Here is a 72,089-nt window from a genome sequence, read left to right as displayed (position 1 = left end):
AGGCTCTCCTGGGGTTTACGTTATTCATTTTTCTGGGTATTCTTATCACATCTGAAGACATGCAGGTTAGTTCCTAGTGTGATTAAAATTAGGAATGTATATGAGTTGGCATGTGATAACCTGACTTGTCATGGAGGGTTTGTCCTTGTCTACATTCTTTGCTTCTAGAAAAGCCCGCAAAATTTGTAATATGAGGGGTTTAAGAAATGAATCACTAATAATTTGGAAATTTGAACTGCTGCCTTAGCTTTAGGAGCTTTAGGACTCGGATTCAATTCTCCCAGTCACCATGGAGTGGTGGCTCAGAGGCTAGGGATCTGCACTGGCAAATCGGAAGGTTGCCTGTTCGATTCCCGTAAATGCCAATAGGGACTCTGCTCTGCTGGGCCCTTGAGCAAGGCCCAGGACCTGCAATTGCTGAGCGCTTTGAGAAGCGAGAAAAGCGCTATATAAATGCAAGAATTATACCATCACCCCCAGAACACTATTATTTTCCATTTTGTGGACTACAGCCCGGACACAGACAGGCAGACATCGTTGTTTGCACCACCACACGTTTATTTACAAGATATTTACAATGATGAAACACGCACAAACCCAGTGCCGCAGCACCAATCACCCACAAGTCCAGGTCCTTATACAAAGCCTTTCTTCGCCGCCTCCACTCCTCTCCTCCGAGCTCCGTCCTCTTCCACCCGACTCCAGCCTCTGAATGGAGGGAGGCGGCCCCTTTTATAATCAACCAGGTTGTGCTCCTGGTGCCTCCCGACAATCCCGACAACAAGTGCAGGCTGCGCACCCGGAAGCACTCCGGGTGTCCCCGATCCTCTTCCCCGCAGCACTTCCGGGTGTGGCGGAAGTGCTGAGGTCCAGGGCTCCATAGGCATTGGGGCGCTCCCTGGCGGTGACCACGGGCCCCTACAGGGCTGAGCTTCAAAGCTCTGTACCCGTGGTCCCCATAGCCTCCAGGGCAGTCGCCCCCACGTGGTCTGGGGGAGGTGTAAACCATCCTCCGGTCCTATGGGGTGTCCCAGCCGGGTCGCCCCCCCTCCCCCCAGCCAAAATGTTCCCTGTTATGATCTTTATCCAAATCTGTGTGTTTCTTGCTTTTTCGTCTTCCCCACATCCCATGACACTGTACTATAATAATCAGCTCAAAACATTATCATTAGTCAGTTGCATTTAAATTTAAATATAATCCCCTGGCTTTGCTTAGGTAGTATTTTATTCTTTCTGTGTAGAATTTGTGTCAAACCAAATATAATCAAGAAATGGGGATTCTTTCTTTTGCTAAATATTTGGCTAGGGACTCAGCTAAAGTAAATCAAACTAACAATGAAGACTTAGCCTTCCATCTAACTACGGAATTAATTGAAAACAAAAGTCGAATTATTGTTTTTACACTCTGTATTCAGCATTATTGAATTCATTCAAATTAAAATTAGTCACACTATGAATTTTGACACATGTTCTTTTCGGAATGTAAGTTTCCAACCACCATGCTTCTCCACAGCAAGTGATCTTGAGAAACATCTTCTATATCTTTCTGTCTAATATTCATTGTTAATTTTGCCACTGTATTTTATTTGGGGTTGACCAACTAGCATAATTTGAAGTTTCCTCCAAGACAAGAAAGGTGTGAGGCCTTCTAAAGAAAGCCAGAACACAAGCCAGAAACTTACGTGGTCTGATCAGCATAGCCCCATCTGAATTCAGCCAGGCTACTTGGTGGTTTCAACTGGAGCAGGTCCAAAAAAAGAATAGGGAAATGGCAAAGCGATTGTAAATGCCCCTAAATATACCAAAAAAGCCCCACAACAGAATGGATCAATATAAAACCTCAGTCTGTAGTTAAAGGAATTATCTTTAGAAATGAAAAATGTATTAACATATATAGCAAAATACAAAGAAAGTTTCAAAAAAGTAAAATGAGGCACAAAGGGTTTGCCAAAAAGGCAGTTCATGGCAAACAAGTCCCAATACAATATTCAGACATCAGAATCCTTACAACAATGCAAGATATAATCAAAAAACCATAAACTCCAACAGGAATAAAAAACACAAAACTGACTGAAACTCTAACAAATGAATGATTCCCAACTCTTGAGCCTTTCAGGACAATTTAAAGGGAGGGCTCACAATTGGTAACGTCTGGGTAGACCCGCCTCCACAAGGACATTTAAAATTTCAGTACACCATAAAATCTTATCTTAAATCAACAAAAATAACATATAGAGTGAAAAACAATACAATTAACAAAAACAACATTAAAATGTAATATACACCTAATCAGACACCATTTTGTTGCCCTTGCTGCCAAATGTGTTGATGTCATTCTGTTCAGAAGTCCAAAAGGTCATCCATTTCTGTTTGAGGATGTTCGAAGCTCATAGCTGACTTATTTGTTTACTTAAACTGCCATTGACCTTTGATACTACAGATCTTTATCAAGCACTTTCTATCAAAACTACCTTCTTGCTTTACCGGACCCTTTGTCTTAAATCATCTTTATACTATTCATGTTAACATTGAGGTCTCGATGCTTTTATAGAACCTGAGCATGACCATGTTCTGCTTCCAGACTTTCTGTAGTCTTGTGAAAGCATTTAGCCCTTTGTATATAACATGTCCCTTCATGATCCATCTCACCTTTGTTATGCACCCATTGTGACCTGTACTATGGAAGATTCAGACTAGTTACCTGAGTCACCATTATAACAATTTCTTTGTGTTTATGAAAAGACCTACGTTGTCTTCTTCATCATTATTATTTCAAATCTCTATTCTCTAAGTTGTCCTTGGTGTGTGTGTGTGTGTCTGTGTGTGCCCTGTCCAGGGTTTGTTTCCTACCTTGCACCCTGTGTTGGCTGGGATTGGCTCCAGCAGACCCCCTGTGACCCGTAGTTAGGATATAGCAGGTTGGATAATGGATGGATGGATGGATGGATTCTCTGTAATTACTTCAGTGCCACCTGTGTAATCCAGGTCTGTTAGGAGTTTTTCTATCCATTCTATCCCAAGATGCTCTGGCATGTTTCTATGATAAGAAAAAAAGATGACAGAATGCAACTTCACATCCGTTATGATTTAAGACCTGCAAGTCTCCAGTCCTTAATGAAGATTGTTTATTCTTTCAATCATGAATTTAGGATATCATATTGTCACTTTATTTGCCAGATTGCATAATCTTGTAAATATTTTCTGGAAGTCTACAACATTTTTCAAAAGATGGATATTGGAAGTCTGCTGATTTTTAACATGCATACATGATCCGTACCACCATGGCATGGTCTGAAGGTAGCATGCCACTCATATAACTGCTATGCCCTGATCACGACTATATAATCCACATTTGCTGGCTCTAAACTGAACCCATCCTATAAGGACATCTTTAAGTTTAGAATGATGATTCCATGGTGTAGTAGTGCTACTTGATGGAGCCACTGTCCTGGGTTGGAGTTTGCAGATTCTCCTTATGTTTTTATGAGTTTTCTTCTAGATGTTCTAGTTTTCCTCCCACATTCCAAAAGGTGTGAGTGTTAGGGTTAACTGGTAACTCTAAACTGACCCCAGTTTGAGTGTGGATTTGTGCATATGCGGGCCCTGTAATGAATTGGAACCCGGACCAATGTTGTTCCCTATTTAGTCACAAGTGCTACTGCTATAGGCTCTGTCACCCTGTAACCCTGAATTAGATGAAGTGGTTTTGAGAATGTAATTTTATGATAATGCTTTGTTTCAGGTCAGATGTTTATTTGTCATCACCCACCTCCCCTCAAACCCCTCCAATTCAGGTGAAATTTCCTCAAACTGGCTTTATAGTCCTGAGCCACTTTAGTGCCCATACAACTTTATGAGTTCTAAATAGATCAACAGAGTCAGTTTGGAATCACAATCACAAAAATAATCATGGAAAAAAATACAAGTGTGCCTGTGTGTGTGGAGACATAAACTGTATAAATATTGGATGGTAAAATGTCTACTTTGAAGATGGCCATATACAGTAGCTGCAGCCAGATGCGTACTATTCATATTTACAGTCCGTACATGCACATAATAGTGGCATTGGGTTTCGTGCTAAGATATGTCTCATCAAAAGTTTTTCTATATTTGGTTTCCTGTTGCTATGGTGCAAAGAAATTAGATAAGATCTGTCTTTCCTTGATGTTCAGAGTGACAAGTGCATTGGGCAGCAACTACTCACAAAACATCTAACAATCTAACTAAAAAACAGCAAATGGGCAATGGGTGTCACTCTGGGAAATTTCATATAAAGAAATATTGAAATGATTATAAAAACAGATATCATCTCTGTGTATGGTTTACGTTAGAAACCTCCTGCAGGAAGCTTCATTAATGAAGACAATAACATCACAACTTCCTCCATCTAGTTACATAAAATTCAACAACTCGTCAGTGCAATGCACACCCACCCCTCGTCAAGGCAGTCTGCTGAACTTTTAATCTTTAACAAAGTCAAGTTCAAACCTTAACTGCTCTGGTGATACATTTTTATAGAATGAGTTTGATGCACATACCCATAAAACAATCCATCCATTTTCTAACTTGCTTATCTGATTCAGGATTGTGGGTTTCATTTTGATATCATGTAATGTATTTCATAACAAATTGCACAAAGTTATTCAGGAAATGATTTACACTGCATTATTCTCAGAGTAATTTAAGAAACATTAATGGCAGATAGCAACTATTTCCCCTTTTGAGTATTTTTAGGTACAATTTATCAGCTTATTGGAATTACATAACCATCTGTCCATTTTCTGGTCCTCTTTTTCCAGTGGAAAACATAAAGTGCAAATCAGGAAGCAAATTTTTCTGCAAAGAAACTCAATCGCAGAGCTGACAAGGGCTTGAAGTTGGCATACTAGAAGAATTCCATTTTTTTTTTGCAGTATACTGTACACTCACCTAAAGGATTATTAGGACCACCATACTAATACGGTGTTTGACCCCCTTTCGCCTTCAGAACTGCCTTAATTCTACGTGGCATTGATTCAACAAGGTGCTGAAAGCATTCTTTAGAAATGTTGGCCCATATTGATAGGATAGCATCTTGCAGTTGATGGAGATTTGTGGGATGCACATCCAGGGCACGAAGCTCCCGTTCCACCACATCCCAAAGATGCTCTATTGGGTTGAGATCTGGTGACTGTGGGGGCCATTTTAGTACAGTGAACTCATTGTCATGTTCAAGAAACCAATTTGAAATGATTCGAGCTTTGTGACATGGTGCATTATCCTGCTGGAAGTAGCCATCAGAGGATGGGTACATGGTGGTCATGAAGGGATGGACATGGTCAGAAACAATGCTCAGGTAGCCCGTGGCATTTAAACGATGCCCAATTGGCACTAAGGGGCCTAAAGTGTGCCAAGAAAACATCCCCACACCATTACACCACCACCACCAGCCTGCACAGTGGTAACAAGGCATGATGGATCCATGTTCTCATTCTGTTTACGCCAAATTCTGACTCTACCATTTGAATGTCTCAACAGAAATCGAGACTCATCAGACCAGGCAACATTTTTCCAGTCTTCAACTGTCCAATTTTGGTGAGCTCGTGCAAATTGTAGCCTCTTTTTCCTATTTGTAGTGGAGATGAGTGGTACCCGGTGGGGTCTTCTGCTGTTGTAGCCCATCCGCCTCAAGGTTGTGCGTGTTGTGGCTTCACAAATGCTTTGCTGCATACCTCGGTTGTAACGAGTGGTTATTTCAGTCAAAGTTGCTCTTCTATCAGCTTGAATCAGTCGGCCCATTCTCCTCTGACCTCTAGCATCAACAAGGCATTTTCGCCCACAGGACTGCCGCATACTGGATGTTTTTCCCTTTTCACACCATTCTTTGTAAACCCTAGAAATGGTTGTGCGTGAAAATCCCAGGAACTGAGCAGATTGTGAAATACTCAGACCGGCCCGTCTGGCACCAACAACCACGCCACGCTCAAAATTGCTTAAATCACCTTTCTTTGCCATTCTGACATTCAGTTTGGAGTTCAGGAGATTGTCTTGACCAGGACCACACCCCTAAATGCATTGAAGCAACTGCCATGTGATTGGTTGATTAGATAATTGCATTAATGAGAAATTGAACAGGTGTTCCTAATAATCCTTTAGGTGAGTGTATATATCCCCCTCTGACTTTCAAGGGTGGGGGGTAATGCTGTCCAGTTAAATGTACAAACATGATCTTCATTGAAACTGCAATGCACTTGTCCCCCTCTCTGACCGAACGTATGACTATCATCTCAATTGAAACTCCAACGTGGTCCAAGACCCCCTGAACTTGATTAATAAATCGTGTACAATTTGTAACGCAAAGGAAAACAGAGAGTACCAGCACTTTATTCCCAGTTCATGCACTGGGGCAGACCAGTTTAGAGTTGCAGATTAACCTAAATGTGTGCCATCAGATTGTCACCAGTGAAGCAACACGGTAAATGGGCGGAGTTTGTCATTTAGGCTTGGGAGGGGCCAGACAAACCATAAAAATAATTTCATTTGTTAGTGTCTCAGCTGTACTGCTGCACGTTTACATCACATCCCTTGTCAAATATGGTCAATAGTTTGTTGTATAAATTTTTAATATGAAGCAACTCCCACTTACTTAACAAGCTTCAAAATTGTGAAAAAGCCACAAATACTTTTAACAATATTTAAATGACAGAAAATGTTGTCTTATTAAGTTTGTTTGCCTGTGTATTTTAATTCTGGCAAAATAAATACGTTCTTACATATAGGGTAACATTTCAGGTGTGTTTGGGACTTGCTTCATCAAAAACTGTAGAGCTATCCCATTTTTGTTTTTTAAATATTTTGTAATAGGGGTGAGCATGACGTGTGATTGAGGTTTGCTGAGACTGCTGTGCCGCTATTTGTACAAGTGTGGCTAACAGATGCATAAAAGAGGAAATACTGATTTCAAAATATAGAAGCTGAAGTAACCCATCTCAAGCTACATCTGTAAATAAAATTTGTAGTAAAATGCATTTAGGGGTCCATGGTAGTGCGTCAGTTTTTAAATAAAAAATGTGCTTGGGCTCCGGTTGTGTATAAAAGAGCCTGATGTAAGTGAGAAAGTGTCATGAGCGAGAAAAGGGAGAATGAAAAGTCAGTCTGGAGAATAAAAGCAAAGAAAGAAAAAGACAAAGAGGCAGGATTGTGGGGCAGTAGGGGAAGTGAGGAGCCAGGCGGTTTGGGAAGTGGCCCAGAGAGGACGGAGTGGGTGGCACTAATGGGGCCAGGTGTCTCCTTTCTGAATGGATAAGAAACTGGATAAAATCTACTGCTCTGTGGGGGCTTCTGCTGAAGACCGAGGGATGGTGGTGGTTGACAGGAGCGGGGCTTGTGGTGTTTCCCACTGAAGATCGAGGGATAGCGGCAGAAACATCAGTTAGAATGAAGGGTTGACTGCATTTCCTTTTGCTGAGAACACTGTGATACTTGAGCAGAGGAAACATCGGTTTTAGCAGCAAGTACTGGTGGCTTGTAATGGTTTTTAATGGATGGATCCTGTCCATATTTTAACCCTAGACTTTAATCTGTTTTTGAACTTATTTATTGATTTTAACCCCTACTGAACACTGTAAGGATTATTTAATGACTTATTTATTTATACATCTTCCATCCATCCATTTTCTAACCCGCTGAATCCGAATACAGGGTCACGGGGGTCTGCTGGAGCCAATCCCAGCCAACACAGGGCACAAGGCAGGAACCAATCCCAGACAGGGTGCCAACCCACCGCAGGACACACACAAACACCAAGCACACACTAGGGCCAATTTAGAATCGCCAATCCACCTAACCTGCATGTCTTTGGATTGTGGGAGGAAACCGGAGCGCCCGGAGGAAACCCACGAGGAGAACATGCAAACTCCACGCAGGGAGGACCCGGGAAGCGAACCCGGATCTCCTAACTGCGAGGCAGCAGCGCTACCACTGCGCCACCGTGCCGCCCTTTATACATCTTATTTTGTATAATGCTCTTCACTGAGCACAGGCACAGAGAGATGTGAACAATTCTCAGTTAAAAAACAAGTATAGATTATACTAATTACAGAAATGGTACACATATAAATGCTGATTCGTTAAAACACACATAGAACAATATGGAACAGCTGGAGCCTATCCCAGCAAGCAACTGGCACAGGCAGTATAACCTCTGGAGAGGGTGTCAGTCCACCACAGGGTGAACACACACATACACACACATTGGGGACTTTGTCAATTCACCTAACGTGCATGTCCTTGGACTGTAAGAGGAAACTAAAGTGGACCGAATTGGTCAGCATCCCTTCCATTGTGTCACTGTGTGGTGTGTTCCTTGATTATTCATATATTTACATCAACTGTACCCTTAAATAAATAAAGCAAAAACCCCTTTATTAGATGCTTACTTTAGTAACAAAGTGCATCTTCTGCAGAATCAGGTCCAGCCTGGCCACCCATTGGAAACGGTAAGAGTACTTTGGACGTGGAAGTAAGAATTCCATGTAACAATATGACTACTGCTAATGTGCTCTCTGGGCAAAGAACAAGCAAGGAATTGTCCCAGTTTAATCCAGAGTTGAATCAAGATGGAGATTGTATCATTTAACAGGATATTGTACAGGGTGGCGCATGAAACACTGAACCATCTCAGACTCCAACGTCGACGTATGTTTCTTAGCCTGTACACGAAACGAGCAATGGGACCGACTCTTTTTGCAGTTTGCAACTGACCCAGTCTTGCGCCACTTCTTCACTAATTTGTGAATACTGCTTTTTGCTGGTAGGTTTTCTGTTTGAAAATGTCCAATGCTTCCTTGAAAGAGCCCGTAGACACATACTGTACACCTCCACTATTCCAATCCTCTGTTGCAGAGAATACATCTTCCGGATATCTTTCACGCACGTCTGTACCCACTGGCTCACAGCTTCCTTACTAATGCACAGTTAGGGCTGCTGACCTCGTCGCGACAACCAAACTCCACGATCGTGATGGCACCCACCTGTATAATAGCTCGAGCCAGCCGGTCAGAGAAGGTTCGGTTTTTCGATGCGCCACCCTTTATTAGTCTATGTCATTGTAACCTTGCAGTCCACTTTCCTAAATACAAAAATGCAATTTATTTAACGATGCAAAATTAAAATGTTGTTACACTTTTCCATTTTTTTAATCCACCTCCTCTCCTTAGCAGGCTGTTGAGGATCAGCCAGCCCCAACAGATTCGGCATGAGGTGCTGTTGGAGGCAATGGTAGACAGAACGCCACACTGTCCGTCATCATGTGGTGCTCACACACACGTATATGCCCACACTTACTGTAATTCCATCGATCCAGTATCCAGCCCGCTATATCTTAACTACAGGGTCACAGGGGTCTGCTGGACATAATCCCAGCCAACATTGGGCGCAAGACAGGAAACCAACCCCGGGCAGGGCGCCAGCCCACCGCAGACTTACTGTAATTGACCTGACCAAACAACTTTACTTTCAGGTCTTTAAAAAAAGTGGCAGGAAAACTAACATACCCAAAGAGTCATAGGGAGACCATCCACCGTCTGTACAGTAACAACCTAATCAGGAATTGAATGTTGGTTGTGAGGCATTATTTAAAGACAGTGTGGGACCACAGGGTGTACTTTAAACATTACTATCCATTACTTAACCTGTGACATTCATTTTTGGGGTCAGCAGAATTGGATGTAAGGCGAGACTCCATCCTAGACTGATGTGAGGACAAGAGAGGCTGTCCAGGCTGTCGCTCGCTCGCTCACTCACACCGGCTTTCTCCTCCGGCTTCCTGCCTTCTTCCTCACTCCCGCAGCCTTCATTTCTTTTTCTCTTTTTCTTCCTTTTCTCTTCTCCTCTTCCTAGCCGCCTCGCGCTTCTATTTATGACGGGGACGTGATTCACCTGTGGCAGTCAGCGGCTCCCGGAAACAATTTACGGATGCGGACAACTCCTCACGTGTGCTCCTAAGTGAGACTCGCCCGCACCGCAAATCACCCCAGGAACCACTTCAGCCACACATCACCACGCCCCCTCGCTAAGCTGCAAGTGTGGTGATTATTTATTTTAAAAATGGCCCTTTGACATGAGCTGTGGACCCCTATACCACAGAGGCTCTAGTTAATCGGGAGAAAATCCATTCAGATACGGAGTGACAGTACAAACTCTACAAAGACCATGACAGAACTGGGATTTGAAACTGTTCTTCTGGAGGCTCTACATCATCATGCTGAGGTAAAAAAAGTAAAAAAAGGAAAGAATGTTATCAAATACTGTATTACAAAATCAAAAAAAGTATGAATTTATTTCACATTCAAGAGGAGTGTTGTCCTTGCAACTTATCCTACACATTACCTTACTTTTAATGCACTGTGTTACCAAAGGCATATTGCAGTTGCAGACCAAATCAGATAATTAGATATCTATGTTTAGTCGTGTCACTTTTTTATTTAATGCCTGAAATGCTATTTTCATTTTTTTAAGAGTGACAGGTGATAAACATTTTATAATATCAAAAATTTATATTCTAAAACACGTTGAGAAAAGTAAGCTTCATAATATTCATTCAGAGAATGTTTAATGATGAAATCGAAAACATTTGCTGAGAGAAGATTTTCCAACATGAGGCACCCTTTTATGTTTTATGGCTTAATTATACATAATTAAAGCAAAAAGGAAATATTTTGTAGAAACCCTCCATGTACTGTGTGTAATTTGAAATTAACAACAAAGAATCCTAAAGATAGCCTTTACCTTTCACACGCCATTTGGCCACTATTTAAGTGAGATAATTACGAGTATTGTATTGTCCAACCTCCAAACACAAGGTTGCTGTCTCAATTCAGAAAGGAATAATGTGTTTTGTATTTTAAAATGGGAAATTATCCAGATACTTTTTTGTAAATGTGAAGCTGTGTGTTTTGACCTCGTTTTTTCACTGTGTCTCATCACATTGGGATGAAAGTGGTGTGCATAGCTTGATTTTAAAGGTATAATAACAGTCAACGAAGAAAAAGAATAGGATATTGTGCCAAAAAACATTTTATCCTCATTTCCTACCGTTACATGTGGACATGACAAATGTTACCAACTTGTTCATCTCCCTGTTGATGAGTCACAAACCAAAACATTGGGAGATGGTTGTTAACTATAATTGCGACTTTTAAACGGGTAATTGTAGACATATATGTTAGGTGCTTCAGCTCCAGACCTTCTAATGCAGCGTTTCTCAACTTTTAAGTATTTGCGACTCGAGTTTTCATAACAGATTTAATCGCGCCCCCCTAACATTTTTTTGAATGGAGCCCACTAATACCAATTTGTTCTTTTTTAATTAATGATATATCATAGATGCATATTTTATTATAGCGACTTAACTTTTATCGACATTTATCTAACTCTATATTTATTTTTCTAGTATCAGAATATAGTTTAAGTTAATTTGTTTGGGTTTCAATAGATGTATTTTTCATATTTTCGATTCTTGTTTTCTTTTTATCACATCTTTGCGCCCCCCTTTCTGCTACTTCGCATCACCCTAGGGGGGCCCGCCCCACAGTTTGAGAACCACTGGTCCACAATATGTACCTTTTGCAGGATTGCTGGTATGCAAAAGTTGTGAATTTGTTTAATTTCAAATTTATGTACAAGTAGGAGGACTTGCCGCCGCAAATTAACGTCAACACAAATGTTTGGTTATTAGTCCACGTGAGTGTAAAGTCAGAAGTCTAACGTGATGTTTATTCAGGATCAGTGAGTTGTTGGGACCTTAACATTACTCTAGACAAGACTTTTCAAAAGTTTGCTGATTATGATCAAGAGCTCCAAGCTGAAGACAAAAATAATTTCACATTGAGTGTATCACACAAGGACTTTGAGGAACATGAAATGAACGTCTAGCGAATTTAGCGTGTTGTTGACACATTTCATTAGTTCAATCCAGCTAAGACTGCTTTGTTACTTCGCGTCCCCTTAGGGAGGCCCACCCCACAGGTTGACAACCACTGTATTGATGGTTGGAGGAGGACAGAGTATAAGAGGTCATTAGCATGAAACTCCAAGGTAAAGGCATCATCAAGTATTGTATTGATTCAAGATGGAAACCTAAACAGGCAAGCAACTTTCATTGTCTGCAAATGAAGCCATAGGTATGTTGCAGTGTGTAAATGACTTGTGTGAATGGTGAATAAAGTACAACAGAGAACATCATTAATGGGATAGTGAGAAATGGAGAAATAGCATATTCTATAAGTAAGGCATTCAGGAAGAGTCCATGATGGTACCATTTGTGGAGGTTACATTGGATGTAATTATCCCTTTGGAAAGAAAGCTGGATGCCAATAAATACTTGGAAATTTAGAAGAAGCTCCTGTTTCCTTTATTCCAGTATTTCCTTAAAGGTATCTGCAAAAAATCATTTGTGGTTACCTATTAATCTGTAAATGAAAATGACCTCCTTCTTTACCAAATTGGAAGCAACTGCTTAACAGGATAAGACAGAGCAGCATCAAAGGATTTTTTTTTTTTTTTGTTTTTTACTTCTATCAGTAAGTCGTAAGTTGGTTATGGAAGAATGGAGCTACTTTACAGTCATGCAGCATGTTTGTGAGACATGCAAATAGCAATTCACTGGAATCTGTAAAGGTGACAATATTAGTGCCACTTCAAGGGCCAAAAAACCAATGGCTGAAAAAGTCATATAGTGTGATGCCAGTCATAAGACATAACTCAGTGGTTGTGATTTGGATGCCATTGCTTAATATGCAGCTTCAGAGAATCAAGATCTGCTTGTTATGGTACATCTAGTGTTGTTGCCCTGTTTGTCCTCTATGACCAACAATATTGTTGTACAAGAAAAAAATGATTTGTTACTTTTTTAGTGCATTTTTGAATTCCTAGACAAATCCTTTTCTTTACCTCTCGTGTGCTATGCCACCTTTAGTATAACTGTGTTGTCTTTTAGATTATGCTAATACACTTAATATACATTTTTCTTAGAGTGGTGGAATACTGGTAGCGCAAAAATAGTTCTCTCATATGTTATCTTTAAACACTTAATTGTACACTGCGTACAAAGAAACAGCCTCTTAATATTGCCCTATCACACATTGAGTGTGAATAACATATTATGAATCTTAAAAACAGAATTTATCTTGAAATCGAGTATTAATTATGGCTATTTCTGGTATTAGCATATGAAATATAAGATAATAAATTCACCTAGAAGAAAAAACAGCTGGAATATTTTTTTTAAAGAAGTAAGCTATTGCAGAAGTATTTTTATACATCTATTTTTACTTTATTGTATATTGAATTCCATACCTGTGCAGATGTTTTCAGATAAAGGACCTAACAGAGGACAGATGGTACTGAGTACTGTATTGTCTTAAAGTATCCTAAGACGTTCAAAAAGCTTCTTGTGCAGTTTTGCTCCAAAGATTAGTTTTGAGGTGTGGCACGGTGGCGCAGTTGGTAGCGCTGCTGCTTCGCAGTTAGGAGACCCGGGTTCGCTTCCTTGGTCCTCCCTGTGTGGAGTCTGCATGTTCTCCCCGTGTCTGTGTGGGTTTCCTCCTGGTGCTCCTGTTTCCTCCCACAGTCCAAAGACATGCAGGTTAGGTGGATTGGCGATTCTAAATTGTGCTTGGTGTGTGTGTGTGGGCATCCTGCAGTGGGCTGGCTCCCTGCCCGGGGTTTGTTTCCTGCCTTGCACCCTGGTGTTGGCTGGGATTGGCTCCAGCAGACCCCCGTGACCCTGTAGTTAGGATATAGCGAGTTGGATAATGGATGGATTAGTTTTGAGCACTGGTCTCAGATGTACATTGTTAGGTGACACGTGATTTTCTCAAATGGAGATAGTCAGGGACAGCAAAGGGTCAAAATCAACAACAACAACATTTATTCATATAGCACATTTTCATACAAAAAATTTAGCTCAAAGTGCTTTACAAAATAAAAAATAGAAAAATAGAAGACACAATAAAAAATAAAAATAAGTCAACATTAATTAACATAGAATAAGTAAGGTCCGATGGCCAGGGTGGACAGAAAAAACAAAAAAAAAACTCCCGAGGCTGGAGAAAAAAAATAAAATCTGTAGGGATTCCTGACCAAGAGACCACCCAGTCCCCTTTCAAGATATCAGAAAGTAGTCAGGCAACCAAGAATTCAAGGGTAAGACGTTAATTAGAAGTCAAAGGCAAAACCAGAGTCAAAAAAACAGAAATCAATCCTAGCACTACTGCTTACTTGAAAAACAAACTACTCTAACAGCACTAAAGAGATTTGAAATATAAAGTTAGGGGTAACACATTGCAATGGTGTCATCTATGTGTTACTTCGGTTACATCACCAGTGTGATGATCGAGGACACATGATACCTTCTTATGGCATCACATAAACAAAGAACATAAAGAAGGTAGTAAATAAAAGTAAACTTTGCCAAGTTTAGCCGAAATTATAAATAATCCTCAAAAATGGAAGCTTTGAGTCAAAAAAACCATACACAAGAACACACGTATAAGTGGTTTGAGTCGCACCATTTAACAAAGTCCTGGATTAGGTTCCTGTACTCCTCCTCCTGCCCACTCCTGATGCAGCGTGGCAGGACTCCGAGTTGTATTGGAAGTCCGACGTATGTTGGCTGAACAGGACTGGAGAAATTCCAGTCCCCTGCAGCGCTCCTGTGTTGCTGACCACAATGTCAGACCTGCAGTTCCCGAGACTCACATACTGAGGTCTGTCTGTAAGATAGTCCACAATCCATGCCACCAGGTGTGAGTCTACTCCCATCTCAGTCAGCTTGTCTCTAAGGAGCAGAGGTTGGATGGTGTTGAAGGCGCTAGAGAAGTCCAGAAACGTAATTCTTACAGCACCACTGCCTCTGTCCAAGAGGGAGAGGGATCGGTGTAGCATATAGATGATGGCATCCTCTGCTCCCACCTTCTCCTGGTATGCAAACTGCAGAGGGGCGAGGGCATGGCGGACCTGTGGCCACAGGTGGTGAAGCAGCAGCCGCTCCATGGTCTTCATCACATGTGACGTCAGAGCAACAGGCCGGAAGTCATTCAGCTCACCAGGACGTGATACCTTTGGGACTGGGGTGATGCAAGATGTTTTCCAAAGCCTCGGGACTCTCCTCTGTTCCAGGCTCAGGTTGAAGATGCTCTGTAGAGGACTCCCCAGCTCCAACGCACAGGCCTTCAACAGTCGTGGCGATACTCCATCTGGACCCGAAGCTTTCCTGGCACGAAGTCTCCTCAGCTCTCTGCTTATCTGGGCTGCTGTAATTGTGGGTGGGGGGAACTCACTAAATATGCTGGTATCAGCAGAAGGATGGGTGGAGGGTGCAGTACTCCGAGGTGAGAGTGGGTTGACACAGCAGGTGCCCTGTAACCTCTTTTTGTCTTTCTTGTTCTGTTTCTCAGTCACAATGGTTACTTAGGTACTAAAACTGAAAAGGTCAGAGGCAGCTGAAGGAGCTGCTGTTACCACACTAAACTGAAGAAAAGATGTGGGTAGGAGCAAAGCACAAATAGTGTGCTGAGTCGTGTAAGAAGACTAACAGCGTTGGCAATTACTATTTCATCGTTGTTTTTTTCCCTACTTGGCTATGCTTCTAAAAGAGTTACGCTGTACAGTAAGTACATTGTAACAATGCATATTTTTAATGCAATTATACATTTAACTAGACAGCAATTACTGTGTAGGTAGTCTGTAATTTGGAAGGTCTACTCTAAAGTGTGATTTTTGCTTTTATTGAAACAACTTCAAATGTCACTCATGAATATAACTGTATGCAAAGTCTTTTATAGAAAAAAAAAACAAGTTGGATGTGTCGGATCTTTTGGTGTTTTGCATGTCTAATCCTGAGCAGAGGTGAAAAATGTGTTTGTATTCTTCCATAAAAATTTATAATATAGGAAAGTGGAGCTTTTACTTTCTTAACTCAACTCATTTAAGAACTCTGCTATACGTTGTCTTTATCTTTGTTAAGGGATGCACGTATCCAGATTCAGCACCTTACTATAAATAAATAGTTTCTGTTAATAAGACTTTTCTTTATTTATTTAATAAGACTGAACAGTAAACATTTTACTTCCTGAACATTTTTTGGTTATATCTTATGGATTTTGAGCCCGCTCATTACAAAAATCACCTTTTATCCCATTTTATTGGAATTTCCTATTTGTATTATTTCCTCTCTTAAATATACGTACACAGTACAACAGCTACAACTGGAACATCTGTGATGATCTAAAAGTACTGGCACAGTTTCTAGTAATGATGCTCAGATGTACCAAGTCTTGTTGTTTTGTTTGCAAATTGTTAAAGAGTCTCATTACATTAAAAAGAAATGACGCACTTCTTCCTAACCCAACAAAGACATTTTGCCTCCTTTTCACATAAAACTTGGACTGAGTAAAACAATTTGGAAAGCGATGAACAAGGAAGGTGAAGGATTTCAATATTTGAGATGTATTTTTCCATGAGTAACCGATGCCAGGATTAAGCAAGGCATTGTACACGTATTTGGTCCACATGTCACCAGTGGCAAGTGCAAAGATCTGCTAATAGGGCCGGAGGAGATTTTCTTGGCAACTAAAGAGCAGCGAACTACATCCAGCTGGTTGACAACAAGCTTCAAGGATACTAAACCACGAAGTGTATGTGATAAAGATTTATGGTTAAAGAAGTCTTCCCTGTTCATTTTGGAGCAGTCAGTGATAAATATGGTGAAACATTTCACCAGAACATTACAAAGATGGAAAAGCGGTATCAGGACAAGTGGAATTCATCAATGCTGGTCGACTATTGTTGGACACTGAACCGAGAGGCCTCAGATGTCGAGTACAAATGAAAATCAGTAGCAAAGCAGTCTTAGCTGGATTGAACTAATGAAATGTGTCAACAACACGCTAAATTCGCTAGAAGTTCATTTCATGTTCCTCAAAGTCCTTGTGTGATACAGTCAATGTGAAATTATTTTTGTCTTCAGCTTGGAGCTCTTGATCTTAATCACCAAACCAAAGTGTTGTCTAGTTTAATGTTAAGGTCAAAACAACTCACTGATCCTGAATAAACATCACGTTAGACTTCTGACTTCTCAATAAAATTTACACTCCCGTGGACTAATAACCAAACATTTGTGTTGACGTTAATTTGCGGCGGCAAGTCCTCCTACTTGTACATAAATTGGAAATTAAACAAATTCCCAACTTTTGCATACCAGCAATCCTACAAAAGGTACATACTGTATTGTAGACCAGTGGTTCTCAATCTATGGGGCGGGCCCCCCTAGGGTGGTGCGAAGTAACAAAAACGGGGACGCGAAGATGTGATAAAAAGAAAACAAGAATCGAAAATATGAAAAATACATCTATTGAAGCCAAAACACATGAACGTAAACTACATTCTGATACTAGAAAAATAAATATAGAGTTAGATAAATGTCGATAAAAGTTAAGTAAAGTAGGTATAATAAAATATGCATCTATGATATATCATTAATTAAAAAAGAACAAATTGGTATTAGTGGGCTCCTTTCAAAAAAACCTTAGGGGTGCGATTACAACTGCTATGAAAACTCGGGTCGCAAATACTTAAAGGTTGAGAAACGCTGTTGTAGACAGAGTCTGATTCAGTGAAATAAAGACTTCTGAACACATAATGAGGCAAACGGATATGTCCGTTGCTGACATGAAAGGAAGAAGTCCTACAGTTTGAGGTGTATGAAATCTGGTGCATTTCACTCAGTGTATCTAAGCTTCTTTTGAATTCAACTCTGCAGATTAGAAATCCAAACAACTTTGTTTGGTGAGTAGGATAGACAATGGTATCATGGAAAATATGGAAGAATGGATTGGCAACCTTCACAAATTCTCAACATAATGCTAGACAAGAGGAGAATGCGCAAGTTTCTTGCAAAAACAATGGCAAATATTATAATATTTATCTCTTGTTACTTTCCGACAAATGCTTTGGTATCCTTTCTGGGCTCTACTTTCTAAAGAGTCTTAAAAGTTAATAAATTGAAGGCAAGAATAATAAAAAGAACAATTGCATCAAGACCTGCCTATATACTTCAGCAAGGGAACTGCCCCTTTAATACACTTATGTACAAATACCAAACAAAATCAAAAAGCTGCCCTTTTTCTTCTTTTTTAATCTCACTGCTTGGGAATATTACAATAACTATTCCATCTGATTGAAAAGCAAGATTTGCAAAAGGTCAACTTATCTCCTAGACACATATGCAAGCAGCAAGAGAAAATTTCACTACTCAGACAATAAAAGTGGAGATTCTATCATTAAACAAAAATATATGTATAAGGTCTGGTGTGTAATATAATGTTCAGAGAGGAAAGCATTTTGCTTATCATCTGCAGATCAGGAGATCCCCGCCCTCATACCCTACTTTTTTTTTCTTTTCAAGTCCAGGTCCTTTTATCATCTAATTTGGCATCGAAAGGGGAGGTGAACAGCTCGCTGCTATTAGCTTGAACTCAGTTCAAGTGTAGTCAGATGCATCGGAGATTTTTTTTTTTTTTTAAAGGCCCATCTAAGGTCACATTAAAATGTAAAAAGGTTCTTTTTTTCTGCCATGCAGGAAATGGCAGGGTAAGGGTGGGGTGAGGCTGATCCTCTGAGCCTGGGAGTTTTTGCAAATGACCAGAGACTGAGGCCGAAAAACAAAAGCTGTGCCAGTTCTTTTCATTTCAAAGGAAAAGATCTAAGGTTTCATTTCACTTTGCCCCTCAGGCTTAATGGCTGGCACTACAGGGTTTTTTTTTATGTCTTGAAACAGGTCAGAACAACTCCTTTGTGTGTCTGTGGACAAAATCACTTGTGGTGCAATTTCTAGAATGAGGGATATTTCTGTTACCTGATCCTGTAAAAGCCTGTTTTTGCTGTTGCATAGTGATGTACCTGCACCATTTTCACTTTTCATACTAATTACAAGAGGAGCTGATATCAAGACTGCAAAACCTGGAGAGCATAAGCGAAACATGTATAAATATATACAGAAAAAACGGTACCATTAGTGCTATAAAAGGACCCCAGTAAATATATGAAAGATCCGTCCATCCATTATCCAACATGCTATTACCTAACTACAGGGTCACGGGGGTCTGCTGGAGCCAATCCCAGACAACACAGGGCGTAAGGTAGGAAACAAACCCCGGGCCTGGCGCCAACCAACCACTGACATATGAAAGATGATTAACAAAAATGTCCTTTTACAAGCTTTAATTTGGATGGTGTGGTGGCTGGTGCTGCTGCCTTGCTAGTCTTGGGTTGGAATTCCAGCGTGAACACACATCGTCTGCTTGGAGTGTGCATGCTGTCCCAGTGGAGCGTTTATTTGGATGCTCCGGATTTCCAAACCCATCTCAAAAAGTTGTCTTTTAGGTAAAATGGTGAATCTGAATTTGCTCTGAATGTGTGAGTGTGGACTACTGCCCCACGCAGCATTGGACTCTACCTTGACCCTGACACTCTTGACATAGGCTAAAGTCCCTATGACCCAGAAATTAATAATATGAGCGGCAAATTTTAAACTGTTTAAAATTTTATGGTAATTAGATACTACTAATGAATACTTTAAAGATGGACCTGATATATAGGGTGGTCGAGATCTAATTATGCAATTTTCATTACGCTATAACTTATTAAGTTTATTACATAGAAAATCACCCGGAAAATCCCGGACCATCGAGAAGTGTGCGAACTGACGACACGAAGAATCGTCTTCGCACTGACCTGGATTCATTCCCACATAAATCAAAGTCATCCAGACGATCTGGATCTGCATAATTAGCTCTGGACCAACCTGTATTTTTTGTAAGTAATTGCATTAAAGTTAACAGTTAACTCCACATAAGGAGTGACTAGGCCGAGACTCAAACCCAGATCTCTTACATATTAAATAGCCTTACGGGCTATTTACATAGAAACAAGTTTGATAAGTCAGAGGAGACCATTCAGTCTACTAAGACTGTTTGGTTAGCTAATAGTTAGGATGTCATGATAACTAATATATTTTTTTTAATTTGGCAATTTATCTGGATATTTTAAGCACAAATTAACTTCAAGAAATTGTCATGTGCACCATAGTACTCCACAAAATAATCTGAGCAGCATAATTCAGACACATTAAACATGATATTGGGTGATAGACATAAGACCACATGTCAGGTAAGTTCACGTAGTACTTGTAGCTGCTGAGTAAACTTCTGACAGAAAGGTTATGACCTGTCCCTCAATTTAAAGGTGTGAATGCTGAGGCACCTATAATATCCATCCATCCATCCATTATCCAACCCGTATATCCTAACTACAGGGTCACGGGGGTCTGCTGGAGCCAATCCCAGCCAACACAGGGCGCAAGGCAGGAAACAAACCCCGGGCCTGGCGCCAGCCCACCACTGACATATGAAAGATGATTAACAAAAATGTCCTTTTACAAGCTTTAATTTGGATGGTGTGGTGGCTGGTGCTGCTGTCTTGCTAGTCTTGGGTTGGAATTCCAGCATGAACACGCATTGTCTGCATGGAGTGTGCATGCTGTCCCAGTGGAGCGTTTATTTGGATGCTCCGGATTTCCAAACCCATCTCAAAAAGTTGTCTTTTAGATAAAATGGTGAATCTGAATTTGCTCTGAATGAGTGAGTGTGGACTACTGCCCCACGCAGCATTGGACTCTACCTTGACCCTGACACTCTTGACATAGGCTACAGTCCCCACGACCCTGAAATGAATGAAATGAGCGGCAAATTTTAAACTGTTTAAAATTTTATGGTAATTAGATACTACTAATGAATACTTTAAAGATGGACCTGATATATAGGGTGGTCAAGATCTAATTATGCAATTTTCATTACGCTATAACTTATTAAGTTTATTACATAGAAAATCACCCGGAAAATCCTGGACCATCGAGAAGTGTGCGAACTGACGACACGAAGAATCGTCTTCGCACCGACCTGGAATCATTCCCACATAAATCAAAGTCACCCAGACGATCTGGATCTGCATAATTAGCTCTGGACCAGCCTGTATTTTTTGTAAGTAATTGCATTAAAGTTAACAGTTAACTCCACATAAGGAGTGACTAGGCCGAGACTCAAACCCAGATCTCTTACATATTAAATAGCCTTACGGGCTATTTACATAAAAACAAGTTTGATAAGTCAGTGGAGACTATTCAGTCTACTAAGACTGTTTGGTTAGCTAATAGCTAGGATGTCATGATAACTAATATATTTTTTTTAATTTGGCAATTTATCTGGATATTTTAAGCACAAATTAACTTCAAAGATATTGTCATGTGCACCATAGCACTCCACAAAATAATCTGAGCAGCATAATTCAGACACATTAAACATGATATTGGGTGATAGACATAAGACCACATGTCAGGTAAGTTCACGTAGTACTTGTAGCTGCTGAGTAAACGTCTGGCGCAAAGGTTATAGATAGATAGATAGATATGAAAGGCACTATATAATAGATAGATAGATAGATAGAGAGATAGATAGATATGAAAGGCACTATATAATAGATAGATAGATAGATAGATAGATAGATAGATAGATAGATAGATAGATACTTTATTAATCCCAAGGGGAAATTCACATAATCCAGCAGCAGTATACTGATACAAAGAAACAATATTAAATTAAATAGTAATAAAAATGAAAAAAATTAAAATAAAATTAATGTTAGCATTTACTCCCCCAGGTGGAATTGAAGAGTCGCATAGTGTGGGGGAGGAACGATCTCCTCAGTCTGTCAGTGGAGCAGGACGGTGACAAAAGTCTGTCACTGAAGCTACTTCTCTGTCTGGAGATGACACTGTTCAGTGGATGCAGTGGATTATTCATGATTGACAGGAGTTTGCTTAGTGCCCGTCTCTCTGCCACAGATGTTAAACTGTCCAACTTTAATCCTACAATAGAGCCTGTCCCTCAATTTAAAGGTGTGAATGCTGAGGCACCTATAATATCCATCCATCCATCCTTTATTCAACCCGCTATATCCTAACTACAGGGTCACGGGGGTCTGTTGGAGCCAATCCCAGCCAACACAGGGCGCAAGGCAGGAAACAAACCCTGTTCATGCCAGCCCACCACAGCACCTATAATATTTGTCAGAAAAAAGGATGGAGAAAAGTAACTGTACAGCCTGACTAACATCTTAAGTAATACTTTTTTTAAAGCAGAATGGTTTCTAGATGTTCTGAACATCAGGTAGCTCTGTTCTAGTAATATTCTGGTTTAACTTCACACTTCTCTATAAGACCTTCTTTCTATGGTGGTACCAGTGCTTGAAGCGTGCTGGTACTCATAGGTGTGCAGTACTTGCACCTCCTCTAGTTTCTACATAGAGTACCAGTATATTTTCTTAGAGTACCGGTGAGTATCAGCTTCATTGAGGACCTCCAACCCCTCTCCCTACCCTTCGATTAAACATAAGTACGTCACTGTGATGGAAGTTTCACAACCCACCCAGAATACTGGCACCTTTTCTTAGCATACCAGTGTGTAAGAGTGGTCGAAGTTTTAAGGGGAGACTCCCCTCCTCTTCAATCAAATGTTTTTGTATTGCTGTGCCCTCCACTTTTTGATCAAACACTAGTGTATCACCTTGAACAGAATACTGACAATAATTTGGTTCACTTCAAGCTCTGGGTATCGGTATGTTATGCATCCAGTCAAGAAGGACTCGGCTGTGCTTTCATCAGATATCTGAAGCAGTAAAAGCTTTGGCGAACCTTCTTGATGGTAGCCAAGGTTTTTTGTGAGCATATTTGCAAGAGGATTGTGATTTATAAATGATACATTGAGCAGAAATGTGCACAAGCCAGGTTTTATAAATCTAATTTTTCTGGCGTACACATTCTGCAATTTTTATATTTTCATGCTCGAACCCATGCAAAGTTTTATAATCGAAGCCCCAGAATTTAATCTCGCTCGAAAGAAATTCTGTCCCCTCGCTCTGTGTGTACAATTCTGAGATGTCAGTCGATCACAGTACATTCTTTTTATTTGCCAATACTCTTTAGTTGTCTACTGGTTGTTGTGTGTGTTCTTGAAACATAATTCATTTTGTCTGTTACTCTCCTATCTTATATTCTCTAAGAGTCTGCAGCAACTGAGTCCTGAAACCAAAGCCAGATAAAGGGTCACCATTAGAAGAATGTCTGCTCTGCCACTCCAATGCAATTCACTGAAACGTTAATTATTTATTTTGGCCAAATCTTTAAATACTATGCTTACTTACCATAAAAAATATCTTCAGATAGCTATCCATTAATAACATAAGAAAGGGAATATTAAACACCAAAAATGTATTTATTAATGATTATCAAAAGTTGCGTCTCCCAATTTTTAACTGTTTTGTTTTTGACTGGCAGAAGTGCCTTTTTATCGAGTAAATCGTTTTACCAGCTAACCCATAAAATAAAGCTGCCTATCCATAGGTCCAAAGTTTGGGGTTTTTAATTAAGAGAATGATATCATTAATTCTAATTAAAGACAGCAGCTTGAAAGAGATAAATCAGTAATGGATTATTAGATAGCTGGATCTGAAAAGAACTCTCCACCAACTTGCAAGTGTTGAAAAGAAAGGGGTTATTTTAAATGGATGTTGCTTTCGCAATGCAGTTTTTTTTTAAATTAGGAATGACCTTATTGTTAATTGGATTCTACTAGCAGATGTTAAATGGCAAAGTCTGCTAGCCGCCTGGACTAAATGATCACAAGATGGGAAATTCAAAGTCAAAAATATTTTTGCAGTAAATTGTGCCTTATGCAATTATTAAAGTTGCTTATTGACATTCTCCACATTAATTGCTTGCAAAATTTCCATGCTGAATAGATATACTTGAAGCCGAGCCAGTTGTATTTTATCATTTTTTTTTTTAAACTTGGTTTTCCGACGGTACCATTTCAAGGGGTAATAATAATCAGACGTCAGTCTTCTTCAAAAGTCAGAAACTTATAGGGATATGTAAAGTAACGTAATTCGGGGACAATAACGCAGAGTTGCATTGTCTTCCACCAAAAGAAAATCAAACCATTCAGTCAGAGATACCGTTTCTTGATTTAGAATAGCAGCTGGCTTGATTTCAACAGCTGTTCAATAAACAATCTGCATATTTATGACATTAAAGCAACCGTAATACGCAGCTACAATCTTTTATCGTGAGCTGCCTATCGCGTGCACTCATTTCTGATTGACTGATTTTGATACATGGCTTCGCTATAAAGTCTATGTCCACCAATATCCAAAATGCACACAGAGTCATAAAACAGGAAAATCTACCAAATCTGTTCGTTCGTTTTCTAACCCATTTAGACTCTCCAACTCAGGGTAAAACGGGGGCCTGAGCCCACCCTGGTAACAGTCAGAGAACCATGCAGGGACCAGCCCTGAAAGAGGCACCGCTGCATGGCAAACACACACCCACATACACACACAGTGGGACAATTTATTATTATCCAGCAATCGGAGGGTCGCAGGTTCGATCCTGGCTCCCGGCATGAGAATGCAGCTGTTGTGTCCTTGGGCAAGACACTTAACCTACCTTGCCTGCTGGTGGTGGTCGGAAGGATTGGTGGCGCCAGTGTTCGGCAGCCTCGCCTCTGTCAGTGTGCCCCAGGGCAGCTGTGGCTACAAAGTGTGAATGTGTGTGTGAATGGGTGAATGACTGTTGTGTTGTGAAGCACCTAGGGGGGTTCTTGAACTCTAGTAGGCGCTATATCAAATACAGGCCATTTACCATTTACCATTATTATTATTATTATTATTATTGTCATGTACACAATGTACAGTGGGACTCATCCTTGCACGTGTTAGTCTCCAGCATCTTGATTTGTGGTGCAATTTCTAGAATGAGGGATATTTCTGTTACCTGATCCTGTTTTTGCTGTTGCATAGTGATGTACCTGCACCATTTTCACTTTTCATACTAATTACAAGAGGAGCTGATATCAAGATTGCAAAACCTGGAGAGCATAAGCGAAACATGTATAAATATATACAGAATAAATGTTACAAATAGTGCTATAAAAGGACCCCAGTAAATATATGAAAGATCCGCCCATCCATTATCCAACCCGCTATATCCTAACTACGGGGTCACGGAGGTCTGCTGGAGCCAAACCCAGCCAACAATGGGTGCACGGCAGGAAACAAACCCCGGGCCTGGCGCCAGCCCACCACTGACATATGAAAGATGATTAACAAAAATGTCCTTTTGCAAGCTTTAATTTGGATGGTGTGGTGGCTGGTGCTGCTGCCTTGCTAGTCTTGGGTTGGAATTCCAGTGTGGCCACGCATTGTCTGCATGGAGTGTGCATGCTGTCCCAGTGGAGCATTTATTTGGATGCTCCAGATTTCCAAACCCATCTCAAAAAGTTGTCTTTTAGGTAAAATGGTGAATCTGAATTTGCTCTGAATGATTGAGTGCGGACTACTGCCCCACGCAGCATTCGACTCTACCTTGACCCTGACACTCTTGACATAGGCTACAGTCCCCACGACCCTGAAATGAATGAAATGAGCTGCAAATTTTAAACTGTTTATATCTCTATGGTAATTAGTTACTAATAAAGAATACTTTAAAAATGGACCTGATATATACGTAGGGTGGTCGAGATCTAATTATACAATTTTCGTTACGCTATAACTTATTAAGTTTATTACATAGAAAATCACCCGAAAAATCCCGGACCGTCGAGAAGTGTGCGAACTGACAACATGAAGAATCGTCTTTGTGCCGAACTGGAATCTTCCCAGTATAAATCACACACAGTGAGACAATTTATTATTATTATTATTATTGTCATGTACACAATGTACAGTGGGACTCATCCTTGCACGTGTTAGTCTCCAGCATCGTGATCAGTGAGTACTGCCTCCTTACTTTGAAACCTCTGTCTCCCTTAGAAGACCCATTTATGAAATTACAGGACCACCTGTCAATAAGAGGAGAATGGAAAGTCACCCAAAATGGCAGACTGACCTGGTCTCTAAATGTTCGTAACTTGAGTGAAACAGAGAAGAAGTTCATCCAGCTTATTAAAAACAAAGGGAGCGTATTAACAATGGAAGACAGCTGCCTATTCAGCTAGCGTCACAAAAATTCTTCACTAATTATTACAAATAGACAGAGACGACAAGCAGAATAATTCATTGTTTCTGTTCGCTCACTTTTTTATTTTGATTGTGTTTACTTTTTTTCTTGATATTAAATTTATTTATTTATTACTCCGTGTTATTTTTATTTGCTTGCCAATTGTTTTTTATTTTGCCTTTTTCATTGCTGTTTGAATAGGTGCATAGTTTGTTTCAATTTTCAGTTGTTGCTTATTTTTTACTTTATATTTATGCATTTTGACTTTTTATTTTTAGTGTGACTTTCAATTTGTCTTTTTTTAATTTGTGAATATGAATTTGTTTTACTATAACTTGCTGTTTTTGCTTCTTTCAGTCTCAGGGTGTAAACCTTAGTAACATTTCAACATCTTCTATTTCATTATTTCTGTTTTTATTTATTGATGACCTTTCCGGTTATTCTTTCTACTTTATTTTCTGAATATTTCTTTCACAAATTTGTGACTATGCCAATTATTTTCTATTTCAAATTGATTTTGTACTGAATTTGATCTTTTTTTTCAATTCTTCCTATTTGAACAGCATATTTTATTTTTTTGTTGGTCAAGTTGTATGCTTTTGATTTTTTTTTAAGCATAAACGTCTATGTTTTACTATTTGCTGTGTATTGTGCTTTAAATTTGTCACTGCCTTTTCATGTAAGAATTTCTTGCATTTAAATGCCACATTAATATTCTCAAAAGTAATGCACAATTTGGAACATTTATGACATACTTATGACAAAGAATCCAAATCTTATTGATGACTTAAAAACTGGCAAAACATGACTGTATTTCTTTCTTTTGATTTTTCAACTGTTAAAAAGAAGGTAGAGAAGAATAAAGATATCTCAATGCTTGCTCTATGGTGTTCAAGTAAATCTGATGTCTTCTTGTAGAGGATGTTTTTTATTATGTGGACTCCCTGAAGTGCATGCTTTTAAATGTTTCTGTCCTTCATTTACCTTCAGAAGCCACATATTCTAATATGAAGGTGTGGGGGTCCGGATGCCAACCCAACAGCATAAGGCTCAATGCAGCAAACAAAGCTGGACATGCTGCTAGTCTATCAAAATATTTATAAATGTGCCAGTTCTTCTATTTTTTTTTAACTTGTTCATGATCACAAGAAGCCAGGACCTATTCTGAAATCATTGGATGCATAAAGTTACTAACCCTGGCATGAACATTTTTAAAGTAAAACATTCAACAGCATTCAGCACAGTTGTGGTCAAATTTTAAATATGTGTTTTTTATGAATGTTGGTCTTCTTACTTGTGTTAGTTTTGCTGATAATTTTAAATGAAAGAGTAAAACTGTGAACCTTACCAGTTCTGTGTTGGCAGTCAAAAATATCAGGAAGCAAAATTATTGGCACCCCAAATGTACCCACTGCGAATCACTTCTTACAGCAAAAGAAAGTTTTGCATTGTGTATCTTGCACTAACTCTTGACTTTGCATTTTCATTTCTCCCTAAAGTTCTTCTCTTAGTTACAATTCTCCGTAACTAATGCCACAATTTAGGTTTTAAGCACGAAAACAAAATTGCCTCTTCCACTGATACAGGCAACCACAATTAATCAAAGACTCTCCAATTTCATGCCCATCACATTTGTATGCCTCAAAGTTTTTCATCAATTCATTCATTTGATTTTCCCTTGACTGGGGTGGTCAGCTGCCTCCCAAATATTCCTTAGTTGTGATCAATCTAATTCAAGATATGGATAAGAAACTCGAGGCTTGCAGAGCTTAATTTATCTGTAAATGTGACATTTTACAATGATTTTTGCATTGGAATATGCAGAAGCCACTTGGATTTTATCTTGTCTTTAACTAAGCAGTAATATTAAAACGTTTTGCAATGATTTAACTTCAATGTGCTCTGTTTTATCTCTGCCCTCGGTATACCCTAAGTGGCAGATATTCAAACTGGTGGATTGGAGGAGGTGGGCCTCTCTAAACATGTCATATAACACTGAATTGTTTTGAAGCTGACATATGTGTGTCAATGTATTTATTTACTATGAAATCCAGATAATCTATTTAAGTTTTGGTGTACCCGTAGTCAATTCTGATAGCACTGGACGCAAGTTGCGGACCAACGCTTGATGAGGCTCTAGTCCATCATAGGGCACACTCACTCACATCTGGCCTGCCCATTATAGTCAATTTCCTAAATACCAATGCTAAAGAGGAATAAAGATATATCAGTGCTTCCTCTATGGCGCTCAAATAAATTTGATGTATTCTTATAGAGGACATTTTTTTATTACATAGACTCCTTGTAGTGCAAGCTTTTAAATACTTCTGTCTTTCTTTTATCTTCAGAAGACACAAGCCAACCCAAAAGCAAAAGACTCAATACAGCAAACAAAGCTGGACATGCTACTAGTCTATTAAAATACTTATAAATGTGCCAATACTTCTACTTTTATAACTTTTTCACTATCACAAGAAGCCAGAACCTATTCTGAAAGCATCTGATGCATAACATATAAAGCATTAAATGGCTAAGGTCCGGCTTACTTGTCTGAACTTATCATGACTTACAAACCAGAGCGCACATTAAGATCTCAATTTGCTGGTCTGCTTAGGATTCCAAGAATTAATAAAATAACAGTGGGAGGTCAAGCTTTTAGTTACAGGGCCCCTAAACTGTAGGATGGTCTGCCTGCGACTATAAGAGATGCCCCTTCGGTCTCAGTTTTTAAATCCTGGCTGAAGACTCACGACTTCAGTTTAGCACACCCTGACTAGAGCTGCTGATTAACTGTACAGACTGCATCTCTGTTGTTAGTCATTAGCACTAAAACAGAAGTAACATGATAGTTAGAATTTGATACTCACCCTCACCTATTCTGTTTCTCTTCTCGGTACTCAAATGTGCCATTTGGTGCCTCGGCCCACCTGCCAAGTTTTTTTGCCTGTCTAAGGTAAAGTCATCCCTGATGGAGAATCGCAGGAATCGTGGGAAAGAGGGGTCATTTCATCAGCTGTGGAATGGCCAAATGGGGGAGGCAGCTTGATGGATGAGGTCTCTAGGACTCTAAACAAATCCAAATCATATTATGGGATATCATCTACTGTTAAATTCTGCTCCGTACTTCTAAAATTTTTATTTTTATACTGTATTGAGGATTTGTTCTGTTCTGTGTATTGTGCTGTATTGTATCAACACTCTTCTTTTTGACACCCACTGCACACCCCAACCTACTTGGAAAGGCGTCTCTCTTGAACTGCCTTTCCTGAGGTTTCTTCCATTTTTTCCCTACAAGTATTTGTTTTGGGAGTTTTTTTCTTGTCTTCATAGAGAGTCAAGGCTGGGGGGCTGTCAAGAGGCAGGGTCTGTTAAAGCCCATTGCGGCACTTCTTGTGTGATTTTGGGCTATACAGAAATACATTGTATTGTATTGTATTGTATAAAGATACTAACCCTAGCATGAACATTTTTAAAGTAAAACATTCAGCACACTTGCAGTCAAATTTTAAATATGTGTTTTTTATGAATGTTGGTCTTCTTACTTGTATTAGTTTTGCTGCTAATTTAAAAAAAATGAAAGAGTAAATTTGTGAACCTTACCAGTTCTGTGTTGGCAATCAAAAAGATTGGAGGCTAAGCAAAAATATTGGGAGCCCAAATGTACCCTCTGCAAATCACTTCTTACAGACCTCAGTTATTACAACAAAATTAAATTGGTGGATTGGAGGAGGTGGGCCTCTCTGAACATGTCAAATGAAGTGGACATTTGTTAATGTGTTCATTTATTATTAAACCCGGATAATCTGTTGAGGTTTTGGTGAGCCCGTAATCAATTCTGGTAGCATTAGGTGCAAGTGAGACTCCAGTAGATCATAAGTCACACTCACTCACATCTGGCCTGCCCATTGTAGTCAATTACCTAATATGGCTTTGACATAAAAGAGAAAAACAGAAGTACTTACATATTTAGATTCCAAATAGTGATTGAGACTATTTGCAATTTGTGAACAAATTACTTTCCGGACGGCACGGTGGCGCAGTGGTAGCGCTGCTGCCTCGCAGTTAGGAGACCCGGGTTCGCTTCCCGGGTCCTCCCTGCGTGGAGTTTGCATGTTCTCCCGTGTCTGCGTGGGTTTCCTCCGGGCGCTCCGGTTTCCTCCCACAATCCAAAGACATGCAGGTTAGGTGGATTGGCGATTCTAAATTGGCCCTAGTGTGTGCTGGGTGTGTTTGTGTGTGTCCTGCGGTGGGTTGGCACCCTGCCCAGGATTGGTTCGTGCCCTGTGTTGGCTGGGATTGGCTCCGGCAGACCCCCGTGACCCTGTTCGGATTCAGCGGGTTAGAAAATGGATGGATGGATGAATTACTTTCCTGAAAGAATTCATGCCTTTGAATTACTGCCGTAATTTCGATTTTTAGGAGGATACCATACATAGCTACACTTTACACTCTAAAGATGTGGTACAAGGTCCTTCTTAAAATTTTTGTTCTTCTTTCTGAATTAAGATTCTTACTCTAAACAAATCTTTTCTAATTTCATCTTCTCAAACGTCAGGAGGCCAAGCAGGTCAGCCTGGGCTACCTTATCCACAGGTAGAGATTGCAACTCTTCTTGGGCAATTCCCAGGTGTTCTCAAGTCAGTTGAGAGATATAATCCCTCAGTTTCCCCACAGGGTCTCTTTCCTTTGGGACAAGCCCTGTGTAGTGCCAGGGGGAATCCTTGCAACATGCCCAAAACACCTCAACTGTCTCCTCTCGATCTGTACTCTACTCCGAAGCTCTCCCAAATTATTACACTTCTTATTCTATCACGGAGTGTCAGCTGAGTTTATTTCTGCCGCTTGTACTTTTGATGTCATTTTTTTCTGTCATTACCCAACAGCTCACATCATAGGTTAGGACAGGAACGTAGATCATCTAGTAAACGGAGAGCTTTGTCTTTAGACTCAGCTCCCACTTCACCACAATGGACCAGTACAGTGCCCAATGTAGAAGTACCGCCACTTCATTCCATTTATCAATCTCATGTTCTCCTTTTCCATGACTTATGAGCGAGATCCTGAGACACCTGAACTTCTTCATTAAGGGGCATTGTGCTCTCCTTACCTGGAGAAAGCAATCCACTCTTTTCCAAGAGAGAACCATTATTTCAGACTTGAAGATGTTGATCTTTGTCCCTCGGTCCTCGCCAGTTCACACTCAGCAGTGAATCACTTGAGTGCATGCAAAAGTCGCCGTCAAATGAGGCAAAAAAAAAAATGTCACTTACATAAAGAAACATTGCTAGTTCTAGCTACTCTCAGCTGTGCCTTGATATCCTGTCCATCAAAACCACAAAGTGGAGCAGAGACAGGGCACACCCTCAGTGTTAGTTTTTTTACTTGGTGAGGCCCTAAGTTAAATAAATCTTGATGGCACCTTCTTAAAAGGCTACACTAGATGGTCTCACAAAAAACTGGCTGGCGGTCCCCCTTGGAGTAATCTGCACAATTGATAGGAGCTTGGGCTTAAATCTGTAGGTTGGTTTGTGACTGGCTGTGATAACCAACTACAGAGCCCACATCTTTCCCAATTTATGTGACGGGCTGGGGAGATGGGAGCTGCTTAGTTCACGTAGGCCTTGGGCCAGCTCTGGACACAGTAAATGAATTCACCTTAACACCAAGTATGTGAACACAGCACTCCTCTTTCTAACCAGATTTGCCTTTTAAATAATATTGCATACTAGTGTTAAAATGTTGTACAATATAATATTTTCATAATGACTTTAACTTTTTAAACAGTTTTTGGATCCATTACAAACTTTCATTATTGAATGACTCTTTTCTCATTATCATGTTAATCATTTCTCTATCTGTACCAGTATTATGTCTAAAAGCAACACACCAAACGTGTTTTTTTCGTCCTAGGTAGAAGAAAACTCCTTCTTTGTGAGTTGTATATTATCCAATATAGAGCAAACAAAATAAATCATTAAAGAGGTCTTCTTACTTCACCGCTAACATGTGCACTGCTTCTGCCATTAACCTAACAATAGAATCACTAAGTCCCACTGTGTCCTCTCATTGTTTAATTACAGCATTGATTAGGCCACCTGCCTTTTAATGAACAAAGATGCAATGAGAGCCAACCCAGAATCGTCTTATTGGTGAGCCTTTAGCAGTGGATGGCAGCTAGCTCACTTGCAAATGTTATGTAGCTGGGCTTATTTTTCATTGATGGCTGGCTTAACTAGATGGGGAGCGGACAATTATTAATTATATATTAAATCAAATAGAATATCTGTGTGTGTAATATATATATATATATATATATATATATATATATATAGGGTGGTCCAGATCTAATTATGCAATGTTCATTACACTATAACTTATTAAGTTTATTACATAGAAAATCAGCCGAAAAATCCCAGACCATCGAGAAGTGTGCGAACTGACGACATGAAGAATCGTCTTTGCACCAAACTGGAATCATCACTGCATAAATCAAAGTCATCCAGATGATCTGGATCTGCATAATTAGATCTGAACCACCATTTCATATACTGTATATATACACATTGTGAGCTTGGGTCCGAACACCATCAGACTAACACCAGCACGTTACACAAAACACACGTTTATTATTACAATTAAGTCCCACACAGCACACAGTGCTCCCAGCACCAATCACCCTCCTCATGGGCCTCTCTCTCTCTGTCTCCGTGGGCCACCTTTCCTCTCCTCATGGGAGCTTCGTCCTACCTCTGCTCCCGACTCTAGTTCCCTGATTGGAGTGAGGTGGCCCCTTTTATTCCCACCCGTTTGTGCTCCATGTGCCTGATGACACTCTTCCGGGCAGCAATTTCTAGTGTGGCGGAAGTGCTGCCCTTGCACCCTTAAGGTCTTTCCTTAACCTTCCCAGGCGTGGCGGAAGCGTAGATCTCCCGGGCTCCACAACGCTCGGGGTGGCCACGGGTCCCAGTGGGCTGGAGCCTCCTTGCTCCTTCCCCTTGGTCCCCTCAACATCCAGGGTGGTTGCCTCCTCGTGGCCCGGAGGATGTATAGACCACCTCCTGGTCCTACCAGGCATCCCAGCTGGGTCTGACCTCCAGCCTCCTGCGACAACATATATATATATATATATATATATATATATATATATATATATATATATATATATATATATATATATATATATATATATATATATATATATATATATATATATATATATATATATATATATATAGTAGAAGAAGCCCGGACACAAACAGTCACTGAGACAGCCAGAAGATCCAAAACACACACTATTTATTTTCCTGCTCTTCCTTTACAGCACAAAGCACCATAAATAGCTCACAATCCTCTCTTTTGTCTTTTTCTTTGCGACCTCCACTCTTCTCCTCGCAAGCTCTGTCCTCTGCCTCCTGACTCCGGCTCCCTGAGTGGAGTGAGGCAGCCTCCTTTATACTGCACCCAGAAGTGCTCCAGGTGCTTTTCGATCAACTTCCGGCAGCACTTTCAGGTGTGGCAGAAGAGCTGCATGCCAAGGCTCTGGAGCTGTCCAGGTGCCACCTGTCAGTAGCCACGGGCCAGAGCAGGGTTGAGTTCCAGGCCTGTGGCCCCGTTGCAACCCAGGGGAGATGCCTTCTCGTGTCCTAGGTGAGGTACTGCTGCAGACATGCCCTCTCTCCTGGGCCTTTCTTAAGAAGGATCCCGGCAGTCGTCTGTCACAATATAAATACAGTATATATATATATATAGAGAGAGAGAGAGAGAGAGAGAGAGAGAGGGGGGGGGGGGTTTAGAGAGTCTCCAAACAGGTACACATTTCTGCCCTATCCTCAGTCCTACCTGAAAGGCTAAGACAAGAAGACTGTTCAAATTCTTTTGCACACTTACAAAACTGAGGTCTGAGGGGGAAAGAATACCAGATTATTCTCTGAATCTATTTACCTATAATATAAGCATTGTAAAGATGTTTTGATGGCAGGCACTAATGAAAGGAAAAGATGTGCATTATCATTGGCTGGCACTTGTTTGCCTTTGTCATTGTTACTGTCAAATGATTTTGGCTATTGGAAAGTGTTCTCCTACCTTATTTACCGTGTCATTTTGAATATGGAGGCACTGTGCTTTGATGTAGCTGATAAAATGTTGTGTGTCATCCGCTTAGAAGTATTTTTTTTTACCGCTTTCAGATTAAATACTTAAATAATAATACACAATGCTCATTTTAATCTTAACAAAATACCGTACAGGTTTAATTTTTACATAATACAAATTATAAAACAGTGTTAATTTAGGTTCTGTATGTTTAAGGAAGTGTGTTTTCTGGTCATCACCCTCATGCATCAATTTGCTGAACATAATAAACAGTTCTACTGCCACTCTTACAATATAAAAAGGCAGTGGCACTGCCAAGTGGAATGGAAAATGAAACAAATATGGATTGCAGAGAGCAGCACGTTGTATGGTGTGTATTTTGCACATACACATGGTACATACACAAGATGAGAGAAGGAGGAGGAAGAATGAAATGAGCATCCAAGTGCATCACTTTAAATAAATGTAAAGCCTTTTACCTTATTCTCATCTCTATCCTGTGCCACTATTTTTCTAGTCAAATGAAGGCAATTCTGAGAATGGCTGCAGTACAGTGAGGCACAAAAATGCACTTTTAACAGCATGAAGTGTTGATAAGGTGGTGTCCTTCAAAATCGGAATTAAAGCATTAATTGGTGTGCATTCAGCAAATGAGCAAAAACAAACCCGTAACTATTATTGTTATTATCTTGTCCTGATAGGTCTTACAGAAAATCCGTTTCTCCGAACACACAGCTGTTCCACACAACTGCACAGTAACAGCTGCAACCACTGAAATGTTTTATTTTTCTTTAGGTGACTTGAAGTTTGATTTTTTTTTTCTCCTTTAATCCATTCAATTTTTGTTTTTCATTAACAGCTGCTGTTTTTTTTATTTATTTAATTTTTTTTTTTGGCTCTTTCTCGATTGCTGGCCAGCACCCCTAATTTTTTTTTTCTTTTTGCCCTTTTAGAGCAAAAGGTTTAAAGATCAGAGCTACAATGACAATAATTAGTAACTGGATCAAGGCAGAAGCTCTGTCAATGTGTATTGATGCAATAGCTGCAATCTGATGAAGTCTGGATGATCTGAAAGCACTAAAGAATCTCGGGAGTGCAGCAGAACAATAAAGCAACCACTTGCAAGCTTCTGACTGCGCTAGTAATTCACTCTATCAATCTATCTATTATATAGTGCCTTTCATATCTATCTATCTATCTATCTATTATATAGTACCTTTCATATCTATCTATCTATTATATAGTACCTTTCATATCTATCTATCTATTATATAGTGCCTTTATCTATCTATCTATTATATAGTACCTTTCATATCTATCTATCTATTATATAGTACCTTTCATATCTATCTATCTATCTATCTATCTATCTATTATATAGTGCCTTTATCTATCTATCTATTATATAGTACCTTTCATATCTATCTATCTATCTATCTATCTATCTATCCACTAATGTCTGAACTCTGAAATCTCCTGTGTTACTATGTAATAGTCATGAGGAAGGCTATGAGTTAGGAAATGCCTGTCCTTAGTACAGAAATCACATTACATGGATCTACACACATACGTAGCACAGCCTTGTATTTCTGACCAGCACTATACAGAGTGTGCTCTTAGATGCTGCGTTTTCAACACTCAAATGGCTGTGTCCTCATGCTGATTACAGTAATTGCATGTTCTGAACCAGTTTGCTACAGCACCACCCTGCCACAGACCAAGTCGTAGCTCTGTTTAGTGAAGATCATGGAGGACAGAAGCATGCCATTTCAAGGGTAAAACAGGCAAAAAGTAAAAGGAAACACCCAAACAATTATCTTTGCTGAATTCACAATGCACCATATTGCAGTGAAAACCGAAATGGAAGGACTGAGGTATACACCAACAACTTACTGGTTTAGCACAGTAACAGGAGAGTGTATTGAATAATAATACACAGTAACAGTGTGTTCTAAGAGCCTAAGCTGTCCCATTGTTACGGACCAGAGTAAACACCTCTAAAACAACAAATGTGAGCTGCAAACAAAACTAGCTTTATACCACTGTCGGTATCGTTGCGTTAGTAATCAGTGGGAGTGCTGAGCTAATGCCATCACTAACGCCACTGTGGGGCTCTTACTATAATTATACTACTTCCATCTAACAGTCTATGTCCTCTTTCTCAAATCTCTATGTGGTTTGCCAGCAGAGGTGGTGGTAGCGAATGGGCTGCTGCAATTTATGTACTCAGTATGGTAAAGCACGTTAGGGGTCCATGGCAATGTGTAAGTTGTATTTACTCTGAGTGGAGAAGCATGAACGAGTGGTCCTGGGGTGTTAATGGGGAGTTTGGCTGGACCTGCATTCACGTGCATGGTTCAGCTAGTTTTCTTGTTAGCGCTCTGGGGTTTGCAGTTAAGGTATCTGCCACTATGGAGTTAAAAGGAGCCAGAATTGAGAGAAGAAAAAGGTACAGGCAAAAAGAAGAATAAAAAAGGACAGGTTAAAGGAAAGAAGAAGAAGACAAAGAAAGAAAAGGAGAAACGTCAGGGTCGTGGGAGAGTGAGGAGGCAGGTAGGTTGGGAAGTGGTCCCGAGTGGAGCATTGGCACTTTTGGGATTACGGTTAGGTTTAGGGCTAGGTCACTCCTGGTGCTCCATCCAGCAGCACGGGAGAGAGGAGCAGGACTTGCAGTGTTTCATACTGAAGGCCAGAGCATGGTAGTGAAAACATGACTGCTAAGAAAGGGTCGACTGCACCTGTTGGAGGACATCTCATGTTGCTGATGAGACTGTAATAGGTGAGCAGATGAGACATCAGTTTTGAGAAGGAAGCACAGAGGCTCATGATGGTTTTAACAGTCAGATCCTGGCTGCATTTATTGATGATTTTAACCTCCACCATGAACAGTTTTTATTATGAATTATTTATTAACTATGAGATGACTTTGCTGCACTTTATTTATTGTTTGAACACTGTGAAAAAGGAACTGAGTACTCTGATGCACCAGCTCATGTTGTTTATGTGTCCTCCTTACCCAGTCCATCTTCGATACATGACTATCGATGTCCTGGGTTCTAGGGGATGTTGCCAGCTGCATACAACCTTGGCATCATGTCCAGTCCTGTCGTGCTGGTAAAGAGCTGACTGCCAGCTGCTCAGTCCTGTTTTCCCAAACCCTGTAATGAGTGATTTACAAGACTTCTTTTCAAGACTGTCCACGGTTCAGATTTTTCAGGCTTTAATGGGGTTCAGAGGGTTAATTAGGAGGTCTTATACCCAACCCAGGACCCCTTGCATTTAACACCTTGTGTTTATACACAACTGAATACTCGTCTCGACTATTTCTTGATTTTACACATTATAATCACTTTTATAATACCTCAGGTTACTGTGTACACTAAGCACACTGTAATTAGGGACACTTCATCTTAAATGTTTTACCAAAAAAATTCTAAATGACTTGTCTCTAGGGCCAGGGTTGGAGAAGGCTGCCATCAAGGGTTAATTGCAGCCTCTTTTCAGTGCTTTCGTTGAGATGAGGCCAGACAACTATGGTGGTGTTGTGATTTCACATATTTCTCACATTATTCACTGGTCTGGCTACCATCCAAAATGTGGGGCACATCTACAGAAATTAATGCACAGCAACTTGTAATTACCTGCAGGAGTTACACTTTCAGGCATATTATTCCCAAGTGACTACCTACTGCATAATGCTGCAAGTTCTCGACTCATGGAAAGGTACTGCGCCTAATTAGTCACCTGTTCTGCAGCCATGACAAGATAGCAACACAAATTGCTTAATACATAAGGAAAGAAGGAGAAATGTGGAGAGATTTGGACAGAAAGGGGAAATCTAGAGGACCAGCAGGGTATAATAGAAAATCAAACTGCAGTTCTAGAAAATGTGTATTTCAGCAGGTTGAGCTGTGCTGAGCACCTCACAAATGGGAAAGAGCCAGCCTGAGATTGGCGTGCTAGGGACAGGCAAGAAGCGCACCCTCCTCTTTATGTGGGCTGATCTAATGGCCAGCTGACAGTGATGCTACTCCTGATAAAGAGAGAAAGATGGTAGGCATGTGCCCCACTAAGTCAAAGGGACATAAGAATGGTGAAGGAAAGTAATTGACGGCACATGCCAGGGCAGAGAGGTGGTGGTCTGATTTACATGCAGTGAGTACATTGTGAAAAAATTAAAAAAAAGATGGAAGATTTATGGTTTTTGACCTTTGTAAAATAATTTCTATTGTATGAACTTCACTAAAAACAAAAGGGAAAATCTATTCCACTTGTGTGTGTGTGCTTGTATGCTGTACGGGAGTGAAACCCATCCATCCATTAATCCATTAATCCATTATCCAACCCACTATATCCAAACACAGGGTCACGGGGGGGTCTGGTGGAGCCAATCCCAGCCAACACAGGGCGCAAGGCAGGAAACAAACCCTGGGCAGGGTGCCAGCCCACCGCAGGGAGTGAAACCTGGGCGTGAAAATCTGAACACCTGTTAGGAAGTTAGAGAGAATTGAAACATGCATGATAAGATGTAGGGCAGAAATGTTGGCTCTGAGGCTAGGGATCCATGCCGGTAATCGGAAGATTGCCAGTTCAACACCCGTAAATGCCAGAAGTGATTCCACTCCTTTGGCCCCCTTGAGCAAGGCCCTTAGCCTGCAATTGCTCCTTCCTAGGTATGATGTTATTAACCTGCAACCAGCCTTTCAAGAAGGTCCTCCAAATTTGCAGGGAAAACTCAGGGGCTGGTGGCGGGATTGGCACCCCAGCCACTATAAAAACTGACACATTCAAACCAGTGTGGTGCTGAGGTGTCACCCATTGCACAGCCACACTTGGGTCCTAATTTTGGATCCTGAGGTGGTTTGTCATGTGGTGGGTGCGGCTGCGCATGCTCCTAACCTCTATGTGTGAATGTATGCTGTACAGGAGTGAAATCTGGACGTAAAAGTCAGAACATCTGAGGAAGTTAGAGAGAAATGAACCATGCATGATAAGATGGATGTATGATGTGTCACTGAAAGGCAGTTTGAAGAATGTCGATCTACACAGAAGAGTGGACGTTAAACTTATAAATGTTGTTTTGCAGAGGCAAAGGATGATGACAACTGTGTGAAATGAAGTCTTGATCTATCGGTGGATGGTGAGAGGCCTAGAGGTTAGCCAAAGAACATTGGATTGATGAGGTGAGAAGATATATGAAGAAAAATACAGCTTACAGATAGTGATATGCATGATGAAAGTGGACGGAGGAGAGGAATTTGGAGTTAAACATAGCATAACCTATTGCACTTAAACTTGTTAAATTCCTTTGATGATTGTGTGGCACCAAATCCTATTCTAGTACCCTCAAAAGCTATAAACAGGGTGCTACTCCATTGCAGGGCTTACACACACTTACATCCACAAAGGCCCAGTTTATAAAATCTGTATGTTTTTGGGAATGTGAGATGAAAATTGGAGGCCCTGGAGAAAACCTCAAACTGACAAGAGAAGAATAGGCAAACTTCACACAAACAGCAACTGAGCATGGGATTTGAACCCAGGATGCTGGATACTAGAAGCAGCAGTGTTAAAAATTGCCAACCTGGTACTCAACCATCTTAAAATAAATTTTAGATTCTAGGCATTTGTGATGTGTTATCCAGAGCTGTAGAGCTGTCACTACATTAGTATACAGTGCATCCGGAAAGTATTCACAGCGCATCACTTTTTCCACATTTTGTTATGTTACAGCCTTATTCCAAATTGGATTAAATTCATTTTTTTCCTCAGAATTCTACACACAACACCCCATAATGACTTCGTGAAAAAAGTTTACTTGAGGTTTTTGCAAATGTATTCAAAATAAAAAAACTGAGAGATCACATGTACATAAGTATTCACAGCCTTAGCTCAATACTTTGTCGATGCACCTTTGGCAGCAATTCCAGCCTCAAGTCTTTTTGAATATGATGCCACAAGCTTGGCACACCTATTCTTGGCCAGCTTCACCCATTCCTCTTTGCAGCACCTCTCAAGCTCCATCAGGTTGAATGGGAAGCGTCGGTGCACAGCCATTTTAAGATCTCTCCAGAGATGTTCAATCGGATTCAAGTCTGGGCTCTGGCTGGGCCACTCAAGGACATTCACAGAGTTGTCCTGAAGTCACTCCTTTGATATCTTGGCTGTGTGCTTAGGGTCGTTGTACTGCTGAAAGATGAACCGTCGCCCCAGTGTGAGGTCATGAGCGCTCTGGAGCAGGTTTTCATCCGGGATGGCTCTGTACATTGCTGCAGTCATCTTTCCCTTTATCCTGACTAGTCTCCCAGTTCCATCTCCACAGCGTGATGCTGCCACCACCATGCTTCACTGTAGGGATGGTATTGGCTTGGTGATGAGTGGTGCCTGGTTTCTTCCAAATGTGACGCCTGGCATTCATGCCAAAGAGTTCAGTCTTTGTCTCATCAGACCAGAGAACTTTGTTTCTCATGTTCTGAGAGTCCTTCAGGTGCCTTTTGGCAAACTCCAGACGGGCTGCCATGTGCCTTTTACTAAGGAGTGGCTTCCGTCTGGCCATTCTACCATACAGGCCTGATTGGTGGATTGCCGCAGAGGTGGATTTCCTACTGGAAGGTTCTCCTCTCCCCACAGAGGACCTCTGGAGCTCTGACAGAGTGACCATTGGGTTCTTGGTTCTTGGTCTCCCCTGATCGCTCAGTTTAGATGGCCGGCTAGCTCTAGGAAGAGTCCTGGTGGTTTCGAACTTCTTCCACTTATGGATGATGGAGGCCACTGTGCTCACTTGGACCTTCAAAGCTGCAGAAATGTTTCTGTAACCTTCCCCAGATTTGTGCCTCGTGACAATCCTGTCTCGGAGGTCTACAGACAATTCCTTTGACTTCATGCTTGGTTTGTGCTCTGACATGAACTTTCAACTGTGGGACCTTCTATAGACAGGTGTGCGCCTTTCCAAATCAGGTCCAATCAACTGAATTTACCACAGGTGGACTCCAATGAAGCTGCAGAAACATCTCAAGGATGATCAGGGGAAACAGGATGCACCTGAGCTCAATTTGGAGCTTCATGGCAAAGGCTGTGAATACTTATGCACATGTGCTTTCTCAGTTTTTTTTTATTTTTAATAAATTTGCAAAAACCTCAAGTAAACGTTTTTTGCGTTGTCATTATGGGGTGTTGTGTGTAGAATTCTGAGGAAAAAAATGAATTTAATACATTTTGGAATAAGGGTGTAACATAACAAAAAGTGGAAAAGGTGATGCGCTGTGAATACTTTCCAGATGCACTGTAGGTTGACAGTAGATTCTAATGAGAGAATTTTTTCAATTGAGGGTTAATAATCCAGTTAAGGCGGAAGTCTGGTTTCTTAGTAATCTTCCAGAGTTCACTTTTGTCAAAACACCCCAATGTCATTAAACTGTGCAAAAAAAGAGTTAAACGTCATCATTGGCCGAAGTGAATCAGAAAATAGGCATGCAGTCTAATTTTTATAAATATGTTTAGTCAATGAGGGTGCAGGACAAAGTTGACTGCATGGAATGCCATCCGGGTAAAATATCCTGGTTAATTCAAACAATAGCAGAAATTACACACCTCAATGCATCATTTTATCAACAAGGTGGTCCATCTCTGGGATGTCACATGAACGTTTCTGACTTGGTTCGGCACAGAAGTATGGTCAACATAGAAATGAGATGCCACCTTCTGAGAGCTTTCTCCTTTTATATCGTGCAGATCTGAAGGGATGCTGTTTATTCACGTTCAGTGCCCTCAAGGGGCTATTTCTCAAGCAAAGAAAAAGTCAAGACTGTTAGCGATAGTGCCCCCTCTCATCCTGGGGTGGTACTGTTTACATTAGGCGAACCTGGAAGGTGCATGTATGACAATGCCTAATAAGTTCTGGCTCCTGTGACCAGAAAATGGATGGGAGGATGGAAATCAGACCATATTTGTAATTTTAATATGAAATAACTTGTGATGGATTGGCATCCTATTTGGGGTTGGCTTCTGCAGTATACAAGATGCTTTTGGGAAAGACTTTGACATTGTAATGAAAAAAGCAGATTAATAAAAATGGACTGTGAGACTGATACGACATATTTTGCTTCAGTACGTGTTTTCTGTCCATTAGTGGGTTCTGTCCTTCCAAAATCACAATACCTTGTAAGCAGTATTTGAGGAGATACCCCATTGGCGCTCCTTTCTAGTGCAGTTTCCCTCATGGTAGGGATTGTTATTATTGCAGTTATTTATAACACCACTAGTGTTCTATTTTCATTTTAAAATGAGAAATGTAAATGTTTGCTGGCAACACATCAGCCTCTGTATAATCAACCTTGGCACGGCTCTTTAAATAAACCCGTTTATCCCAAGCAATTAATGACCTTTCTTGCAGCCAGCAATGTTTTTCTTTTCTGTGAGGTTTATCATTTTTACTGTATGACTGTTGCCAGTGTGCATTAGTTAAAATTTCAATTACCCATTGGTGAGAATTTTGTTTCATGAATGACTTTAGAAAAAACATGAAATGGAAGGACAAGAAAAGAAGAAAAATGCTTTTTAAAATACTTTTTTTTGTTTATACAAACAGATGCCTTGTGTAGATGCTGTATCTTAGCTAATAAAAGTCTAATTCAAATGCTGAACATCCTTCAGTGAGGTCACGATTGCTACCATAGGTCTAATCTTAGTTATATGGGCACTAAATGGACACCCACCATGTGTGAGCAAATTGCTTATACAGTATATATCCCCCTTGCACCACCCTTCCTTTAATCCGTGTGCAAGGCCTTGAGCCGTTTATTATGGTGTCGCCACCTCTATTACTGGCATGTACAATATATGCCACCTTCAGCCTTTAAACACATAACCAAATCACCATTACTTAAATTTTAACTCTCTTTACTCAAATGCAAAATGAACAGGTTTCCAAACTTGGGATTGTACGAATATACTGTATACAATCTATATATATAATTCACTAAGGCAAGACACCCATGGAAAACACGGCGGAAGGGGCGTGGATTCACTAAGCCGCCGACAAGTAAGACACCTTTGGCACACGCAGGGAGGAGCCACGCCCACCAACTCCAAGACCATTGGATACGACGACAACTCGCAGAGCCAAGCCCACCAATTAGGATGCGACGACACAGAAAGAACGGCGTCATTTATATTCGTTTGTCGTAGAGGCCTCATGTACCTCCGAGCCACCTTGACTGTTCATAGAGGCATGTTTGTCGCGGAGGTGAGTCGCCATATGCAGAGTGTAAAACGGTTTGTGAGGGGTATCCCATGGGATCCGTAAAACAATCCTTTACAACTGAGGTTAAACCATAATGAAGTAAGCAGTCTTTAAAAACCGAGTTTTCAGTTACGACGCACAACCTCGTGCACCATAGCAAACTGTTTTACACGCTACATACAGCAATTCGCATCCGCGACAAACATGCGTCTTCTTCACTCACGGACAATTATATGTTGCTCTTTCCAGAGCTCCATCTTTTTATTCACTTTCTGTTGTATCCTCAAACCCTCCCTTTTTAGACAACTGTGTCTTTCCAGAAGTGTTCAACCACCAATAAATAATTATGCAGCGTTTGTTATGCCGCAGGTTCACTATTGTGTTGTATTTTGCTCTCTCCAGAGTTCCATCTTTTCATTCACTTACTGTTGTATTCTCACACCAACCCGTTTTAGACAACCGTGTCTTTCCAGAAGTGTTTAGCATTCAATAAATAATTATGCATGAGATTGAGCGTGTGTCTACCCGGCGCAGAGAGGCGTGGGTAAGCCGTTGAAACCATGGAATTCCCACTAATTGCGATTCATACGCTCCCACTGGTTACGTCCCTACCCTTTGTACACACCCCCCTCCCACCTTGCTACTACCGTGGTCGGGTGTCTTGGTGGATTATATATAGAAAAGCAGCCAAAACCGCACAGAGCAATGAAACGTCTACGTGAGTCACAGCTGCATCTGGACTGTGTAAAGATGACAACGACTCAAGTGACGAGTTGGAGGTGGGCACATGAGCGGGCAGTGCATACTGAACGAGAAATCAGTAGACTAGCATGACGGAGGGAGCGGAGTGGACGTCCTTCTCCTCTCCTCCCGTTCCACCCTCTGTGCCTGAGCGCCGTGCACTCCATCCCTCCGTCTGGCAGGACAAGGCACGATGGCAGTCCGCCAGTTTTCAGTCACGGACGATTGTGTGTTGGTTCGTTCCTTGGATTGTTACAAAGTTGCTTTTCTTGCTGATTTATTACATTGCCGATTTTTCAAATGTTAATTTTCTCCTTGTGCTTAAAAATCATTAAAACACCGGCCTGATTATGTGGTGTAAGGTACGCCGCGGGTTGGCTAGTACATAATAATAGACAAACAATAAATTATTTATAGCTATACATATATCGTCAGTCAGATACTACTGGTGATCTCACCCTTATTAATTACCACGGTCAGAGAAGTTTACTCACTACGTTGGGGGCCCCAAACCGTAGCTCGGGTACGTGGTGGCCAAGCAAACAAAACAGAACTGGCCCCTTCATTTGAGGATTTAACTCAAGCCACTTAAAACAAACAAAAAAACACACAGAACTTGTTTCAAAGTACTTTCCTTTATCCTCGGGTACCTCTTTTGGGCCTCTCGACTCCCTGTCTCTTGAACAACCTCCTCACTCTCTGTTCGCCAGTGCTGAACTTGTGTCCTGCCGTCTTTCTCTTCTACAGGCCACCAAATCACTCCGTCCACCACGTGTCAGTCCCTCTCCTCTCTTCGCGTCCTTCTATCGCTTCTTTCTGTCTACCCAGTTTAGCGTGTTGCTAAATCTTTGTCTTCTCCTGTCTTCTCCTTTTATGTTTTAGCGGTTTGCTAAATTTATTTCCTCTTTCTTTTTCCGTCTCATTTCGACATTCTGCCTCAACTGTGTCTCTTTTCTCTTTCTTTCTTTCTTTCTTTCTTTCTTTCTTGTTTCGGTGTTTTGCCTGAAACTCTCTTCAACTATCTTACATGGACTGTCCCGGCCAATCAGAGAACACTTATATATATAACTTAACCTTACCCAACCCCCACAACTTGTACCCCATTTAAGTCAATAAACTTTATTAACACAAACTCGCATTCCGATATTCCTTTTTAAACCTAGCCCGGCTTACAAGTATAATATTACAGACCTTATAAATTGTGACCCAAGTGTCTGGTGCTGTTGGAATTGCCAAGCAGTCTTCGGTCACCAGCTAGCAGCTTTCTTCTTGGGCAGCATGCCTTCCCATACAATTCCTAATCTTTTGAAAGACTTCTCAATTGACAAGGGTTGCTGGGGGAAGGAGCACCACCAATTTGGCACAAATCAGGCAGAAGAAAGAGAGAACTACAGCAACACATGCCAGTGTGGGAACACAATGGTTACTACCAGTAAATGGGCAACAAGCAGGAGTGCCAGGCTTAAAAAATAGTAAGAGACTGTGAGAGTTAGCCCAGGGACGGCAGTCAAGTGGTTGAAGGATGTTCTTGCAGCGAGGAATGGTTGTTGTTGAACTTTGAAAGTTAAATGCTGGCAATGCATGTGCTAGAGGGTGCACACTCCCAAGTGTGTGTGAATACAAGTATATCGTCTACTGTATTTTAAGGAACAGTTTGAGAAGGATCAAGAGCTCAGAGACATAAGGGATCACTAAAGGGATCTCCAGTCTGGGGTTGCTAGAGCAAAAAGTTGCATTGTCCATCACCCTAGAAGTTAGTTCAGGAATTGGCTTGAAGTAACTCCCAGATGAAAGCCACCTCATGACCAAAGATATATCGAGTCTTCAATCAGGTGATATGTTGAAGTGAAGGTCAAACTAGCTCAAGAAAGAGAGGCTGGAGATAATAACAAAGGAAGTGCATTGAAACCCTGTTGAGGTGAATGAGGTGTGTGTCACTCACCTAATAGTCAGGTGATTAGTGACGAGCAAAACAATTTGCAGTTCACATATGTCAGACGTTTAGTATTAAAATAAGATTCAAGATTCAAGAGTATTTATTGTCATTTCATCCATATACAGTAGTACAGCATATAGTGAAATGAAATAATGTTCCTCCAGGACCGTGGTGCTACATAGAACACAGGACAACGAAGAATCCACGACACATGATATATAACAAGGTGCATGTGAGTCAAATGTGCAAACATGTGCAACATTGCAGAGCAGACCACATATATCAGATATAAGATCGGTCCATGAGTGTTCAGGGATCTGACAGCTTGGGGGAAAAACTTTTACACATTCTGGTGGTGAGGATCCGAATGCTTCGGTACCTTGTTCCCAATGGCAGGAGAGTAAACAGTGAGTGTGAAGGGTGCGTTGGGTCATTCACAGTGTATAGTATAAATGTCCATGATGGAAGGAAGAGAGACACCGATGATCTTTTCAGCTGTCTTCACTATCTGTTGTAGTGCTTTACGATCCCTGACCGTGCAATTTCCAAACCAGACAGTGATGCAGCTGCTCAGGATGCTCTCTATGGTTCCTCTGTAGAATGTTGTTAGAGTAGCTGGTGGAAGATGGGCTTTTCTCAACCTATGCAGGAAGTAGAGCAGCTACTGGGCTTTCTTGGCTAAAGAGCTGGTGTTGTAGGACCAGGTGAGGTTCTCTGCCCGGTGGACACCCAGGAATTTGGTGCTATTGACGACCTCCACAGTTAAGCCGTCAATGTTCATTGGCAGATGGTCACTCTTAGTCTTCCTAAAGTCAACAATCATCTCCTATGTTTTGTCTACATTCAGAGACAGGTTATTGGCTTTACACCAGTCCGTTAACTGCTGCACCTCCTCTCTGTATGCTGACTCATTGTTGTTGCTGATGAGACCCACCACAGTCGTGTCATCGGCAAATTTTATAATGTGATTAGAGCTGTGCATTGCTGCACAGTCATGAGTCAGCAGTGTGAACAATAATGGACTGAGCACACAGCCTTGAGGGGCTCCAGTGCTCAGTGTGGTGGTTCTGGAGATGTTGTTTCCAATCCTGACTGACTGAGGTCTCTCAGTCAGGATGTCCAGAATCCAGTTACAGAGGGAGGTGTTCAGTCCCAGCAGGCTCGGCTTTTCCATCAGCTGCTGAAGAATAATCATGTTGAATCCTGAGCTGAAGTCGATAAACAGAAATTCGAATGTATTTGTCCTTATTGTCCAGATGAGCAAGAGCCAGATGGAGAGTGGTGGCTATTGCATCATATGTTGAACGGTTCTGGCGATAAGCAAACTGCAGGGTGTCCAGTGAGCTGGGCAGCAGGGTTTTGATGTGCCTCATGACAAGCTTCTCGAAGCACTTCATGATAATGGGAGTGAGTGCAACGGGATGGTAGTCATTGAAGTTGGGCACTTGTGACTTTTTTGGCATGAGAACTATGGTGGTCTCTGTTAAAGAAAAATACCATTTCCTGTCACGTGTAGACACTTCTTTACCTGTCAGCTGAGTGTTCTACTAAATGTTCTACTGGTACAATCTTGGCAATCACAGTCCTAAAGATGTATTGAAGACAGAAAGGTGACTCAAAGCTGTACCCTGTATGGAGCTTGCATACCATCAAGAGACCAGAAAAGGAGCTTCGGAGATAATGTTAATTGCTGTGTAGTTAGTTTTTCCTGTGGGGAAAAACACAGTAATATACATGGCACTGCATTTTATTGTATCTTCATGTGAAAAATATGCAGCATCATGTACCATTTCTGAAAATGTACCTCTGTGGCATTGTGATTGAGAAACATAACTAGAACTGTTTTTTACTGGTGTGTAGGCGATTACCTGCAGGAACACGGGTGAACACAGAAGTTTTGGACAATGCTTTAAGGAGCAACATCTAACCCCAAAAGAGTGAGTTTTAGTGAGGTTTTTTTTTCAATTCAGAAGTTAACAGTAAAATGATTTTAGTGTCAGTTTCATTCAACAGTATGCAAATTGAAACTTGACTGTTTTTACTTCTCACTGTAGGTGATCAAGACCAGTACAGATAGGCCCAAAGAGGCTGCAGGGCTCTCATTTTACCAGTTTTATTTGCAACTAGAAACGTTACATGTTGCAGACAGACAATAGAATAAATGTAAAAATATTTGATATCTCTTGCTTTATGTGAACGCTCAGCGTCCATCATACTCCTTTCTTCAGTTACCTTATATGTCTCAGCCTCTCTTGCCTGGCTCTTCCTCTCACGATCACATTCCTATAAAGTCTGCTTCTCAGACTCTTTGATTTTGAGGCGTGTTGCTTGCCTCCTGTCCAACAATGGTAGTCAGGGTTCCGTTACCTGCTGTGAAAACATCATTTGTATTCTCGCAAATTCTTCCCATCTTTGAAGACAACTCTCAGTTTTCTTTCTTTACCTTTGCTTGTTATCCTTGTGTGAGTTTTTTTGGAAAATACAGTGAAACCTCGGGTCACGACTGTAATTTGTTCCAAAACTCTGGTCGCAACCCTAATTTGGTCGTGACCCGAAGTAATTTTCCCCATAGGATTGTATAGAAATACAATTAATCCGTTCCGGACTGTACAAGCTGTATGTAAATATATTTTTTTAAAGATTTTTACGTGCAAAAATAGTTAATTATACTATAGAATGCACAGTGTCATAGTAAACTAAATGTAAACACACTGAATAACACTGAGAAAACCTTGAACAGAGAAAACTAACATTGTATGAGTTCACACTACAGCCTTTCGAACCGCTCGCTGTAAACACTTTTTTTAGTGAGTTTTAAGCACAGGTAAAAAAAATGAAAATTTGAAAAATCTGTAATTTATACAAAAACTAACCATAAACAACCAAGAAAACTAACCTTGCAGGAGTCGAGTTCTGGCATGAAGGAAGTGAGGAGCAACTAGGTGGAGAGGAGATTACAGTTTTGAGGTAAAGTCCCTCTGCGCGATGACCAAGAACAATGTACTGTACAGGGAGAGACTGAACACGTGCGTAAATCATCGCCGCATATGAACCGTAAGGGAAACTGGCTTGTTCGTCACCCGAGTGTGTGGTCGTGAACAGATGCAAAAGTTTGGTGAAGTTTTTGGTCGTAACCCGATTTGTACGTGTTCAGAGACGTTCCACTCTACTTAGTAAAGAATGAGTCCTGAGTCGCTGTTACAAATTAACTCAAAAATTAACATATTTTATGTAAACCAACTGGTGGAACCTCATGTGCTTTTCTTCAGTGCAACTTGGAAGACTGAAGAAATATGAAAAAATAGCTTCCTTTAATCATCTGGGTTCATTAATATAAAATAACTAGGATGCATCTCAATTACTCCAATCAGCAAAAAGATACACGGTATATTCTAGTAATGCCCCTTACACCATCAGTCAGTGTCCAACCCGCTATATCCTAACACAGGGTCACGGGGGTCTGCTGGAGCCAATCCCAGCCAGCACAGGGCACAAGGCAGGAACAAACCTGGGCAGGGTGCCAGCCCACCGCAGGGCACACACACCAGGGACAATTTAGGATCACCAATGCACCTAACCTGCCTGTCTTTGGACTGTGGGAGGAAACCCACGCAGACACGGAGAGAACATGCAAACTCCACACAGGGAAGCCCTGGGAAGCGAACCCGGGTCTCCTTACTGCGAGGCAGCAGTGCTACCATTGTGCCACCATGCCGCCCTCCCTTACACCATCAAAATATGTAAAGTCCCAAATTAGTTAAACTTATTAAAAGTGTTAAGTATATATCTGGTTCAAAAAAATAACCATCTACATATAAGAAGTCTTATCAGTGAACAAAATCTAAAATTAAATGCAATATATGGTACAGCGGTGGTTCTCAACCTGTGAGGCGCGAAGGGGGGTGCGAAGATGTGAAAAAAAGAAAACAACCATCAAAAATATGAAAAAAAATTCTGTTGAAACCAAAACAAATTAACTTAAACTACATTCTGATACAACAGCCATAAATATAGAGTTAGATAAATGTCGATAAAAGTTAAGTAGGTATGATAAAATATAAATCTACATTTCAAAAAAATGTTAGGGGGGGGGCGCGATTAAAACTGTTATGAAAACTCGGGTCACAAATACTTAAAGGTTAAGAAACGCTGCGGTACAGTATGAGCTAATTTTCTAATTTAAATGTGTTAGTACAAATGAAGTGCAGTTTAACAGAAACACAGTTTCAAGGACCATTTTTGTTTCTCCTTACAGTGTCAATCTCGCTTGCCCTGCGCTTTCTGTTTTTATTGTACTTGACTTGAGCAACCAAAGCATATTAGACCAAAGCCAAACTGACCAATCAGATTGCATGTTGTGACACAGACAGTAACATTTTATTTTATAGTAGATTTGTGCTCATTCCTGCCTTGTGCTATTTTGCAATAAGGGGCGACTGCTAAGGTATATAACGCCTGAGCTGGGAGGTGTATGAGAGCAGCAGTACATTGCATGGAGATACGTCACTCAAAACAGTGAAAGAACAAGGAGGGTTTCATTTAAGAGGTGAGAGAGCCTGGAATGAGTTAGCCTTGGGGGTTAAGGGAGCTGGAGAAGAGCTAGCCTTACTGTCCAATACAGGGTGAGGTGCAAACAGTCTTTTCAGGTATACCTTACAGTGTTTCATTAAGGCGTGTGCTTCTGCTCCATGGACCTCAGGGGCTTCACTGGGAGCAAATGGTGACAGAAGAAAACCTGCACAACAACAATCCTCTTCTGAAATTGTTTATAAGCAATACATTTGTGAGACTCTCTACCCTGCATAATTATTCACTTCTCAGTTGTTGTTCTTTTTTTTTGTTGCTCTGGTTATCATCTACATTCTCTCATCATTAGTACTGCTTTGCCAAATAAGACAATTAGTTATGTGTTATGTATACTGCAGTAAATATGTCGCAGTTCATGTGAGATCTCTTATATTTTGTAGAAAACAGTGCAGTCTGTCACAGTGCTGCCCCTCGTAGGTGCCTCTTGTATTATACTATGGTGTTGCCAAAGGGGCTCCCAATAACAACATGTACATTGAAAAACACACCAAGAATTCTTGGCCTGTGCCTACACTATATGTATATATTTTTTCAAAATATTTTACATGCTGCTGTAGGTGTTGTGTAAGAGAGGTCATGTTATTTCATGTTACTCCACCTCCATGCCGGAATCCACAGGAAAAACCTGCTGGACACTGACTCATTCTAGACTGAAGTACAAACAAATTAAACTGTGCATGTCATTACAAGAGATCACATTGCTGAAAAGGGCAATAGAGAGCAGACGGTTACATTCACGGAACTGTCCTGAACATATCTGCGGGGAAAACAGAAATCGCAGCTGCAGAAGCAACCCTGTGATCCAGCTGTTCTTCTAATATGTGACCTAAATACACCTCTTGATACACACGTGTGTGTGGGGGGGGCATTAGATTTGATGTATATATCCTCCCTTTTCTTTAGTCTAATTTGTACTGGTTTTATATCAGCAGACAAATGTGGACGGCATTGATGTTGGTAGCAGGGCACACAAAACGCTCCAGCAAATACCCACATTCTGTGTATGTGTGTGCGTGGGAGTGTGTTGGTGTGTGTGTGTGCGTGTGCCCGGGTCTATGTGTGTGTTGTGTAATGAACATCCCAAAATTCATCCTAAACAAATATTGGGCAAACATAAGCAGAGATATGGGCCATGACACCAGGTGCTGTGAGATGCCACTGCTACCCTCCAGAACTGAGTAGCAAATGTCTAACTAATCTGTCCTCCAATTGAAATTACATTTCTTATATCAGCTAGGCCATCTCATACTGGAAAGGTTCTGCTTTCTAATATTACTTGATTTTCTGAATCCATTCATTCATCCATCCATCCATCCAACATTGTATTGAACCCAGTTATTCCAAATTAGGGTTTTGGAGGCTGGAGTCTATCCTGGCAGCATAAAGTAGAATGCAGGAACATAATCTGGGTGGTACACCAAATTATTACATAACAAAGAATTGCCCGTTTTCTTGGAATGTGGGAGGAAACTGGAATACCTGGAGAAAAAGCCCACACAAACACAAAACGATTGCGTAAACTCCAAAACGGTAAGAAGTGAGAGTAAGGTAGTATCACTAAACACTATGCATGGCTTAAAATGATAGATAGATAGATAGATAGATAGATAGATAGATAGATAGATAGATAGATAGATAGATAGATAGATAGATAGATAGATAGATAGATATGAAAGGTGCTATATAATAGATATGAAAGGCACTATATAATAGATAGATGTGAAAGACATTATATAATTAATAGATAGATAGATATGAAAGGCACTATATAATAGATAGATAGATAGATAGATAGATAGATAGATAGATAGATAGATAGATAGATAGATAGATAGATAGATTACAACCCACACTTACACATACATTCACTTAGAGATGCAAATCTACTTAAACTGCACCTCTTTATGAGAAAAACAGAGGAAATTTACATTTGGACTAGGAAATTGTATAAACTCTACAAGAACAATAAAGAGACTAGCATACAAACCCTGGTTTGAAGCCATTGCACCACTGTACCACCCCTTACTAAAATTTAGTATAGGAGAATACATCAAGACAAAGAGCACAAAACATTTTACCCCTTTAAAATATCTGCCATTAATCAATATTTCTTTTGTAAAGGTAGCGGTTGCCTTGATTGTCTTTAAATGTAATTTTACGTTAATAAATTCCATTTTAGTTAAGTTGTACTTTTTTGTGCGTTTTGTCACAAATTCAATGAAAGAATTATTTCAGTGGCATTAACATTCTGTTAGGCTGGCATCACATGTAAATATTGCTGTGCACTGATTTATGTCTGACTTTGTTGAGACCATTCAAATTACATCCAAGGGCCACTGGATAACAATACGGTAATAATGTTCTAGAATTTGCCAATGATGCGGGCTCTGCATTGGTCTGTCGTGGTGAAAAAGAAGCTGAGCCGTAAGGCAAAGCTCTCAATTTACCAGTCAATCTACGTTCCTACCCTCACCTATGGTCATGAGCTATGGGTAGCGATCGAAAGAACGAGATTGCGAATACAAGCGGCTAAAGAGTTTCCTCCGCAGGGTGTCTGGGCTTTCCCTTAAAGATAGGGTGAGAAGCTCAGTCACCCAGGAAGGGCTCACAGTAGAACCGCTGCTCCTCCACATTGAGAGGAGTCAGATGAGGTGGCTCGGGCATCTCACCAGGATGCCTCTTGGACGCCTCCCTGGTGAGGTGTTCCGGGCACGTCCAACCGAGTGAGGCCCCGGGGAAGACCCAGGACACGCTGGAGGGACTATGTCTCCTGGCTGGCCTGGGAATGCCTCGGGATTCCCCCAGAAGAGCTAGAAGAAGTGGCCGAGGAGAGGAAAGTCTGTGCATCTCTGCTCAAGCTGCTGCCCCTGCGACCCGACCTCAGATAAGCGGAATGGATGGATAAATGGATGGATGGATGGATTTATTTACCAAAACCTGCCACTACTGGTTTCAATGATCATATGCCTTTTGTTTAAAATGTACTTGCAGCAGCGCTGCCAGCCATAGAAGCAGTGTGAGAAGTTGTTGTGGAGATGTAGAGGTAGTAGTCACTTTGTCTTTCTTCCTGTACTGATACTGAAACCAACAAATGACACCAAACTAGCAACGAGGTTCAAAAGAAAATGTTGTACTCACAGAGTTCCAATAATTGAGACATTGATTGGCTGTGCCATGCAGAATTTCTTTGAAGTTGCGCTTCAAGCAGTTGGTTCCATACTGTGTAGATCAGAGGTCTTCAACTCCAGTCCTGGGGCCTCATGTACAAACGGTGCATACGCACAAAAATGTTGGGTACGAACGTTTCCACGCTCAAATCGCAATGTATAAAACCTAAACTTGGCATAAAGCCACTCACATTTTTACGCCAGCTAAAACCGTGGCATACGCAAAGTTCTCTGCTCAGTTTTACAAACTGGCGGCACCCAGCGTCAAAGCAGTGCTACTGTTCCTGTGTGGTTACCCTTTCTTTTTTAGATCCACATCCCTGATGCGCCTTTATCATATACACTAAAACTAACTGCATATTGTTTATTAGTTTAAGGCATCTGATTGTAACTAACCTGTAACAATATAATGGTCCAGGGAATAGCCAAAGTATTCTAAATACCATAGCTGATTTAGCGTTGTTACACTTACTGCACCTTCTTTTTCTTCTTTCAAATGCTCCCGTTAGGCGTTGTCACAGCGGATCATCTTTTTCCATATTACTCTAACTGCACCACTCGGAGTATTAATATCACTGTATCTCAGTGGGGAATCACAGATCTACAGCAGCTGATCAGAAAGAGAATTATCAGGATACAGCATCAAGCACATGCTGCCTCAGCCATGCTGTCTATTTGAACTGCTCCCATACAACAAATGCTTCAGAGCCTTTCCTCGCGGTTCATAAACAGTTTCATCCTAAGAACTCTAAACGCACTCAATCAGTCCATCAATTGTTCCTTGTAGAACTGTTTGTACTTATTAGTACAATCATCTCACTGTCAACTTGCGATACAGTTTTAATATTGCAAAACCTGAGCCACTTTATAAAGAGCATATTTACATATGATGACGATATCATTTTTAAGATGAAATGCAGCAAAATATGTTTATTATACAGGTAAAACTTTAACTTCCTTTAAAAAATCCATATTGTTAATAATTAAACATGTGAGGACACGGTGCTGCAGCGCTAGCGAGGAGCTGGCGCTCCGTTCAGGGATTGTTCCTGTCTCGCGCTGTATTCTTCTAAATATATACTATGAAGATATTTCAATATTCCTTAAAAGTTTTGAAGAATCGGCGTTCTAAGACGTGCTCCAGGTGCCTCCTGATAACCTTCCACTGGCCATCCCAGGTGTGGCAGAAGTGCTGGCCGTGCACCTGGAAGCACTCTGGGTGTCCCTGGTCTTTTTCCCCCCAGCACTTCGGGGTGTGGCGGAAGTGCTAAGGGCCAGGGCTTCAGAACGGGTAAAATAAGAAACCTGAAAAATTTGACAAACGAGACAAGACCATTCTGTCCATCAGGCCTGTTTGTTGAGCTAATACATAAGTTGTCCCAGTATTTCATCCAGATTTTTCTTAAAGATTATCAAGATTTCTGCTTCAATTCCATGTCTTGGTAGTTTGTTCCAGAGTCCCACGACTCTTTGCGTAAAGAAGTGCTCTCTGGTTTCAGTCTTAAAAGCATTTCCCCTTAATTTCTACTGGTTTCCTCTAATATATGATTCACCCTTAATGTGACAAGATGTTGCTGATGGTTCTACTTTATTAATGCCTTTGAGAATGTTAAATACATGGATACCTTATCTGCTCAAGACTAAGTAGGTAGCAATTGTTAGGGGGAAAAGGAGGGAGCAAAATCAGGGCAGATGAAAGAAGAAAATGTGAGAGTAGGTGAGGCAAAGATGCCGCTAGAGAAGAAGAAAGATAGAGATTAAAAGTTAGTCGGTCATTAAGACCTGAAGAAATATATGATCCCAGGCTGAGAATGAGCTTAGCTCCTTCTATTTGTCTTTGAAAAGTGTCTTTGAAGCCCTGTGAAAAAACACCAATAGGATGAACAGTGGGGCTATGGGGGAACAAGGGATGTGAAAAGTTCTGCAACAGGCTTTGTAAAATCTTAACTGTTCAAATGGCACAGTTCTAATTGTAGTTCTAAGAGCCGCTAGCGTATCTGAAGCTGATTTCCCCAATTTGCACATGAACTAGATGTTAGCACGTTGTTCAAACTGTGACATTGCGGCAAATAACGATGCACATGTCTAACTCAAACAGTAATTAAAACAATACTACACAGCAAAACCAGTCCATATCTATTGTACCTGGTCTACAGACCTGCTGTGCTCCCCTCCACAACAATGTGTGCGTAATCTGATCTCTCACTCTCCTGCTATATCACAATTCCTGGAACTTTTTGACTGCCCCTTGTATATCCATCCATCAATTATCCAACCCGCTATATCCTAACTACAGGGTCACGAGGGTCTGCTGGAGCCAGTCCCAGCCAACACAGGGCGCAAGGCAGGAAACAGACCCCGGGCAGGGCGCCAGCCCACCGCAGGGCACACACACACACACACACCAAGCACACACTAGGGACAATTTAGAATCGCCAATGCACCTAACCTGCATGGTCTTTGGACTGTGGGAGGAAACCGGAGCACCAGGAGGAAAACCACACAGACACGGCGAGAACATGCAAACTCCACGCGTTGAGTACCTGGGAAGTGAACCCAGGTCACCTAACTGCAAGGCAGCAGCGCTACCCACTGTGCCACCCTTGTATATACTATGTATAAATGACAACAAACGACTTCATATTTTGCATCTGTTTGTTGTATCAGGTTTCTATGTTCTCCCTGTTTATGTGTTGGTTTTCCTCCCAAAACTCCAAAGATGTGCAAGTTAGATATATTTGGTGACTCGAAACTGGGCCTGTAAACTTTAGTACTGTGGTTGATTATTAAACCACCTATTAGCAAGAACCATATTGCACCATTGCTTTATATATGATGTAAACAAGAGATAACAGAAAGGGTTGGGGACCAGTTGGAACCCCATTTAATATTGGGTGAATAAATGAAAGTAAATGAAAATGTTTGCAAATGTTGTGATCCTTCAGATCCTCTTGCAAGCTAGTGGGCTCAAAAATGCCTTCTGTAGAGGAGCTCCATTCTCTTCTGAACTGGTTCCAGAAATGATTCTCGGTCTCCAGCGATGGTGTTCTCTAAATAACCTGTGGGACGGTAGAGGGGGCCAAACTAGAAGTGAGGTCAGTGGTCATGATGTGACTCGTCCTGTGGTCTGTGGGTGACCACACTTCCCCAGGGGATGGTGCTTAACTTACACACGCACATGCAACAATGTGAAAAAGAGAGTTATGTTTGACTTAAACCTAGCATACCGTGTACTGTATCAGTGGCATGTGCTATACTAATAATAATAAATCAGTAACAAATCGATTAAGTCGATTAGAATTTTAACCTCTACAGGGCTACTGTATTTTCTGCCTTGCTCTTGAAACTTTCAGGATAGTCTCCGGTCCCCATTACCTGAAATTGGATTAAGCAGATTTGACACTCTATGTTTTTAATAGTTTTTAAATTCAACAAACCACAGTATCTTCAGTAATATACCTGTAACACTGTTATTTTTAATTTCAACACCTATTCCAATCTGAATGTGAGACTGTGGGCATAATGTCTCTTCGCCACATCACTTGACAATGAAGTTTACTGCATAAAAATAGAATGCTACTTTTAATTTTGGCAACCCTCATTTGATTTGAAATAATATAAAAGCAAATCTTCTGCAATAACGGCTGCTCTCGGATTGCTTTAAAGGTGTGATTCATTCTAGTTCGGCTTAACGTCCCATTTTACTCAGTTAGACTTTGCGGGTTTAGCATAAGAAATCTTAAAGTAATATATTCTTCAGCATGCGACAAAGTCTAAACTCCAGAAAAACTATAATCTGTCTTCATTATTTCAATATTTTATGCAAGACAACTCCCCTAGTCCCAAAACTGCAATTTGTGTTTATCCTAGCAAAGAAACCGTCGGCTGCCTGGTGTTTTCTTTCCGATGGACTTTACATGCAGGGTGAGGCTATCCAATTCATTTCAATAAGATGTCCAGCAGGTTCCTCATCATTATGTCTAAAAAATTACAAAGCCCAGATAAGAGCCTACTCCGGCTCGCTATCTCATTCAACCTTCTATTCTGAAGCAGTTCTCAATCACGTCTTTGCTTGTCGGTTTCCAAGACTTTGAATCCAATGTTATTTGTCATTTGCAGCATTTTGTAATACAGCACCACAAATCAGTAGTGGCAGCATCATTAATTTAGTGAACAAATGCATATGTATTCAGATGGGACTGAACAGGAGATCACTTTTTAGACATGTCACAACAATAAAAAAAACTATCCAATCTATTTTATGTTTATATAATTAAATGCAGAGATTTTTTGTCATTCCATGATGGGGTTCCTAAATGTTGTCTGTTGCTGCCACTCTTTCTTGTGCCCTGGACCTCTTGTGTCAACAGTTGGAGTTATAGCAGGTTTTATAAATTGATATATACTTTTATATCAATATATATATACTGTATATAAAAGGATGAGAGGGCAGCACAGTAGGTGACTTGAGCACAGGGATATGGGTTCAGGTCCCAGTTCAGTCATGACCAAAGTCAGGCTTGCATGTTCTGTCTGTGTTTGTGTGGGCTGTTTGGCCTCCTTCTTTGCAAATACATGAATGTTAGGGTAACTACCATCTCTAAATAGGGCCACTGTGACTGAGGAAGGGCATGTAGGGGAGTGTGCCCATCTAGGAGATGCTTTTTTTGACCAGAATCACCTCTTTATAGCACTTGTGCATTTGTAAGTTGGATATATGGATCTGCATGGAAGATGAAATAGAAGGAGAAAAAAAAAAAAATAAAGAAACGTACCATTCTGAAACCGACCAAATCCAGCTGAGGGTTACAAGCAGGTGATGTCTATCCTGGCATCATTGGGCACAGAGCAGGAAACAGCCCCAGACCAGTCCATTGTAGAGCCCATCCAAACAGAATGAATTTAGAATCACAGATCCCCATCACTAGCAGGTCTTTTTATGGAGGTGTGGGAGGAAAACTCACACAAAAATAAGGAGGATATGTAGATGCCATTCAGGGAATGACTAAATGAGGCAATTAATTGCACAGTTCTGGATCCAGGAAGCAGTAGCAAACATACTGTTTCAACAGAAACTGAATAATTTCATAAAAATTAATTCTAAATATTTAGATGGTAGGGGCGGCACAGTGGTGCAGTGGGTAGCGCTGCTGCCTCGCAGATAAGAGACCCGGGTTCGCTTTCCGGGTCCTCTCTGCGTGGAGTTTGCATGTTCTCTCCCCGTGACTTTGTGGGTTTCCTCCCACAGTCCAAAGACATGCAGGTTAGGTGCATTGGCGATCCTAAGCTATCCTTGGTGTGTATATGTGTGTGTGCCCTACGGTGTGCTGGCGCCCTACCCAGGGTTTGTTTCCTGCCTTTCGCCCTGTTTTGGCTGGGATTGGCTCCAGCAGACGCCTGTGACTCTTTAGTTAGGATATAGCAGGTTGGATAATGGATGGATGGATATTTAGATGGTTTATCCAAACACTGATTTAATAAATCTTCTTAATCTAATTTTGGGTCACAGAGAGCCATAGCCCATCATGGCATACTTGGGTGTTGGCCACGGTCTAACCCTGGATGAGGCATCCGTCCATCAGAAAGGACATTCATGGATACCCCTACATTGGCTCATCCAGGGCAAGTTCAGAGTTGCCAGTTCACCTGCCATGCATGCTTTTGGGAAAGGGAAAAAAAAAATGGAGAAAATGCTAATGGTACCTTGCTTTACGGTATTAAAGTGTTCAGGTCAACAAGTGCTATACGAGGTGCGATCCAAAAGTTCCCGGAATGCATTTATTTCAAAGCATACACACCAAATAACAATTAATGGTGAACGGTTCCTTCAAAATAGTCACCCGCTGAGTTGATACGCCAATCCCAGCGAGATTTCAACCTTTTGAAGCACCTCTGGAAGTTGTTTTTTGTCAGTGTGTTCAAGACGTCGGTTGTTACCGCTTAGATCTTCTCCACCATCTCAAATTTGCGTCCCTTGATCTTAGGAAATAAAAAAACATCAGACGGCACTAAATCAGGGGAATTCGGAGGGTGGGGAATGGCAGTAAACTTTGCAGAAGCCAAAAATTCACACAATTGGCGGGTGTTTGCCGACTTGCATACCAACCACAGATTGTGATTCAGACTACGAATGCCATGAATACATATATATATATATATATATATATATATATATATATATATATATATATATATATATAGTGACGTACTGTAATTAATGTTTCCTGTTTACTCTGTTTAGGGCAGGCTCTGCGTTTTTACAACTAACAACATTTTTAATTTGCTATGGGATTCATAAAAGCAGTGCTAATGTTTATGATGTGCCATCTGTTGGAATGAAAAATGCAGTGCATTTTATTATCATATACATTACAAAAAACATTACAATGGATGGTGTACTGCAAACATTAATGCTGAATATGTCCAAGAAAATGTAACTGCCGGGCGGACATAAACCAGCTTATGCATAAATTAAGAAATAGAAAAAACGTACAATAAGGGTCAAAAAAATCTAAAATTATTTGAAAAATCCAAATAAGGGTTTATAAATAGGAATATTTGTCTTATCGGCCTATTTTGTTGCCAGATGTTATATGCTAGAAACAGTGGTATTGACTTTCTTGCCAATGACTGACAACTTTGCTTGGTGGGCAATAGATGAGCAAAAATAACGATGTGTTTATCAGGAATGTAAAGCCTGACTAACGTGACTAGGCTAGAGTCACCTAAACCAGATTATTGTAATACAGTCGACCACTGCATTTTCCCAGCAAAACTCTTCAACTATTAGAGTGGTCAGTTCGATGAGTGACATTGAGAAGAACTAACAAAAATGGGGTGGACTCTATCCGAAGAGAAAAGGCTGCCACATTGGAAAGGGATTAGGTGCATATTATTTTAGCAGACCAAATAAACAACCATGAATAAAAGAAAAGTAAAAATCATGAGGTGTACATTGATTACTTACATTTCCAACCATCTTAGATGGGTAGCACAGCTAATAAAATGTAATTTAAGACCAATGGCATTTTTGACATCAAACCTCTGGAGGTCTAATGACAAAATGACCTTTATATGTGTAGACTTCTCTAGCATTAGCATTAAATTACCTAACAAATAAAGTATTTTCCTCTTTTGCTAATGACTATTAAGACATGCAAGGTCACACATTGTGTCACAAGAAATCAATCAAACAATGTGATGCTGGTGCCTGGTCTGTCCCAGTTGGCATCAAGGGCTTCATGTATAAATGATGCATATGCACAATGTGTACCCCCATTTCCATGCTCACTTCGAGATTTATAAAAGCTAAACTTGGTGTAAAGGCACGCACATTTTCACGGCAGGGTTCCCCCTTGGATACGCACTTTTCTGCTCCATTTGCAAACTAGTGGCACCCCACGTCAAAGCAGTGCTACTGTTTCTGTGGTGTGCTTTTCTTTTTTAGATTCATATCTATTTTTTAGCAAATACACCAAAATTAATTGTATATTGTTGACAAAATTAATTCACTTGATTGTATCATTCTGTAACAATATAATGGTGCACAGAATGGCCAAACTACTCCAACTACAATGGCTGCTTTAGTGTTGTTAGAAGACATTGCAAATAGAAGAACATATTTACAGATGATGACGACTGGCTTTTAAGTCGATTTTGATTTCCAACAGCTATCCTCTTGGAGCTGTATGCTGAAATGGCGTCGGCTTTGCAAAGGCAGACTTTTTAGGAATTCTGCTCTACTTGTTCCTTTGCAAATTCTGTCCACTGTCGGGTTTTTAGCTGTAGGAATTTTTCAATGTGAACTGGCTGACCAATTGGGTATTTCACAATCATCACTGAGTTGTGCCATGCCACCTATATAGGATGGTATTATCTGGCTGTCATTCAGATATATAAGATTTCCTTACACTGTGGTTGAACTGGCAAACATAAAAGTGCAATTCGCAGCCATGTCTGGTTTTCCAAATGTAATCGGAGTGGTCAACTACATGCACATTGCTATTGTTATAGCGCCGGACAAGTTTATCAGTCGGGGTGAACCACCAAAAGAATGAGCCAATATTACATCACATACAGCTGGAAAACCCATACAAACAGCAGCTTCCACACAGTCACAGGTGCTTTTTCCAACTAGTGTGGCAAAAGGCAAGTAGTCCTTTTAAGGATAGCGAGTCACCTCAAAGTAAAGAGCAAAGAATCTGTCCGTTGTGTCGCTCGGTGCCATTGCTACACTATAAAGGTGCCTTCAGAGAATGAATTTGCTTATGCAAATAGAAAGCATTTCAACTCTATTAATGTGCTGCTCTATAGTGCACAGGCAAACATGTACCTGAATGATCATTCAGATTGGACAGCATTACAACTTCATTTGAATGTAATTAGCTGAAAATAAAAGGTAATCAGATGCAGCATTTGTTTTTTAACCAATTCATTTCATTTGAGGTCAATATCATATACAAAGTAGTACTGCCCTTATATTACTTAGGTCATTGGCTACATCTCTTACATTTGCATTTTGTGACACCAGAACAACGTCCGTCAGCACACAGCCAGATAGCCTCCCAGTGGTTTCTGAGGGAGAGGTGTGTGTGTGTAATATTGTCTGAAACAGAATAAACAGATGGTATACTACAACTCGTCATTTCACGTTGACTGTGATATCTGACTGCTTCTTTTTTCTTTCAAGCACTGTGCGACTTTCTAAACTTGAACTTTTGAGTGTCTCCGCCACGCTTTTGTTTCTTATACCACTGCATAAGCCAACAAATAGTACGTTTTTCCTTGCCTCCACTTCGCATTTGCTGAAATTCTGCTTTTTTTCCACATGCTTTTTCCATTGTTTTTTAACCAAACACTGAACGGAAGGTGATATTTATATTGATTTGCATATTAAAATATCTGAAATTCTGGGAGGAGTCAGGTTGGGCCTGTAGAAGCATAAACATGCATTAAATTTCATGTTCGTTAGGATTTTAAAGGGGAAATGCATGGAAGTTGGCATACTCACAGATTTATGCATCTAGATGTTTTTGTGCATACGCACATTTCCACTTTTGTCTGTACACCATGTTTTAGTGTGAATTCTAAGCACAGTGTTATACATGAGGCCCCAGATCATTATGATACCTTCTGATGTTGCAGCATTATATAATTAAACACTGAGTAAAGGATCCAAGAAAAAAAATCTATTGGCTATAAACTGTCTAAACTAAGACAGCAACCCCTCAAATGGAATCGAATGGATTTGATGTGAAAAAGAGCAAGTTGCAGTAACACAGAAAGGACATGCAGACTTCACGCGCTATATGATTCAAACACAACAACCTACGTTGTCCAGTAGCACTGCAGGCCACTGCGCAGCCAGGTGTTGGCTAGTCTGCATGAGACCAGCAAACAATTGAAAAACGTTTTTTCTAAAAAACGTGATTTCAAACTACAACTACGAGCTTTAAATTGGAGCATCATACTGCTGACTTCTCTTCCACAAATTCGAAGACGAATGTGTAAGGCTTCCTCTGCACCATCCATGTCTTGAGTAATGTCTTGTGCATAATGAATTCAAATATTGATTTTTCATATCTGCGGTGGGCTGGCACCCTGCCCAGGATTGTTTCCTGCCTTGTGCCCTGTGTTGGCTGGGATTGGCTCCAGCAGACCCCCGCGACCCTATTCAGATTCAGTGGGTTAGATAATGGATGGATGGATGGATTTTTCATATTACTGTGGTTACTGGACTTTTTGGATCAAATTTCTGGCTTACACTGCACAGCCTTTACTGGGAAAAGCTTGAACTGAAAGTGCAAAAACACCCGATCATCAAAAAAAGCAATTCCTCATTTTAATGTTAATAATGGAGAATTATGTGATTAAGTTAATCCCCTGTGAGAGTGAGTAAGGATATACAGTATGCATTAGTAGGCCCTGTGCTGGGTTGGCAGCCTGTCTAAGTCTTGTGCCAGTGCTATCTGACAGGTCCAGGACACCTGCAGCCCTCAGAGTAATTGGGAATAAGAATGTTATGTTAGGATGACTACTTTTAAAAAAATGTTTGTGTCACGTGTAAGGAGCATTCTACACTGCTAAAAAAATGGCCATTCTTATAGTTAAGTTCTATTATGCTGTATTATCTTAGCTTTCAATGCAAGAAGCAGTGGCTTACATAATAAGCAGGTCCAATTTGTATGTGCCGGGGTCCTTGTTGCTTGTTGTAGCAGTTTGCACTCCTTGGTCTTGATGCATGATGTTGATGAAATCTGCCTGCATTTGCAACTTCAATACATCATCAGAGTGGTTTTGCATTGTGTTCTGTGATTGTGAGAAGTTCATATAATTTTACCTTAATCTAGAAAAACACAAAACATCTGCCATGAAGTATTGATCCATACAAAATTGCATTGCTTCAACCTGAAGATAAATAGCCTGACATATCAATTTATTAAAGGACGGGCAATTTTTTATTCAAATAAGAGACATTTCTTATCATATGAGATTGCTGATGTCTTTCAGTCTCTCACTCATTTGAATTGTATATTCCACTTTTTTCATTTTTCAAGAAAATAAAAGCCAGATTTAAGGTTTCAACTCAAAGTCCGTTTGCTTTGTTGTGAATCAAGGGATGATTCAAGGCCCCCTTGAGGCCTTTTAGGTTTTTAATCAACTAGTTAGAAGAGAAAAGCAATAAAAAATGACTTTATCAATTAATTAACTGATCAAGTATTCTATAGGCGGCATGGAGGCACAGTCTTTAGCTGCTGCTGCCTAGCAGTTAGGAGACCCCGGTTCGCTTCCCAGTCCTCCCTGCGTGGAGTTTGCATGTTCTCCTCGTGTCTGCGTGGGTTTCCTCCAACAGCCCAAAGACATGCAGGTTAGGTGCGTTGGCGATCCTAAATTGTCCTTAGTGTGTGCTTGGTGTGTGTGTCCTGCAGTGGGCTGGCACCCTTCTGAGGTTTGTTTCCTACCTTGCTCACTGTGTTGGCTGGGATTGGCTCCAGCAGACCCCCGTGACCCTGTAGTTAGGATATAGTGGGTTGGATAATGGATGGATGGAAGTATCCTACTATACAGGGTGGTCCAGATCTAATTATGCAGATCCAGATCATCTGGATGACTTTGATTTATGCGGGGACGATTCCAGTTCGGCGCATAGACTATTCTTCATGTTTTCAGTTCACACACTTCTCAATGGTCTGGGATTTTTCGGGTGATTTTCTATGTAATAAACTTCATAAGTTATAGCATAATGAAAATTGCATAATTAGATCTGGACCACCCTATATATTGGCTGTACTTCAATAAAAAAACACATAACATAAACTCTTAATTTTTCTTAATCCAGTAACCTTACTTGGTGCATGCTGCTTAATAATAATAATAATAATAATAATAATAACAATCTATATAATAAAAGCCCAGCGCGGTGTCCATGTCCGGTCCGCGTTCCTTTTGGCTGTACAACCGCCCCGTAGAAAAGTCCGTCCCCTCTCAGAATTCCTGCTTACCCCCTCCGTTCTTTCCCCTTTGCTTTTATTTTTCCTGTTCCCGAAAATCTTTTCAAAACAAAAGTAATGAAATAGACAGAGCGTCACATTAATGTCTTCTCCCCTCTGCCTATTAAATAATCAATAAAATGAAATAAAAATCACGAAAGAAACAGAAACCACAACCTACCCTTACAGCGTCCACCGCGCTTCTGGCGTTACAGCCAAACACGTGGTGTATGCAGGTTATGAGGTGTGACGCTAATTAACGCCCGTACTACAACAGATTATATTGTTGATATACTATTAACTATTTACAGGGATCAACTCTTTTGGGGAAGTTCATAACAAAAAAAAAAAATTAAACTATAATTAACATGTGCACTTGAGTATTTCGAGCCCCGCGTCTGAGTCGGATGGTTCCCCTCGTCACCAATTCGTGTGTTTCACTATGCCCACTATGCCCACATGCTACCCATGTGCACTTGTACGGAGGAGACCTTACGGAACAATGCCGAAACGAAACACAACTAAACCTGCTACTGCGAGAGAGGACACATTACAGCGTGATCACGAAGCAAAGAGGCAAAGGCGTGACAGTCGCTCGCAAGAAACGGACACTCAGCATTCACACAGATTAGCTCAACGACGCGTCTCTGCCGCTGAAAGGCAACTGAAACCCCTACAGAGAGAGAAGACAGATTACGCCGTGATTGCGAAAGAAAGAGGTAAAAGCGTGCCAATGAGACACCCGACGAGAGGTCCTTACGATTGAGTCCTTCAACTGTGGTCATCCAACTCGCAGCGTAGTGCGCGCGCCAAGTTGCTAGTAATAATAATAATTTGAAGAAGAAGAACTGGTAAACAGAAGGGCGTCCGCTCCTCAAATAAAGTGGCAGATACAGAGCAAGCCAACCTTTTCTATTTTGGCAAAACATGTTTTTCACCATGAAAAAATACAAGTTCACAGATGTCACTATTCTTCTTTATGGAGTTCTTCATCACAGCTGATGATCAATGAACACAATACATACATTTGATTATGAATTCAAAGGACATATAAAGTGCGTCCTGGAGGTTTTCAATAGACGGGCTTGCGATGATTGAGCTTTCATTACTGTCAACTTTTCTGCCCACAAGTAAGATGCTCGGCAAATGGCACCTCTTTTCTTTTTGCCATGTCAGTCTCTCAATCACTTTAATATCACAAGCTCAATTTTTTTGACTTTTCACAATATATCAGGTCATCTGATTAAGACAAGATCAAGGTTCTAGCTCCAGCAGTTCATGAGTACCAGAACATTGCCATGTCATATGAACTTGATAGTCAGTGAATGCCACAGCTGTCATTCTTCATCTTCCTATCACATAATCAGCTTCTGCAATTTTCTTCATGCTCAGCAGATGTTGCTACTCTTCCTTTTTTATCTGCCATGTCACCTTCTCGAGCTGTTTGCTATAAGAAACTCTTGAAATGAGCTAAATGAGCTATATATACAAACACACACTTACAAATCTGTACGTTATTGTAAACTTTTTCATCAATTATAGGTTGAACACTTTGGTGCCCCAAACTCTTCATGTTCTCTCTCTTCTTTGTTACTATATATACAATATATATATATATATATATATATATATATATATATATATATATATATATATATATATATATATATATATAGATTGATTAATTGATTGATTGTATTTGGTATAGTAGGCAGGATGATATATATAGATTTTAAATCTATGTTGTAATATTTTTATCTTAAGGAAGACAGAAATGTTCAGGTCAGGAAATTGTACTCACTAGTCATAGTGCTGGAGAGTGGTGACATGATGCATCTAGAGTAGCATGTGCATATAAGAGTGTCATTGTACTCTGTTTAAGTGATGATAGTTTATATTAAATACATACATATATATATATATATATATATATATATATATATATATATATATATATATATGTGTGTGTGTGAAAGACTAAGATAACAAGTGAATACATTTCATTAATCTCCTTAGTTGCCACTGTTTTTATGTATATTAGCATTTTTGCATCAAAAACTGATGTACCAGACAACATCCTTATGTTGTCTTAGAGTTTGGTTTGTTTTGAAATATCTAAAGGATAATTTTAAGTGAGGATCCAATCAGGATGTTTCCTTTGACAGTCTCTTGATAGCAAATTCTTTCCAATTCTGACTGGCCAGGCCTTCAATGGCTGAATCCATGTGCCAACAGCTTAACTGCATTGTGGGAGAATTTTTAGATGACAGGAGCATTAGGTAATCATAATTTGATCTGTAATGGGTGGGACGTTTTTGTTTAATTTTTTTTTTTTACTTTTGGGCCTTTATGAAGGCTCTCTAATGTAACTTTGGCCTACTGTTGCAATGGACCCTAAAGAAAGAGATTTTAAGAGCCATTGTTAGCCTTATAAAGGATAAGACCATTTTTTTAATTGCTTTTTGCCATTTTAATATAGCTCGTTGCGTACTACAGACTGTTGGCAATGTTTTTCAGAACCATGTGTCTAAAACGTTATAATTCCCAGGGGCTGCTTTGTTAGTTGAACATGATAAATGATATTTGAGTATTGGGGGAGATAAATCAATGTCTTTTTATTTTGAAATTATGCCCCTGGTTAAAGTGAATTTTTTTTTTTTTGGTTCATTCTTCCTGCTTTTGATCTTCTTTATTTTTAGAGACAAAAACAAGTTATCAATGCTTTACAAAATATGGCAGATCATGTAACCTCCTCATTACCTAAACACATGTCATTGCCTCCCTAAGTACTTCTAGCTTGTAACATTCGTGATTTTTTTTTTTTTTTGATGGCATATTTTAAACTTGCTTGATTGTTAAAATTGTAATAATATTACTGTTAGTTAGGCTATGTAAAATAGAGAATAACTGCCTTTTGATTCATACTAATTTCTTATTTCTAATTTTGTTATAACTCAGTTTATTTGATGACTTTGTTAAAATAGAAGGCTCCGACCCAGGCTGACTTTACATTACTACAATGTAAGCACACCACAGAATCACAATTGATAAATCATACAAATGGCAAATCAAGCACTCTAATTGATCCCTTGACATAAATGCTCCAAATGAAAAGAGTGGATTATCTTACCATATGTTTGAATTGGACAGAAGCAGCAGTAGATTTGAGTAAACTTCTTTTTTAGGGGGGCTAAACAGTAAAGAAATCAAAGTTAAAGCTAAGGTCTGCTACACAGTTTCTGTTGAGATCGTTGCAGAAGTAAGCCATAGTCATAACCAAACAACAATTCTAAACCAAAAGATTTTCTAAAATAGGTTTTCATCATTTGCTTGAGTGTTGGTCTCTCACAAGTCTTTCCTAACATGTCTCAAACTTCAGACACTTGCTTAATTTGAGCAATCATCTTAAATTATGGCCACCATGATGTCATGGGCCATATAGCATATAGATACCATACAGCATCATACCATGGCTTTCATGATGTCATGGGTCACCAAAGGCATATAGCTACTGTCTTAAAGACATTAACATCTCAAGATGCCAGTCTGCTGATGATTCCAAGCATTAATAAAATAATTTTAGATTTTAGTTACAGGGTCCCTAAACTGTGGACTGGTCTGCCTGTTACTATAAGAGATGCCCCTTCGGTCTCAGCTTTTAAATCCTGGCTGTAGACTCACGACTTCAGTTTAGCACACCCTGACTAGAGCTGCTGATTAACTGTACAGACTGCATCTCTGTTGTTAGTCATTAGCACTAAAACAGAAGTAACATGATAGTTATAACTGGATACTAACGCACCTATTCTGTTTTTTTTCTTGGTACTCAAATGTGGCACTTGGTGCCACTGCTCTACTGCCAAGTTATCTACCTGCCTAAGGAAAACTCATGTCTGTTGGAGGATCACAGGAATCGTCAGATAAAAGGGACCTTTCATCAGATTTGCTGGCCAAGCACTGACTCAGCTGTAAAACGGCCAGTGCGGATGGCAGCCTGATGGCTGAGGTCTCCAGGACTTTGAACAAATCTGAATCGTATCTATTCTCCCATTTTGCTCCGTACTTGTAATACAATGGAACCTCGGGTCACGAACGTCTCGGACCACGTACAAATCGGGTTTCGATTAAAAAAAAGTTCTGCAAACTTTTGCATCTGTTCACGACCACACACTCGGGTGACAAACTAGCCAGTTTCCCTTCCGGTTCATACACGGCAATGATTTCCACACGTGTTCAGTCTCTCCTTGTGCAGCGAGCGAGCGAGAGAGAGAAGGCAGTTAAAGAAGGCAGTAAGGCCAAGAAGGCAGGTAAAGAATGCACTGGGCTTGTTTTTAAAGAGACTGCAAGGTTAGTTTTCTCTGTTCAAGGTTTTCTCAGTGTTATTCAACATTTTTACATTTAGTTTACTACGAGCAAAACACCCGCGCCTCGCAGCGGAGAAGTAGTATGTTATAGAAGTTATGAAAAAGAAAAGGAAACATTTTAAAAATAACATAACCTGATTGTCAATGTAATTGTTTTGTGATTGTTATTGAGTGTTGCTGTCATCAAGGATTTGATCATCATTATTTCTTTCAATCAGGTTCGTATTTGGAGGACGTGTTGTTTTGAAGTTACATTCTGTGTTTGTCAACCGTTGTAAAGATAACAGGTTTCATTCATCGAAGTTTTCACTACTCAAATTGCTACTGGTGAATGTAAGATGTTTAACAGGCATTCCCGGTATTAACTTGTGCTAAACGTACCATGGTGTGACGTAAGGCAAGGGGGCGCGTATTTTGAACAAAAAGGGAGAAGACAGTGAAGGAGCGGAAAAGTGAGAAGGAAAACTGTTTAAATAAAGAGATAGGAAGGTGAATGGAAAGAAGCGGTCAGCAGTAAAACAAGGAAGACTTCGTAACAAGGGCGGTTGGGTGCACGTAGAAGGTGTAAATATAAGATTGTTAAGCCTTATGATAATGTTCCCACAAGTTGGATTTAGAGAGACGCTCTGGGAGAAGTACAATCTGAACCTCTCTAAAGTTTTGTTTATTTTCGGATTGTAATGTTCATCAAATTTACGTATCATCTGGTGACACCAGTGGCGGACCATGCATTTCACAGCTAGGCCTTCAGTAGTGCTCCGTCTGAATCAACCCGCCCCTCAAAAATTAATTTATGGTTATAAAAACCATCTTAATATGCAGAAATACAGTATAAAGAGCCACTGCATCGCAGATACATAACTCCTGTAGCCACAATAAATGCCTTTATTGAATAGACAAACCAGGGGTGAACAAGTTCCTTTCTACTGCAGCCACAGCCGCGACACACATAAAAAACATCAATAATAACTCATTAACTTGCAATATTATTTTGGAAAATTGCAACATTTTACTCACCAAAAATTTGGATTATTTGTAAACAAAATCCATCCTCCTCTCTTTCCTCAAAATAAGTTCAATTACTCTGTCGTATGGATTATCCGTGCGCTTCAGTTCCATAAAAAGTCCCTTTCTATCGCCATCGAAGCTAATGCTGAAAGTCGAACCTGCCCTGTCGTACTTCTGGCATAAGTTTTAATTCTCTTTAGGGCTGAAAATGTCCGCTTGACAGAAGCAGTGGACACGGGAATGTTCACCGCCAAATATACCAATATGAACAGCTGCCTCATGCTCTCATTCAGATTTTTCTGATGAAGGAAGTCAAGGAGATCAGTGGGAGATTCTCCTGCAAACCATCCATGGTATACATTACAGTCAGTTCTGTTTTTAGCCAAGACAGATCAAAAACTGGAGAAGGCTGCATGCGGGAAATTTTTCTTGTATTCCTGAAACTTCTGGGGGTCGAGGAGCGTGACAAACATCAGTTTTTCGTGGTCTTGAAATCTGGTCTGTGTCTGGCAAATAATATTGTCCAGAATCCTGCCATGGAGTTGGCGGTAGTGTGCACAAGGATCTTGCGCTCGGAGCACCTGCAGTGTGTTCAGTGGCCTCGTAGAGTTCCTCATATCGGCTTCTATCCAATCAATGGGTCTGAATACGGTGACGTTGCTGTACGCCTGCTAGAGGGCCCTACTGACACCAACTCAAAATCTGATTGGTTGAAGCAACAGTTTAATCGACATTTATTCTGTGTTAGAGGGCCTGCAGAATGGATTGTGAAGGCCTCTCTGCCTGGCAATAAATGATAGCTAAAATGTGATTGGTTAAATGCTTTAATACGAAAATACATGTCTGGAAGCAGCACAACCATCGGAAAAGCTATGAAAGGAAACGGACAGACTATTTGGAATTATTTAATAAGGATTCATGGACAAAATATAATTAACATCAGTTTGTGATTCAGATATTTTTTTAGGCCAGCAGAGAAGGCCCACCACTCAAGCTCATGGTTAACTCATCAGGTCTTACATCACCGGTCAGCGCCTGACACAATTCTCTGCCGCTCTCTCCAATAAGATAATGGAATAATCTGACCTTAGTGTTTTCCTCTGCCTCCAGCTTTGCAAGTTCTGTGTATAATGTGAACTCGTCCTTCCATGTTCTCCATGACTTCGCCAGGTCTTTAGCAACAAGGCTTTATACCCTGCGTCTTCTCATTAAATTTGTATCTCGTGAATATCTCATGCAACCTTGCGATGTCCACGGCTTTATTTGATTTTAGCTCAGACCCGGCACTTAAAAGTTTCTCTCGCACTTTCGCT

The sequence above is a fragment of the Polypterus senegalus genome, chromosome 18, assembly GCF_016835505.1.
Source record: "Polypterus senegalus isolate Bchr_013 chromosome 18, ASM1683550v1, whole genome shotgun sequence".
Taxonomy (NCBI): domain Eukaryota; kingdom Metazoa; phylum Chordata; class Cladistia; order Polypteriformes; family Polypteridae; genus Polypterus; species Polypterus senegalus.
The sequence above is the reverse complement of the archived record's forward strand: the minus strand, read 5'-3'. Positions refer to the sequence as shown.